The sequence below is a fragment of the Camarhynchus parvulus genome, chromosome 9 (genome assembly GCF_901933205.1).
Source record: "Camarhynchus parvulus chromosome 9, STF_HiC, whole genome shotgun sequence".
Lineage (NCBI taxonomy): Eukaryota > Metazoa > Chordata > Aves > Passeriformes > Thraupidae > Camarhynchus > Camarhynchus parvulus.
The window spans coordinates 20405447-20471972 of NC_044579.1; the positions used below are offsets into that span (position 1 = coordinate 20405447).

General features: G+C 53.6%; 6 protein-coding genes across 8 annotated transcripts in view; 2 read left to right on the forward strand and 4 right to left on the reverse strand.

The window, feature by feature from the left end:
- Nucleotides 1-10819: 10819 nt before the first annotated feature.
- On the reverse strand, nucleotides 10820-19757 carry CRYGS (crystallin gamma S). 3 transcript variants are annotated; one of them, XM_030954572.1, is made up of 3 exons: nucleotides 19749-19757; nucleotides 13234-13480; nucleotides 10820-11082 (listed from the first exon to the last, which is right to left on the reverse strand). In XM_030954572.1, exons 1-3 carry the CDS (start codon nucleotides 19755-19757, stop codon nucleotides 10820-10822), a joined length of 519 nt encoding a protein of 172 aa, XP_030810432.1. The 3 variants fall into 3 exon arrangements, with proteins under 3 accessions (XP_030810432.1, XP_030810431.1, XP_030810430.1); XM_030954571.1 differs by having other exon boundaries at nucleotides 13186-13480; XM_030954570.1 differs by lacking the exon at nucleotides 19749-19757 and adding an exon at nucleotides 18096-18144 and having other exon boundaries at nucleotides 10820-11092; nucleotides 13238-13480.
- Nucleotides 19758-19917: 160 nt separating this feature from the next.
- TBCCD1 (TBCC domain containing 1) lies at nucleotides 19918-30235 on the reverse strand. The gene is made up of 7 exons (XM_030954391.1): nucleotides 29888-30235; nucleotides 29528-29677; nucleotides 27566-27932; nucleotides 26104-26290; nucleotides 24208-24705; nucleotides 20953-21128; nucleotides 19918-20365 (listed from the first exon to the last, which is right to left on the reverse strand). The coding sequence occupies exons 1-6, from the start codon at nucleotides 30224-30226 to the stop codon at nucleotides 20999-21001; spliced, it is 1671 nt and encodes a 556-aa protein (XP_030810251.1). The 5' UTR covers nucleotides 30227-30235; the 3' UTR covers nucleotides 19918-20365; nucleotides 20953-20998.
- Nucleotides 30236-30543: 308 nt separating this feature from the next.
- DNAJB11 (DnaJ heat shock protein family (Hsp40) member B11) lies at nucleotides 30544-42593 on the forward strand. The gene is made up of 10 exons (XM_030954822.1): nucleotides 30544-30679; nucleotides 30888-31044; nucleotides 34063-34160; nucleotides 35058-35190; nucleotides 36077-36219; nucleotides 36795-36877; nucleotides 37344-37401; nucleotides 37896-38007; nucleotides 38520-38679; nucleotides 41729-42593. Exons 1-10 carry the CDS (start codon nucleotides 30612-30614, stop codon nucleotides 41791-41793), a joined length of 1077 nt encoding a protein of 358 aa, XP_030810682.1. The 5' UTR covers nucleotides 30544-30611; the 3' UTR covers nucleotides 41794-42593.
- A 6021-nt stretch (nucleotides 42594-48614) lies between these two features.
- Nucleotides 48615-50777, reverse strand: PROCR (protein C receptor). Its single transcript, XM_030954588.1, has 5 exons — nucleotides 50683-50777; nucleotides 50494-50645; nucleotides 50163-50399; nucleotides 49052-49318; nucleotides 48615-48970 (listed from the first exon to the last, which is right to left on the reverse strand). Exons 2-5 carry the CDS (start codon nucleotides 50546-50548, stop codon nucleotides 48858-48860), a joined length of 672 nt encoding a protein of 223 aa, XP_030810448.1. The 5' UTR covers nucleotides 50549-50645; nucleotides 50683-50777; the 3' UTR covers nucleotides 48615-48857.
- A 2332-nt stretch (nucleotides 50778-53109) lies between these two features.
- On the forward strand, nucleotides 53110-59339 carry PFKL (phosphofructokinase, liver type). The gene is made up of 22 exons (XM_030954185.1): nucleotides 53110-53236; nucleotides 53757-53830; nucleotides 53929-54006; nucleotides 54092-54281; nucleotides 54413-54578; nucleotides 54669-54713; nucleotides 54798-54906; nucleotides 55207-55302; nucleotides 55382-55474; nucleotides 55764-55889; nucleotides 55977-56041; nucleotides 56221-56284; nucleotides 56371-56517; nucleotides 56615-56685; nucleotides 56772-56859; nucleotides 56976-57128; nucleotides 57258-57422; nucleotides 57584-57645; nucleotides 57959-58070; nucleotides 58160-58259; nucleotides 58375-58480; nucleotides 58565-59339. Exons 1-22 carry the CDS (start codon nucleotides 53149-53151, stop codon nucleotides 58710-58712), a joined length of 2346 nt encoding a protein of 781 aa, XP_030810045.1. The 5' UTR covers nucleotides 53110-53148; the 3' UTR covers nucleotides 58713-59339.
- A 3815-nt stretch (nucleotides 59340-63154) lies between these two features.
- CFAP410 (cilia and flagella associated protein 410) overlaps nucleotides 63155-66526 on the reverse strand; it is a 6062-nt gene continuing 2690 nt past the window's right edge. Inside the window, exons 5-7 of the mRNA XM_030954483.1 lie at nucleotides 65642-65801; nucleotides 65206-65299; nucleotides 63155-64058 (exon numbers count right to left, since the gene is read on the reverse strand). Coding sequence (XP_030810343.1) covers nucleotides 63933-64058; nucleotides 65206-65299; nucleotides 65642-65801 — 380 coding nt within the window. The 3' untranslated portion in view covers nucleotides 63155-63932. The remainder of the gene's footprint in view (nucleotides 64059-65205; nucleotides 65300-65641; nucleotides 65802-66526) is intronic.

Sequence of the window (66526 nt, forward strand, 5' to 3'; positions counted from 1 at the left end):
CATCCTACTCCCCCTTCCCCATCACCATCTCCAAGCAATAAAGAATTTCATTTTAAAAACTGAAAGATTTAATTTAAAATTACAAAATGGCAAAGGGAGGGTTTTTAAAATAAAAAAATAAAGGTAAAGAGATGATGGTTGGAACAAAATGTTCTAGAAGAAAGCTGTTCCCTTGGGGTTTCTTTTCTTTAAGCTTTGCATATTACAATTTGAAATTTTTGTAAAGAGATCCCCATTTTATATTCACACTGGTAGCCTGAATTTAAATATCTCTCTCACCTGAGATTAATACAGGCTTCACCCTGAATTACTTCCCAGCTCTGAAGCACAGCTCTGGAGAGCTCAACTCTCCACAAATTCACTTCTCTTTTAGAAGCATAAAAGCTTATGAAATATATGAAATATTAAAATAGCATGTGTGCCAGGGCAGAGAGGGGGAAGGGAAGGCTGGGTCAGTGCAGGGGGGCTCCTTTGATATGAAAACACACTTTTGCCTCAAATGAAACCACGGATCTGTTAGCGCAGGACAAGAGCTCCATTAAACACTGGAGGCAAAGATTTGAGCCCACAGGATGATGCTTTTCTTTATTTTATTTAATTAAGCCCTGCAATCCACGTTGTGTGGGATAGAAATCATCATTCCACTCTGCAATAGAAAATATCAAGTTTCTCTGGAGCAAAACAAAGTATTCCCTGCAAACCAGGTTATAAACAAAGTTGTAAATGCTGGCTCCTTGTCGGGCCAACTCAACAATAACCAAATCCACCTGAAGGAGGGAAAATGCCTTGTTTAGATGCTGAGCACCCATTAGCTGATTGCCACAGAAATCCAGCAGTTTATAAAAGGATTTAACCCCTGAGGAGCTGTCAGGCTGGTGGGAGAGGCTGGCTGGCACAGCCACAGGGTGGGCAGGGCAGGAGGACATCCTGGAGTGCCCACATGGATCTCCTCTCCTCCTGGGCTGTGGCATTCCCTGTCTGCTACCCTGGTTTTACAGACTGGAGGATTGTGGTGCTGTAAAACCAGCCCCTGCTCACCCTGAGTTTCCTTTCATCCTCTGTATCTACAAAGAAATCAACTCCATCAAATTTGGAGGGAGGTGATCTTTTAAATCTCTTCTAACCCAAACCATTTCATGAAAATTAAGCTGTTTTCTTCTCAAACACCTGCTGGTCCCTCTCACTGTCCCCATGTCTCGTTTTCCCCTCTTTGTTGTTTTTCCATGTCCTTTCCTCCCTGGCTGCCCCCACCAGCCTGCACAGCCCAAAGCAGAAGCCCTGTCCCCAGATGGCAGGGAGGACAGGAGCCAAGACAGGTAGGGTGACACAAGGTGGGACCTCCTGGAGACCCAATGCTGCTCAAATAAATTCTTAGGAGCTGGAAGTCCTGCTTCCTCATGAGCCATAAGTGGAAGAAGGTAGAATCACAGTCACAGAATGGTTTGGGTTGGGAGGAATTTAAACTTCATCCAGTCCCACCCCTGCCATGGGCAGGGACACCTTCCACTATCTCAGGTTGCTGCAAGCCCCTACCAACCTGGCCTTGGACACTGCCAGGGATCCAGGGGCAGCCACAGCTTCCCTGGCAGCTTCTTTGTGCATCTGCAGTGAGCACCAAGCCCATCTCCAGCTTGGGACATCCAGGATGTCCCCAAGGCAAACATGGTCAAAGTCAACTGGACAGACACATCTTGGGAGATGTCGTGATGTCAACACAAGGCTTGCTCTTGATAGGATGGGAAGAAATAATTTCGAGCTGAATCAGGGGCAGTTCAGGTTGGATATTGGGAAAGGTTCTTTGTGGAAAGGGCTGTCCAGCCCTGGCACAGCTGCCCAGGACAGTCCCCACCCCTGGAGAGGTTTAAAAGCCGTGTGGATGTGGCACTTGGGGACATGGCTTAAAGGTGGCTTTGGCAGCACTGGGGGAGCAGCTGGACTCGCTGATCTCAATGGCCTTTTCCAAGCTAAACCCTTGCATGATTCCATGATTCTACAACGGTTTCTCTTCTCTGCAGCATTTCCCAGGTGCCCAATGATCCATGTGAGCTGTTCCTGGGGAAGGTCCCCAGTGCTGCGGCACAACGACTTCAGTGCAGCTGCTCCATTCTGCCAGCTGCAATAAATTCCTTTGCTGGCGCTGCTCGTCTGAATCGAATATAGTTTATTTCATTTTAAGAAGTCCTTTTTCTTTTTTTTTTTTTCATTTCAGGAAAATGAATGTTAGAGCCAGATAAGAAACTATAGTCTGCTTTCAAGAAGGTTACAAGAAAACTGCATCTTGCATTACTAATCCTTTATCTTTCATGTTAACAAAAAGATTACTGACATATTTTTGAATGAAAGAAAATAAAATAGCAAACGCATCTAAAGAAGTGTGTAACTTTCATGCAACACACAAATCGGTTGTTAAACGGGGCAAAAAAAAAGGAGGAGAATGAAGGGAAAATTCATAATACATTTCCCTTTGTAAAGTGAGCAAATCAACTTTCTATAATAAGAGAAAACTAGTGGAGGACTAGAAGATGCTCCTTTCATGAGCAGAAAACCATGCTATTTTTGCCAGAGGCTGGATTCAGGCAGCAGAGGAGGAAATCTCACTTGCCCAGGTTTTCCAGGGAGGGGATCAGGAGATGCCAGCCCTGGCACAGCCATCCTGCTGCATCCCACAGCTCCTTCCAGCAGCTCTGGCTCCAAAGACCTGTGGATCTGCCCAAACTCAGAGGTGAGGGGAACATGTCTCACCACAGGGACATATCCAGGACAGATAGCCATCAAAGAGAGCCTGGATGGTGGCAGATGGAGCTCACAGCAACCCAGCCTAGTGGAAGGTGCCCCTGCCCATGGCACGTTGGAATGAGATGAGATTTAAGGTCCCTTCCAACCCAAACCATTCTGGGATTCCATGATTCGATGATCTCTGTCCCCCTTGCACCAAATCCACCCGGGAGGAGCTCTCTGGTGCTTCTCTCCCAATCCCAGCCCTGATCCTCAGCCCTGCTCCTCCAGAAGAAAACATCCCCCCTGCCTTGGCACAGAGTGCTTCATTAGGAAACCCATAATTGAATTCCCTGACCATTCAGTTCTAAAACCCCTTTGATCGAGAATTAGTTAATTACATTGGGCCCGGTCTATTCCTTGTCACAAATTTTGCCCATGTCCCCCAGATATGCGGCGGCAGGATCCGCTCCGCATTGTGTCCTTTGAAACGCATTTAGGAGCCTTTGAAGCTCTCCCCCCTTAATGACGCATTGTTCGTTAATAAGTTGCCTGTAACGTTTCCCCATTAGGAAATAGCTGTCTGCGGCTCGCTTGGGCTTCAATGAGGAATAATAATCCAAATGTAATTGATAATGTTGGAGAATAAACGGGGAGAGGCGCTACCTGGGGAATGGGCTGGAGCGGGGCGCAGGGGGAGAGCGGGGTCCCCGCAGCCTCCCCGCCACCGCCCGACCTTGGGCGCGCTCGCCCCGCCAGAAAATCCGTTTGACTTTGAGACAGGGGCTCGATCAGGACTCAGGGAGCCTGATAAGAGCCGGGGAGATCACAGGTGGGGAGTCTGGGCAGCCGGCCCTGCCCCCAGCACGCCGGCTCTCCGGGAAGGTGAGAGGAGATAAGGAGCATCTGGAAGCGCGGCAGCACGGGAGGCAGATCGGGAGATAACGCTGAGATGGGCAGATCGCGCCGCGCTCGCCTCGCCAAGGACGGCCTTAATGAGGCGGGTGGGGGGCTCCGCAGGGGAAGGTGGGGACGACCCTTCCCTCTTCTCCTCTAAGACCAGAGCCCAGTTGGGCTCTCTCCAAGCAGCAGCAGCTCAACAAAATCGCCCCATTCCCCAAAAAAATCCTTTTTTTCTAAGGTCGCGCTCCGCAGCAGCAGCACCGTGGTGGGGCTCTACCCAAAAAACCCCCAGAGCTGCTTCCTGGGGTGTCAGGCCCTCCTGGGCATCCTGCATCCAAGCCATCTGCAGCTCCCAGCCACAGGGATTTGACCCTTCCTTTTGAAATAATTGTTGTTTTCCCCCCATAAAGACGAGGTCCCAAGAGGGAATCTGCCAGGACTGACTTCCCCCTGTGCCTCCGCAGATCCCCCATCCGGCTGTGAGGGCAGGTGTAGGATCACGCTCCTGCCATGGAATATTTTCCTTGTTAAACGTCCCTGACTCCAAAGAGTTTGGACCAAAAAAAGCTTCAAAACCCCAGGGAGGTGGCCTGGATATGTAGGAAATGCAGCTGGGAATACCTGCCTAGCCAGGCAGGAGCGTGCAGGGAGCAGGAACAGAGAGCAGGAGAGGAGCTCCCGCCCAAGCTCTGTCCCAGTTGGTCCAGCTGCTGCAGGAAGGTGGAAGGGGATGATGTTCCCAACTCTTCCCTGCCTCTTCACCCCCACAGCCTGCCGTGGTTTTCCCTCTGCAGGGAGGAAGGGGGCCCGTGGGCACTGCCAGCCCTAGGCCAGCACATCCCTCCTGCCAGGGCTCAGGCAGAACCCACAGAAGGCTCCAGGCACGCGTGGAATTTGGTTTCCAAGAGAAACTGAGCTGGGCTCAGTCACACAATTAACCAGGCGGAACATAATCGGGGCAGGGAATTCTTAGAGCCTTCCCTCCCAGCATCACCCACTGGAGGTGCTCAGCCATGCAGCGCTTTTCATAAAAACTGACATCAAATCCAGAAAGTTTAAACAAAAGGGTTAAATATTTCCCTTTCCTTCTCCATCCAACCCCAAAGCGCTGAGTTTAGGAGTTAGGAAAGCATCGGTTTGCTTTAACTCCTTACCAAAATAACCTTCAATTGCTGGTTTGCTCCTTCAGCAGCCGCCCCAGCCCTGCTCCCCGCACAGCGCTCCGGGCGCGCGGTCCCCTCTTTTGCACATCCCGCTCTGCCTGTACAGCCTCCTGCACATCCCTCCTGCACATCCCTCCTGCACATCCCGCTCTGCCTGTACATCGTCCTGCACATCCCTCCTGCACATCCTCCTGCACATCCCTCCTGCACATCCTCCTGCACATCCTCCTGCACATCCCTCCTGCACATCCCTCTCTGCCTGTACATCGTCCTGCACGTCCCTCCTGCACATCCCTCCTGCACATCCTCCTGCACATCCCTCCGCTTCCAGGTCGCTCTGCCTTGGAATCTGCTCCTGCCGCACATCCCTCGCAAGGTCTCGTCTCTTCCATTTGCTTCTATTGCCCTCTGCTGGGCTCTGGCTAAGGGAAGGATGGCGCCCTGGGAAGTGCCCTCTCCCTCTTTCCCTCCTCTCCTGCCCTCTCCTTTTCCTCTTCAATTCTAGAGGATCTCAGAGCTCCATTTGGGGTGCCAGCATCCCTCAAGGCCGTGCACACACCCTGGAGAGGCAGCTCCCTCCCACAGCACCATTCACACGCTCACAGGCACGGCCAGCCCAGCACCTCAGGGTGACAGGACATGTGTGACAGTGGCCAGACACTGATGGAGTCTCCAGAACATCTGTGTGTGAGATACAAACCAGCTACATCTCTCCCCGTCCAGATTTGGGCCAGACTTTCTCCATGATATCTCAGGTTTTAGCTTTTATATTTTCCAGATTCTGTGCTGCTTTTGTGTGTGGGTCTGGGCTTCAAATGAGGGGATGGTGAGCTCTGTGCACAGAGCAGGGAGACAAAACAATTCCTGCTCTAGCTTGGGATTAAGGACAAATGATCCAAATCTCAGCCCAAGAGCACAAACACCGTGGAATGAAGAGAGAAAAACAAGCAGGATGGGATTTCATGGGCTAAAGCTGGAATGGGACAATGAACTGCAAGATGCAAATGGAGCAGAACTGACAGACCCCATGACCAGTCATGCATTTTGGGGCCATTTTGGTTCATCTTGGGTTCACCTGGGCTGGGCTCTTGTGCTGCCCAAGGTGCATCCATTGAGGAGATGCTTTTAATAAATCCCTGCTCTATTCTTTAGCTCTGTCCAGCCTCTGTTCAAGGTCAGCCTTCACAAGGCATCACCCACAGGCTCAGAGCAGGATGGAAGGAGCACCCTGAAACCACAGCTCAGCCAGGGCTAACTGGGAATGCACAGGGTGGGTCACAAATAAAGCAGAGGAAAAACAACACCTGGAAAGTGTTTTTGCCAAAACCAAAGTGGGGGCTGCAGTCATCTTCAGACTGCCCAGGCAGGGGCTGAGGTGGAGGCTGAATCCCTGATTCAGGGACTTGGGGTTCAGTGAGCAGGTGGTGGGAAATGCAGGATCTGAAGTGGCAGGGCTCCAAGGGAACCAGGTGGCAATGCAGTGCTGCCCTGAGTCATAGAATCATGGAAGCATAGAATCATAGACCATAGAATCATGGAATCATAGAATCATGGAATCGTGAAATCACAGAATTGTAGAATTGCTTAAGTTGGAAAAGTCCCCTAAAAGCACCAATTGTTTCCCCAGCACTGCCAAGCCCAACCCTAACCCAAAAATCAAGAAAGTTTAAACAAAAGGATTAAACATCTCTTCTTTCTCCACCCAACCCCAAAACCATTAATTTTTCAGGTTTGAAAACATCGTTTTTCTTTAACTCCTACCAAAGTGGCCTTGAATTGCTCTAGTTTGCCACATCTCCATCTTAAGTGCCACATGCACACACTTTTTGAGCCCTCCCAGGGATGGGAGGGAAAGGACAGTGGCTCTCATCCAGGAGTGATCTTTGCTGCCAGAACAAAAATGCACCAAGGTGCTGACACCTTGAGACCAAGGAGCATCAGCAACACCAAGGGAAGACCCACAAAGCCCTGAAGGCTTTGGTAAGAGGAGAGAAAGTGGGAGCCTGGGCTGGTTGTGGTGGCTCTGTCCCACTGTCAGGGCCTGGGAGCAGTTTATGGGGGGCAGCAGAGCTGAGTTTGAGTGTCCCACTGGGGCTGTGCAGTAAATTCCAGGCCAGATCCCAGAGACGTGCTGCTCCATCACAGTGACATCCCTGCCCCACGCTGGGCCACCACCAGCCAGCTCAGGAAAGGAACAAATTGGCAGCATTCAGAGGAATATTCTGTAGGCACAGAGTTTGTGGTGGTTGGGATGGGGCTGAGCCTCAGTGGGCACAGCTGTGAGTAGCACTGACAGCAATGAGCCATGGAGTGCCCAGGGACACTGACCAACCACCAAAGGGAACAGAAGGCACACAGGTGCAATGCATCAACAGGAGGGGATAAAAGGCTGGGCTAAAGAACAAGAAGGGCAGAGTTTTGCAGCCTTCTGATGAGGTAAGGTGTTACTCTGTATGGGTTGAAGCATTCTGAAATTGTGTGGTGATGCTCTGTGCATTGTGGCTCTCTACTTTGACAACATTCTTTGTTTCCAAGCATATCATTTCTGTCCTCTGGCAAAATAACACCCCCCTCAGCTTTTGCATTTTGTCAGGCTGAACCCAAGATGGAAAAGAGAAGAAACTGGAGACCAGTGGCCTTGGAGAACTGGGGAGATTTTAGCAGCAGAGGTGCTGTGGGGGCAGATTGAGGCTCCCCTGTCTGCCTCCAGAGCTGGAGGGAAAGGATGGGCCAGCAAGGACATGTCAAGGAGCAGGAGAAAGGACCAGGATGTCCTGGAATCCACTGGGAATGACGAGCTCTGATGGGGATGTTCCTTCCTCCTTTAACACAGTGCCACCTCCCACCATTGCCCTATCCCATCCAGACCTGCTTTCCCCAGCAGCTGGAGAAAAAATTTGGAGGAGAGTGGCACAGGAAGGAAAAGGGAAAAATTGCAGCAGGTCCTTGGGCACCAAGGGGATGGAAATGAAGGTGACTTCAAAATTTCCAAACCAGCTGGTGCCAGGCAGGCTGAGGAGGGGGGACAGACAGACAGACACCTGCCTGGAGGTCTCTGCTTCCAGAAGTCCTCACACACCCACCGGATTAGGGATGATGGAGGAGAGGAATGCCTTATACCAATTAATTCCCAAAGTGTAATTAACATCTGGGCCTGCTCCATGTGATCCCCAGCTGCTAATGAAGCATGGAACTGCTTTAATTCCTGCTACACTGCACCATCTTCTCATTAAATCCAGGAGCAGGTTCCATCGCATTTCCCTTAGAGGGAAAAAGGGAGAGACAGAGAAATGGAGCAGGATTTGTCTCCATGAAATATGATAGATTAGAGTTTGCTGGATAAAGAAAGTAGGGATGGGGGGAGGGCATGGAATGGGAAATTTTGTAGGTGTGTGCACGCAGGCATCTGGAAATTCTCTCTCCCCATGACCTCCTTACACCCCATCCATCAGCCTGGGGTTGGCTTATTCCAAGCAGCAGAGCCTTTGCTGGTGTCTAACAGGCCCACCGGACACAATCTGCATGCCAATTACTGGAGCAGACCCCCTGATACTGGGGAATGGAAATTAGCTGTCAAGGAAAACCCGGCATCAGCACGGCTGCGCTCCCCGCTCATCTCCACAGGCACCCTGCTCTGCTGTGGCAGGGGAAAAATGGGAAAAGTCATCTGGAATAACAATAAAATAAAAACCAATGGTAAAAAAACCACCCAAGTAGCAGTTTATTGTTATTTGTGTCAGTTGCAAATGTTGAGGACACAGCGTTCACCCAAGGGCAAGAGCCTGTGTCACTGTGATATTTTATGAAAAATTCCTTTGCCAGGATTTCTTCTCCTGGCAAGGTGAGAAGCCTCAGCTTCTCCATGTTTTGCTCCTCTGGAATGTGATTTGGAGAATTGTTTACCCAGCATGTGAATTGTTTTAACTTAATGACCAATCCCAGACCAGCTGTGTCGGGACTCTGGTCCGTGACAAGTTTTTATTATTCATTCTTGTCTAACCTTCTGATGTCTCCTTTCTCTTTCTTTAGCATAATTTTAATATACTATTTCTTTTCATATAATATCATAAAATAATAAATCAGCCTTCTGAGAACTTGGAGTCAAATTCTCATCTCTCACCTCATCCTGGGGACCCACAACAAGCCTGGAGGAGAAGGAGGGAAGACTTGGGATAATTGGGTTTTTAAAGTGGGGAGATCAGCAGTGAAAGGGAAGGACATGGGAAAATGTTACCTTAAGGGCAAACCAGATCCAGGTCTGGCTCCTCCAGTCCTCTGGGGTGGATGCAAACAGCAACCATAGAGCTGAACTATTCCAAACCCATCCAGTGCAGTGCATGTGGGATGGGGACTGTGGGACATTCTCCAAAATCAGGGTGGGAGGTGGCTAGAAATGCACTGGGTAGAGCTCACTTACCTGCAGATTTTCCATCCACAACAGGGACAGCAACAGGCTCACTGTCAAAGAAACCCAGGAGCCAGGCTGTACTCAAACTGCTGCCCTCGGAGAGCTTTGCCAGGAGCCAGGGGGAAAAGGAGAGCTGGAGCTGAGGGCTGGTCCTGGAGGAATATTATGGGGAAAAATACAGTGAAACACAACAGTGTTGCTGGATCATCTGCATCCCGCTGAGCCGTGATGGAGAGTAGTGAGGAGGGATGGAAGTGGGTGAAGATGCATCACCGTTTGCAGGGAAAGGCTGGAATGGGGCAGGGTGCTAAGGGAGGGGGTGGCAGCAGGGAGAGGAAGAAGGGGAAGGCGACTCTTCAGCTCATCTTTGTCCTGGGGGAAGTCCAGGGGGCTGGACCTGGCAGCTCCTTCCCATTCCCCACCGGCAGCAACTTTCCCAGGAGGTGGCAGCCCCGTGGCTTGACGAGCATCCCTTCCCCGGGCTCCCTGCTCCATAATAACCTCATACATCAGGGGGAAGAGACTGCAGAGCATGGCTGGGAGGGCTCTGCTTCCACCTCCAGCCTCATTGTCCCAAAGCCCCTCAGCTCCATGTGCAAACAGGCTGCAGCTCCCAGGGGTTCCCGGGGGAAGAGTTCCCAGCCATCAGCTATTTCTGCCTGGGAGGCTGTGCCTAGAATCTGCCTCTCCTCTGGTAGCACCAGGCAAAATGGGATGTTCCTGGTGGCAAACCGGGCTAACTGGGAGCTCCCTCTACTCCCTGCACATCTCAGGTGTCCAGGGAGCTCTTCCTGCCCTTCAGCAGCCACCTCCCAGAGGCACTCACTGCCTCTATCCCACACCCAGCCTGCTCTCCTGCTTCCAGCTCCTGGCTCCATGTGGTGCCCAGCCCCAGTTTAAGCAGCTGAATGCCTTGGCTCACACCTCCAGGGGACATGCTGTACCTGACACACTGGGCTGCCAGTGTCCCCAGCACTCCCCAAGGAGATTATGGCTGTCCCCCTCCTGCTCCATCTGGGATCGCAGTTTTTTCCCAGTCCTGGGAGGGCAAACCCATCCAGTAGCAGGCAGCAGCTGCCTGCTCAGGGTGTCCAGGAGGACACATGGCACTGAGAAAAACCTCATCCCTTCTCCCAAACCACCGTGGAGCAGCAACAGAGCAGACAGGGACTCCACAGGGACATGACAGACCGAGCCACCCACAGCCACCACCGACAACTGGAACCCAGGGACGTGTGGTGCCACTGCTCCACCGGGATGGCCAAACGCTGGGACACAAACTCCAGCTTGGGGATGGCTTTTTCCTAAAGGATCAGTAGGGCAGGGGTTGGGGAAGGTGACAATGTGGCAGAGAAGGCTGTGCTCCACCCCAGCCACCCCGGGATCAGTGGGGCAGGGGATGGGGAAGGTGACAATGAGGCAGGGAAGGCTGTGCTCAACCAAAGCTCCCCAGGATCAGAGGGGCAGGGGATGGGGAAGGTGACAATGAGGCAGGGAAGGCTCCGCTCCACCCCAGCTCCCCGGAGACAGGACATGCGGCACCCAAATCCCGAGAATAAGCAGGACAAGGCAGAGCTGAGCGACTCAGTTGCTTTATTGGGGGGGTGTGGCAGCCCTGCACGGGGCTGGCTCACTCGGAGATGCTGCGGAAGGACTGGACGGCGGGGCTGGCCGCGCCCCACTCCACGGGCTTGCGGTACTCCCCCTTGGGCAGCACGTACTGCCGGCCCCGGTAGTTGGGGTGCTCGTAGAACACCCAGACGCCCTCCAGCACCCTGCAGGCGTGCACCTCACGCATGTGCCACTCCTCCATGATGGAGGGGCAGTCTTCGGTGGCTTCGAACATCTGCCCGCCAAAATCTCCCTTCTCAAACACCTGGATGTGGCCTCGGCCTCCACTTGGCTAGAAAAAAAATAAATAAATAAAAGGGTGGGGGGAGAGAAAATTAGAGAGTCATGGAAAGGTTTGGGTTGGAAGGGATTTAAAGATGATCCAGTTCTACCTCCCTGCCCTGGGTGGGCACACCTCCCACTGTCCCAGGTTGCTCTAAGCCCCATCCAAGCTGGCCTTGGACACTTCCAGGGGTGGGGCAGCCGCAGCTGCTCTGGGTGACTTCATTGGCAACCAGAGCATCGGATGGAGGCACTGACACTTCCCAGCTCTGACATGGGGCAGAGTTTGGGCACAGCCAGACTCAAACCAGGTACCAGCCACCCCCAGCACACCAGGACAGGGCTGAAGTCTCCAAAAACACAGGGAGAAGCAGCTGGGGTAAAATTTAACAGAGAATCACATGCAGAACAGCGATAAGCTTGAGTCAGCAGTGCCTGTCTCGCTATCCCGGGCAGCCTTGAACCCCTCAGCGCTCCTCGTGAGCATCAGACCGGCTCCAGCTCCGTCTCCTCCGGGCGGAGAGGAGTGTAATGAGCTGCTGGGCCCGGCGGGGCCGTGTTGCTGCGGAGGCAGCGCCGGCTCCCAGCGGCGCTGGAAGCCCTCCTTGCCCGAAGGCACCGCGGGATCAGCGCCTGGTCCGCAGCTGCCCGGACACCTCTTCCCCCGCCTCGCCAGCCCTGCCCAGCCGAGCTCTGCCGGGTCCCCCAGGGCAGGGGAAAGCCAGGACCAGGTGGATATGCAGGAAAAGGCTCCCACGTTTCATCCTGGTGGAGGAAGCTGTGCTGCTCTTGTGTCTCACACGTGTTTTGGCTGCATGTCTTTAGCCAGATCAGTGCTCTGAACGGACTGGAAACTCTCCTTGCCCCATGCAAAGGGATTTAGACACAGTTTAAAGCCAGAACAGGCTCAGAGGGGCATTAGACTCCCAGGCAGAAAAGCAAAAACCTGTTTCAGTTGCGAGACCTGCTCCATGCAGTGGGAATTCACAGCCATGCTCCAGGTCAGCAACCCATGGATCACCAGACTCTGCCCCACTACTGAAAAACCTCAGCAGCAGCAGCACCAATCCACACTTCATCCACAATCCCAGTTTTAAAGGATGCTCTTCCCCTTAGGCTTCCCAAAAGGATCATGCCCTCTGTTCCTTTCTCCCACCATCACTTAGGAGGGGTTGAGCACACACCTCCTGTGCTCTCCTGACACCAGGAGGCACCAGGCTGCTCCAAGCATGGCCAAGGGAGGGCTCCAGGGATCCCTCCTGTTCCTGGGCACTCCAGGGCTGATACTGGGCTTGGCTCTCCACACCCAGAGGGGTTTGGTGACACGGATTCAGCTCCCTGTATCAAATGGGAGTCCTGGCTTGCTAAAGAGGAAACTTCTCATTCTAAACATTCCTGCAAAATCTACATTCCACTGTTACAGGCCTTGAGCTGTTGGGTCAGTTGGTTACATGCCAGGGAAAAGGCAAGAGGCAAACTTTGGAGCAGCCTGCCTGGACACTGAAATCCCTAAAGGAACATGCTGATGAAACTACCTATGGAAACTCACCCACACTCAAAGGGATCTGTGTCACAGACATATTTTATGAAAAATCTTTTTGCAAGGATTTTTTCTCCTGAGAAGCTGAGAGGCCTCAGAAATGAAATGTAAACAATGGTTATCTGCTGCTGTGGAATGCAATAGGTGCATCTGTGATTGGTCTCATGTGGTTGCTTTTAATAAATAGCCAATCACAGTCCAGCTGTCTTGGACTCTCTAGTCAGTCACAAGATTTTATTACCATTCCATTCCTTTCTTTTCAAGCCTTCTGATGAAATCCTTTCTTCTATTCTTTTGGTGTAGTTTTAATATAATATATATATCATAAAATAATAAATCAGCCTTCTGAAACATGGAGTCAAGCTTCTCATCTCTTCCCTCGCGCTGGGCCCCCTGTGAACACCACCACAGATCTGCCTTTCCCCACTGCAATCCAGACTGGGACACACTCACCTTCTCCCCACACCAAACACCTTGCTACTCCCAGAGCAGGACTGTGGGAGCAAACCCCTGCAGCCCCCCCCGTGTGGCTCCCCAGGACAGCACATTCCCCCCCATGAAACCCTCCCAGGATGGGATAAATGGCAGCATGCCCTGGCAAGGGGGGACACCTACGATCTGGATGTACTTGCAGGAGCCCAGGCGGTCGTTGAGGCCCATCCAGTGGTGGTAGTCAGGGTACTCCCCGTGGGTCAGCACGTACATGTTCCCAGCATAGTTGGGCCTCTCGTAGGCCACCCAGGTGCCTCCATCCACACGGATGGAGTTGCAGCGGCTCAGGTAGGTGTGGAAATCGGGGCAGTCGCTGTCGCACTCATAGTAACGGCCCAGGAAGTTCTTGTCTTCATAGAAGGTGACCTGAAACGAGCAGAGGGGGCAGAGAGGGGAGGTTCCTCACCTAGAACATCTCCATATTCCAGCCACATCAAGGCAGGAAATATCTGAAAGCAGAGCCCTCAAGTGTGGCATTCACATTCTCTGAAAAATCCCTTTGCCCGGGATTTTTCTCCTGGGAAACTGAGAAGCCTCAGAGAAAAAGGAAAACAATTCTTATCTCATTTGCTTCTCATGTGTTGTGCTGATGTGGAATGTGGAGATTGTTTACCCACAAATGATTGTTTCGTTGGATGCTGGTGTGAGTTGTTTTCACTCTTTGGCCAATCAGGGCCAAGCTGTGTCGGGACTCTGGAAAGAGTCACGAGTTTTCATTATTATCTTTTTAGCATTGTTTAAGTATCCTTTCTGTATTCCTTAGTATAGTTTAGTATAGTATTCTTCAATATAATATAGTATAATAAAATAATAAATTAATCTTCTGAGAACATGGAGTCAGATTTATCATTCCTCCTTTCATCAGGGCACCCCACAAATACAATAGTTGAGATATAGAAATCCTCAAGCCCAGCCTTGGAATGGGACCAACTGCAGTCAGTCAGACTAATTCACCTGTCTGGCCCCAATGCCACCAGTGTTCTGGCCTTCCCAGACCTTTGTTCTATCCCAGTCCAACACAACACTCCCACAGATAAGTCCCTGTCCTTTTTCCAGCAAAACACCATCAAAGCAATTCCCTCCCACCTTCTCTAGATCAGGAGTTACTGAATTATGGCTGGAGAGCTGCGAGAAGTCAATGGAATGTACAAAGCAGGTTTCCAGGGACATGGGTGGATCTGGCAACACTGGGTTAGCAGTTGGACTTGATGCCTTTAGAAGACTTTTCCAGCCTTAACAATTCCATTATTTCCTTTATGTTGACTTGCCAAGTCTTTGCAGTGAAATCTTTACTAATAAGGGGTGGAGAAGTCTCTTTCCTCCCAGGTCATGTCTTCCAGCCCATCCTTGTTCCCACTTGAACAACCCAAAACTTCCTTTCTCAAAACTCACTGCCCAAAGCTGGATGCCACACAAGCTTTGCCCTTGCCAGGAGAAACTAAGGGAGCATTCCATGTTTATGGTGGGGAGCAGTTTTATGGATATCCAAGGATTGTATTTGCAGTCGGCTCATTCTGCTTTGGTTGCTGCAAGTCCATGAAACCTCTGACAAATTCAAGATCCATCCCCACATTTCTTTCCCAAGAGCTGCTCTATGGCCAGGCTGCTGATCCCAAAGCACTTTATCCTTGATCACAACCTGGCTTGAGATGATCTTGGGAGCTGATGAGTGAATCCCATTCCTCTCACCTGAGGCATCACCCAGCCAGATAGCCCTGGAGAGGAGAACCACTTTTCTTCAAAAATCCCTTCATTAAAATATTGCCAAGCCCTAGACCAGACCAGTCATTTTTCTAGCCCCATTTTTAGATCCTCCCAGGTGACAATTACTCATCAAACATTGCCCTTCTCCAAGAGGATTCCCAAATCATCACATCTGTCTTGACTACATCCTTTGCTTGCTCACAACACCAGATGGTCTAGAGAGAATCTTTCTGGCCACACCCAACATGCAGTGCTCCACAATCCATTTTTCCCATGTTTTTTTCCATAGTTTGAGTATTAAGACACACCCCCACCTGCAGTACTTCACCTACAGTGCTTTGGCTACTGGTGTCGATGTAACCTCCCTGCTCTTCAAAAATCATTCATTGTCAGTGTTTCAACCCAAATCCAAGACAACTCTCTCACTTTTAATTTTTAATCATTTGTTTTGTGCTAAAAATTAAATTAGCCAGAGTTTCCCTGGAGCTGGTTGGTCAGTGTGTCCCACCAGCCTGACCAAGAGATCTGGGGAGTCAGACTGGTCATGCCAGAGGATTCATGCTCTTAATTTTGTGGCAGGTTACTGAATATTTATTAGGACAATGCTATTTTCCTTTTAATTTCAAGGGCTGTTTTGCCATCACAAAGCAATTAGTGCGCACAAAACAACCCATCCCCTGACATCCTGAGCAAGCTCTTCCCACCTTCAGTGGAGAGCTGGGAATCACTCTGACCTTTCCAGCAGTGAATAAGGGCTGTGAAAGGAGAGGACTGAAATGCTCAGCTCCTGTTTTCAGGCTCTTGGGCAGTTAACCACGTTGGCCAGGTCTTCCTGGCCACAACCCACTGCCTTTTGCAGATTCTGCTTTTGGATCATTGTCCCTAAAGGTATCACCCAAAAAATCAGCCAGCCTGACCCAAAGGCAACACTGAAAGCTCAGCTCGCTGGGTTTGGCAGTCATGCATCACCAGTCACCCTCTTCTCGAAGCCAGTGGTCAAGGAAGCCAGAGCAGCCCTGGAAAAGCCTCTGCAGGATTCATTTATTCCCAGTTCAGCATTATCCTCTGCTGGGATGGCTGATCCCTCTCTCCAACATCTGTCCCCAAGCTCTGATCCTGTCCCACTCCTGTCCAACACGGTTGGTGATGAACTCTGCCCAATGTGGGTCTGCTTTCTGGGCAGAGGGAACCTGGATGAGTTCAAGGCCAGCTTGGATGGGACTTGCAGCAACCTGAGATAGTTGAAGGTGTCCCTGCCCATGGCAGGGGTGGAACTGGATGTGCTTTAAAGTCCTTTCCAACTGAAACCATTCTGGGATTCAGTGATGTTCCTTCCCCACCCAGCCTAACACAACCAAACTGGAGCCTGATGTTTCCAGGGGGGCATTTCCCCTGCACTCATAAAACCACAAAGCCAAAGAAATCCAAAGGCACATTAAGGATATGGCTATTCCTACAAAACTGTGTCCAACCAACGTACTGCTCCTTGGTTTAATTTCAGAATTTAAGGGATCCTCCCCATGCATTCTCCAGCACAGCCCTTCAGACACACCCTCAGCTCCTTTCAGACCTTTGCTTCCCAGCTTTCCTTCATGGATTCCGGCACCAACAGAGCAGGCTGATGTTTTCACTCATAGAATAATTACAGATTCCAATTCCAGATTTGCAGCTTTGTTTCAGTCCCCTCTCACTCACAGGGAAATCACTTTCCTTCAGCCAAACCCTGCAGGAGCTCTGCTCCCAGCACTCCCCTGTTAACCTCTCCGTGCCCAAACCTTGCCTTTTGGGGGTTACCAGGCACATCCCACATTTGTCAGAGCAGATCTTCCTTGCAGGAATGTAAAACACTCACTTTGGTCACCTCACCTGAGTTATCACATATTTCTTTTCAACAGTAGCTTAGCTAGAAGGAAACTCACAAAAAATATCCAGTAGTGTCTCCTCTGTCAGCAGTAATCCCTTTCCAGGGCAGATCACTCACTGGGGCTGTGAGAAATGGTGTTTAATTCCTTATTTTGCCTTTTTCTTCTCCCTGGAATGTGCTAAACAAGAGCACAGCATAGAGAACTAGGAGATAACTCCTCCTGGCCCTCTTGCTGCCCCCCAGCAGCACATATTCCATTAATTCCCCGTGGTACACGCTGAGGGGACACGGCTTCCGGTAGGGAAAGGCAGAATGTGCTCAAGGCTTTCCAAGCTGACAGGAGACTCAAGGGTGGAGCAGTTGCAGTTCCCCAGCACCTTTTTTAGGTTCAGGTACAGAAAGTTTGCACCCCAGGATCCAGGAGCCACCAGCACACCCTCCTCGGCTTCCCAGCCCAACAGCCTGAGAGCCACAGAGCTGAAGGACATGGAAAAGCCAGCACCAGATCTCCCACGGCATTGCCCAGTGCCTCCAAACCCACTGTGCTTCCAAAGCCCCTTGGGTCCCACAGCCTGCACGGGCTGAAAGGAATCCAGCCCAAAAGCTAAACTCAGATGAAGCTCTTCCTGCAGCCTCCTAACAGTGTTTGGCATTCCAACAGGGGACACTGGCCCAAGTCCCCACCCTCCTTTCCCTTCCCAGCTGTTTCTCCCTGCCCAGTCCCAGACCCAGTACAAGTTCTGTGGGATCAGCCAGCTCAGCTCTGCTAAGCCCAAGCCTGAGGTGCTGGATCCCCACCTGAGATGTCACTCCAGCTGAAGCTGAGCTTCCCAACCTACTTCCTTCTCTGATTTCAGCTCATCCCTGCTGACTGCACCAAATCCCAAGGCCAGTGTGCATCATCCCTCAGGGAACACTATTCCCTTCGGTGCCATGGCCATCCATGGAGCCCTTCTGTCCCAGCACACCCTCTGCTCCACCATGGAAAAGGGATGTGGCAGCTCTGCTGGTGCTGGCAGTCAGGCTCTCTCCAAGGGACCTTTCCATGACACCCCACTCTGGAGGCGCAGTGATTCCCAGCTGGCACAGCCCCTCCATCCCCAATTCACAAGGCATCACACCCTGCTCTCAGAACCATCTCAAAATGCCTGCTCACCAGTCACTGCACTGACTCCATCCTCTGGCAGAGCCACACCTAGAGGAACCAGCCAAAATCTGGGAAAATACTTGGGAGGGCTCAGCTCCAGCTTCCCTCCACGTGAGGAGGGATTTCAAGCATCTCCCCCTGCCCACATGCTGACAGAGGGGGAAGCTGTCAGCAGAACAAAAAAAACAAAGTTTCTCCACAATTCATCCCTGCAAAATTCTGCACTTTTAGCCAAAATCATGAATATACACTGCAAACAAACTTACCTTGGCTCCAGCTCTGGACATTTTCCGTTCCAGCCAAGCTCCCCTGTGCCGGAGGAACGTCAGCAGCTGTTACAAACAGCCAGGATCTGAGGTGCCCTTTTTATAACGGGCTTGTTTTAAACCAGACAGCCGCTTTGTCATGAGAATAGGATCCAAAAATTGAGTCAGTGATTCTGAGGCTATAGCCGATTTCCAGAAAAGCAAACAGGATTATGGAATAAAGGAAGGCTTCGCCATCCTCCCTTTGTTACCATTTGCTGAGTCAGAACACCAAAACTCTGCCAAATGCACTCAAAACACGCAGCCCCCTGCCAAGGACGGGTGGTAATTTGGCTGCTCCCTCCCTTCCAAGCTTGTTAAACAAGAAGGAATCCTCGTTGGCTCTTAGAGACCCACCCCATTTGTAAGGAGGGCACGTGGTATTCATCAGGGAACGTTCTGGTGCAGTGAAGGATGCAGTTAAGGAATGACAAACAAGTGCTCAGAGCAGACACCAGAGGATTGCAAAGACCAGCTGTGCAGTGAGAGCTCTCATGGAGACATCTGTGCAGCAAAGAGGCTGCAGATTTTCCTGGGACACCCTCAGCTGGAGCCACACCGCTCCAAACACCTCCTGACATGGAGGGAAAGAAGGATGTGTGGCCACCTCCCCATTCCCCACAGAGTGATTTCACCCATCAAACGATGCCCAGATTTCTGTTGCCTTTTCAAGTGTCACAAATTCAACCCCAACTCTCAGCCCAGCACCTGAGGTTGGAGCAGAGGAGTTTTCCCTTCGGCCACACTCCGGCCTGGGAGCGGGGAGGCCGAGGATCACTGGCTTCCACAGCCACCCCCCCGCCAGTGCATTATGAAAAACCACCTCTGCAGCTATTCAGTGCCCCAGCCCAAAGGCTTAGTGAGACAAAGGGACACGAATTTGGCACAGCAGCGCCCGAAACACGCAGCCCCTCTTTCAAATCTGTCAGGACAAGCACTCTCGCAACAGCAGCTCTGTAAATGCAGGCAGATGGGAGAGCCTGGGGCACACACAATCAGCAGCTGCTCCTCTTCCCATTTTAGGAGCCTTGAATCACCCAGAGCTGTTGCTCTCACTGAGGCCACTTGGATTGATTTAGTTTTTAACTCCTGAAGATCACAGCTCAAGCACAAGCTGGGTTCTATTAGCAGGTTCACAGCTCAAAGCTGCGGTCGCTTTGCACATCCCCTCCTTTAGAGGTTGGTTAAATACAATAAACTCATCTTACATAAATAGAAAAAATATAATAAACTCACCTCACCTGCCTGCCCAGGAGACCTTCAGAGGAATTCTGAGGCTGTGCACTCCAGAGCACTGTGCCTTCCCCTCACTCTCAGCTTGGAGAGCTCTTTCCAAGGCACCACCAGCTGCTGCCTCCACTCATCCATGCAATGCCTTTGCCTATTTTCCAAGCTTATTTAAGTGCTCAGCTATGAGCACATCTCCACAAAACACATCCCACCAGCACATAAGAATGGTGCTTATTCAAGCTGATAATCTTTATGAAAATTATGAGAGATAGGAATAGGGCTTGTATCAAAACTTTGTGCCAGGGCAGCCTTCAGTTGCATGGCTGAAGTTTACAGGAGTTTTGCTTTCAGCCTGGCAGGACTTGCATTCTTTTTTTGACCCACTTTCCCCATAAATTTGCAGTTTCTCTCTCTGACAGGTTCACATTTCATTAAGATAAAAGATGCTGTGTCCCCCTAAGACCAACTGTACAGGTAAAACCCCTTCCCCAGAACATATGCCAGGTTTATCCAACAAATCTGGTTTATTGACATTTGTCAAAACAATGCAACCATATACAAAAAATTTATCTTCTAAAAGTGCCATCTTCATATTAAAAAAAAAAACTGTTTGATTTCCTTCATAAAAAAATTAAACATTTCTTTTTCACATTTATCAAAACAGCACCACTGGTTTGTACCACGAGGATGCAGGTGATGCCCAGGGCCTGCATCCAGCTTTGTCCCAGGAAGCCTGGTGTGCTGGACACCATGGACACTGACTGCTGTGACAGCTCTGCAACAAGGCACACTTCATCTTCCCCCAGTGCCAGGCACCTCTCAGTCATCAACAGGATGGCTACAGCACATTCCTTGGAAAGCAGCAATGCTCAGGAATCCTACAGCAGCCAGGCAGTCCCATCCACACCAGGGCTGGCTGGCAGATCCAGTGGGTGCAGCTGGGATGGCACAAAGTCTTAATGAGAACTGGGCTGAGTGGATCACTGGCTGTTCCCAGAGCTCTGGAACAAAATAAAAGGAGACAATTTTACTTCTAACACCAGCAAAGAAGAAGGAATTAAAAGGCTAAATCAAAAATAAAACAATTTTCTAATGGCTTGAATTATGCCATGGCAGAAGAGCACAAGAAGGGCAGGTCTCCAGCTCCTAAACCACTTCTGCTTGGGAAGAGTAAGTGAGAATTATCCAAAGTCTTACTGTAAGAATTATCTAAAGTCTCATTGAAAGCACAACCCAAAGTCTCACTCAACTCCCTTTAGCAAAAAGTGAGATGGGTGGACACCAATGCACAGAGTTTCTTTGAAAGAGCAGCTATTCCAATCTTTATATCACATTATGTACAATTTGCCCATCTGCCTCACAGATGCCTCCAACAAATCCAACTTGGCAACAAGGCCATGCTGAGGACACAGATTTCAGCTGAGAAGGGGTTTTGGCAGGAAAGTAAGAACTAAACCCAAATGCCAGGCTCTTGTGAGAACATTCCCTCAGACTCCTGCTTCTCCTACCTCTGCCTTGGCTGTGCACACCAACATGGGACAGTTCTTGGGGGGAGAGAAGAAGCAAGAGAAGGAGGCCTTTTACTCACCTCCCTTTCCTCCTGCTGCCCAGGAGTGTTATCCTGGCCAGGAATGTTATCCTGCTGCCTGCTTGGAGCCCAGGGCAGGAGGAACCAGGCTGTCCAGCTGCTGCCTGTTCCCTGTCTGAACCAGCCACTCATAGAATTTGTTTTCTACCACAGCCTGGAACTGTTTCCTCTGATCCCTGAAACAGCAGCAGGGAAATACAGAAAAATCACATTTATTCACAGTATTATACTTCTACCTTGTCTTCACTATCCAAACAAGCCTCCAGATGGATCAGGAAGAGCCAGGCTTAGCTCCTGAACCTTGCAGAGACATCCAGAAAAGGTTTTTACCGAGTGAATGTGATGCTAATGAACCCCAAAGGCAGAATTTGGAGCACCTGGAGAAGTCATACAAAATTCCCCATCCCACCACCACAACCACCCTGCTCCAGGGCTGCCTCCACTTTCCCCTAAGGGCACAGCTGAAAAATTGTCTAAAAAGGGAGAAAACTAAGATTAGCAACCAGTGCTTAAGCACTAAGGACACAAAATTCTATTCTGACAGCACCAGAGAGCATGGAGATCAGGGGAAAAAACGCACCTACAAACAAATCTCACATCATTTTCTGTTTGGGGTGTTCTTGGCAAGCCTAACAGGGTGGGCCACTCAGCTCAGGCTAACTGGCACTGGTCAGATGCCCAAAATCATCTCCAGAACAGCATCCCAGCCTCTGGGATCAGCTCACATCTGGAATTTCTTAAGCCAAAGGTGGCACAGGTGTTGAGTAGCTCCTGATGGACTTTTCCAAGGAGTTTACACAATTCATTTCTGAACAGCAATGAAACATGAATTTTTCAATATTCTGGAGATTTTATGTGGGTTTGCTTTGAACTCATTCCCAATTTGATGTGCTGACCCCATTCTGTACTGGGAAAAGCAGGAAACCAGCTCCAGAGGAGACCACAAAGGTGATCAGAGGGATGGAGCACCCCTCCTGTAAGAAAAAGCTGGGAGATTTGGAATTGTTCAGCCTGGAGAAGAGAAGCCTTGGGGTGAAATCACTGTGGCCTTCCAGTGCCTGAAGGAGCTACAAGAAACATGGAGAGAGACTCTTTGCAAGAGCCTGAAGTGACAGCACAAGGGGGAATGGCTTCCCACTGCCAGACAGCAGGGTCAGATGGGATACTGAGAAGGAATTCTTCCCTGTGAGGGTGGGGAGGCCCTGGCACAGGGTGCCCAGAGAAGCTGTGGCTGCCTCTGGATCCCTGGCAGTGTCCAAGGCCAGGCTGGACAGGGCTTGGAGCAGCCTGGGATAGTGGAAGGTGTCCTTGCCCATGGCAGGGGGTGGAAACTGGCTGAGTTTTTAAGGTCCCTTCCAATTCAGGCCATTCTATTCAGTTTTGTCCCACTCACCCTCAGACAGGCTCCATGTATCCACACCCTTTTTTCAAGTTAAGGCTGCTGTCTGTATATTCTCTTCCATTTGAGCCATTCCCCACAAAGCAGGGGTTTGGAACACAAACTAACCCAAATTCCTCCCCAGCGAACACAAAGGCAGCCACTTCTTTCTTCCCTTGTGGATTTATCTTCTCCAAGAGCTTTTTCTCTACCTTGATCTGCTGCTGACCCTGAAAGACTTTCTGTCTGATACGCTCAGAAAAATGAATAAACAGGATTTTATGCTTTTGCAAGTTGTTCCTCAAGCTGTCTTCTTGGTCCTGTCTTACGGGGGTTTTACTTTCAGCCTGGCAGGATTTACATTCTTTTTTTGCCCCACTTTCCTCAATCAGACAACTTCAACTTCTTGAAAGATGTCTTCTTATTTCTAACACTCTCTTTCACCTCCCCGCTCGAGCACAGCAGCTTTTTTCTTTCTACAAGCCTGATATCCTGTTTGCTCTAAGCTTCCTACTTGTCTCCCTTCTTGTTTCCCTGCCTGCAGGAGACAACAGACATTTTCCACTGTCAGCTGCCCACTTTCTTTTCAGCAAGCTTCTGAACTTGCCAGAATTTCCCCCCTTTTATGGAATAAGCAGGGAGCTCTTGCCTCCTGTGACTGCAGCAGACGATGGCAAATCTAAGCACATCAATCCCTATTTCCCTCACATTTCTTTCACAGGAAGCTTCTGACAGGCCAAAATCCTTCCCAAAACTGTGCAGGGAAGCAGCAGCCTGGGAAGAACAACAGATATTTGAAATGGGGTTTTATCCCCATTCTGAGCTTGCCAAGGAAGCTGGGCAGAGGATTCCATGTGATCTGCTCCAGAGGAATTTCAAAGTTACTGCCAAAGGTGATCTGCTGCAATGATGCACGTGCACATTCCCTCAACAAGGGCTGGGACAGCCCTTTACAGCCTCAATCCCAAGGGGAAGGCTGGGCTAAGAGGGACCCCAGGCAGCTCAGGGTGCACACCCAGCCCTGGCCCAAGCCACTGCCAGGGTGGATCCCTCACCTCAGCAGCATCTGGGAGTGCTTTTCCTGGAGTCTCACAAGCTGGGAAAATGCAGCCATGAGAAAGCACCTCCTCAGGAGCAGCATGGGGGATGGAGGGGATGGTCCCCCTTCACTCCACTTGGTGAGGTCCCACCTGCAGAGCTGCCTTCAGCTCTGGGATACCCAGCATAACAAGGATGTGCTGCTGCTGGAACCCAGAGGAGGCCACAGAGGTGCTCCAGGGGCTGGAGCCAGGCTGGGAGAGCTGGGGGTGTTCACCTGGAGAAGAGAAGGCTCCAGGGAGACATCACAGCACCTTCCAGTGCCTAAAGGGGCTTCAGGAGAGCTGGAGAGGGACTTTGGACAAGGGACTGGAGTGACAGGACATAGGGGAATGGCTTCCCACTGCCAGAGGGCAGATTTAGATCAGATATTGGGAAGAAATTCTTGGCTGAGAGGGTTGTGAGGCCCTGGCACAGGTTGCCCAGAAAAGCTGTGGCTGCCCCATCCCTGAACTGTTCAAGGCCAGGTTGGACAGGGCTTGAAGCAACCTGGGATAGTGGGAGGTGTTCCACTGCAGGGGGTGGAACAGGATGAGCTTTAAGGTCCCTTCCTTAGGATCAAAGCATTCTGGGATTCTACAACTGAGCCATGCCTGTGAGCCTTAGTCTTCCCCCATCACCAAGCAGAATCCCATGATTGCTAATTACTAATGCTCTAGGACTAGCCTGCAAGACATGGCTCACACAACCCAAGCCATCCTTCAAGGATTTCTGTAGAATCCCATCAAACAACCCTCTGTCCACGTGGCTGAGCTCTGCCCTTCCTGGGGGACACTCACCTGTTCAGCCCTGCCTCCTTCACCATGCGCTGCCACACCTGCACCTTCTGCTCCCGCTGCCTCAGCACCTCCTGGTACTCCTGGGGAAGCCCCCCTGGGGTCTCTGTGGTGTCTCCTTCCATCTCAAAGGGAATCACAAAGGTGTAGAAGTCCGAGGGGGGCAGGAGCCGGAAGACGCTGGTGTCACCGCTGTCCCTGCACACCAGCATGGGGCTGTCCCAGTAGTTTGGCAGAGTGGCCAAGCCCACCTGAGCCATGTGGTCTTCCAGCATGGGATAATGGGTGTGGAAAGGGGCAAAGCTGACTGCCTCGTTCCCCGAGAGGATGAGGGGCTGCGTGGGTGTGAGGGTGTGGAAAGTACAGTCCTTGGTGGACAAAAGGGACAAGCGATGGCAAACCGCGATGACCTTGACGTTGTCACAGCTCTGGACGTGAACTGACACCCCCACAGGGCCCAGGACAAAGGTGCTGTTCCGGCACTTCTCAATGGTCACTGATCTGCCAAGGAAATACAGAACCATCAGGGCTGGAAGGAACCTCCATCCAGCCCAAGGCAGAGTCACTGACACAGACATTATTTTATGAAAAATCCTTTTGCCAGGATTGTGACTGTGTTCGCAGGGGTCCCAGGGCAAGGGAAGAGATGAGGATCTGACTCCGTGTTTCAGAAAGCCGATTTATTATTTTATTATATATATACTATTAAAAGTATACTAAAAGAATAGAAAAAAGGATTTCATCAGAAGGCTAGCAAGGAAAGCAAAAGAATGGAATGATAACAAAATCTTGTGACTGACCAGACAGTCTGATACAGCTGGACTGTGACTGGCCATTAATTAAAACAACCACATGAGACCAATCACAGATGCACCTGTTGCATTCTACAGCAGCAGTTAATCATTGTTTCCATTTTGTTCCTGAAGCCTCTCAGCTTCTCAGGAGAAAAAATTCTAAGGAAAGGATTTTTCATAAAACATGTCTGTGACACAGGATTTTTTTCTCCTGAGAAGCTGAGAAGCCTCAGAAGAAAAGAAAAACAATAATTACCTGCTGCTGTGGAATGCAACAGGTGCATCTGTGATTGGTCTCATGTGGTTGTTTTTAATTAATGGCCAAAGTCCAGCTGTCTTGGACTCTCTGGTCAGTCACAAGATTTTGTTATCATTCCATCCTTTTGCTTTCCTTGCTAGCCTTCTGATGAAATCCTTTCCTCTCTATTCTTTTAGTGTAGTTTTAATATATTATTTTCTTTTAATATAATATATATAATAAAATAATAAATCAGCCCTCTGAAACATGGAGTCAAGATTCTCATCAGTCCTGGGAGCCCTGTGAACACCACCACAGGGTCACCTGCAGCAGGTGACACAAGAACACCTCCAGGTGGGTTTGGAATGTCTCCAGAGAGGGAGATTCCACCTCCTCCCTGGGCACCCTCAGTGGAAGGAAGTTCCTCCTCATGTTGAGGTGAAACTTGTTGTGTTTTAGTTTATGGCCATTGCTCCCTATCCTGTCACTGGCACCGCTGAGCAAAGCCTGGCACCACCTGGAGATCTCTGTATGGATTGATGGGATCCCACCTCAGTCTGGTCTTCTCCAGACTACCCAGGCCCAGCTCCCTCAGCCTTTCCTTATCAGGGAGATGCTCCATTCCCTTTTTCACCTCTGTAACACCCACTGGACCCTCTCAGGAGCTCCTTGCCCCTCTGAGGAACCCTGACCTGAACACAGCACCCCAGCTGCGCCTCACAGGGCTGAGCAGAGGGGCAGCATCACTCCCTGACCTACTGGGAATGCTCTTCCTAACACCCTCCAGGATGCCAGTGGCCTCCTGGCCCCCAGGACACACTCGTGGTCACCAGGAGTCCAGCTTGTCCCAGGAGAAGCCAAACTCACCGCAGAGGGGACAGGAGGTAAATGAAGGACTCGTGGCAGCGACAGATTCTGACGTGAGCCCCCACCAGGGTGTCCGAGCTCTTGGCCAGGGTCTGCCTGTACACCTGGCTCATGACCACCAGGGGGGACACCTCTGGCACCACGCGGGCACTGCAGGCAATCCTGGCTCTCATGGCTGTTCCTTCCACTGCAAAACAAAGCCCACAGAAGTTCTGGGTCCAGCAATCCCTCAGGAAAATAATCAGCCCCAAAGTTCAAGGATGGTACATCCCACAGCAGTCACACCACCCCTGATGCCTTCTGAGCAGGTCAGCAGCAAGAGGCACCAGAAATTTCAGAAACTGAGAGACATTGAAGGATCAAAACCACTTCAAGATTACTTGGGAGCAGTCAAAGCCTCCCACAAGCTCCAGAATCTCCCGTTCCACAAGCCTGTTGCTGAACACAAGACTCAGCTCAGCAGGAAGATCCTGAGGGTGGGTTTTAAGCAGGAACTGTGTGTTTTAAAAAGGGAAATGCTCCCTCTAGGACACAATCCTTAAGCCCTTCCCCATCCTCCCTAACCCACTGCCCCTCCTGGGATCCTGCAGTCAGGGAAACAAAACATTGAGTTAAATTCCTTATCCTAAAGGGGAAAGTGTCTTGGCCCCACAGCCATGTCCCTGAAGGAGAGGGGCTGGATTGGAGACAAGGAAACCTAGACCAGGTCCCACCCCACTGCCAGATCTCTGCTCAGCAGGGAGCTGAGTTCTCATTTCTGGGGTTTTTTTCTTAAAATTTTATTTATACTATTTATCTAGATTTATTTTGCTGTATTTCTAAATTTATTTCTGTATTTCCAATTTCCTCTATTTGTATTTTTCGATTTAGCTACACTTTTATTTCTATATATTTTTATTCTATTTATATCTTTATCATATTTATTATATTATATTTATCTATTTATTATATAAATATATATAATATATACTTATATTTATTTTTCATATATTTATTTCTATTTATTTCTACATTTTTGTGCACTTCTGCTTTTGTTTTTCCATACTCCTACTTGCCGAATTTCTGTATATTTCTATATATTTGTATTTTGCTCCCATATTTCCATTCCCCCCCACATCCCAATGTCTCCCCACACTTTTGTAATTCTATTTATTTCTATATATTTTTATGGTATTTATATCTTTATCATATTTGTTATATTTATATATTTATTATATTTATATATTTATTTATTATATTTATTTTTATCTATTTATTTCTACATTTCTGTGCACTTCTGCTTTTATTTTTCCATACTCATACCTGCCAAATTTCTGTATATTTCTATATATTTCTATTTTGCTCCCATATTTCCATTCCCCCCACATCCCAATGTCTCCCTACATCCCAATGTCCCCCCACACCCCCATTTCCCCCCATATTTCTGCCTATCTAAGAACACCTTCCCAGCAGTTTTGCCCACCTTGCTGTGCCCACGCGAGCTTTTTGCCAGCCTTGATGCAGACAGTTATTCCCAAGGGATTGGCAGTGAGGGAGGAGCGCAGCCAGCTCTCCAGCTTGGGCAGGGAGAAGGTTCTGGAGCCTTTGGAATACCCATTGTGGCTGTGGCAGGGCTGCCTGAGGGCCAGCTTGTGGAGGGGACGGACGGTGCCCGAATTGCTGATGGTGCCCTCCAGCAGGAAGCTGAGGGCACACACGGCTTCCAAGGACACCAGGCTGCTGCAGCTGGAATGGGAAGAGGCTGAGAGCTGCTCTGGCTCCAGCAGCAGCTCCAAGATATCCAAGAGGTGGCTCTGAACAAAGGCAAGGTGCTCCTGGTCATCCCAGTTCTGGAGGGGCAAGAAAACACACAAGGGATTGAGTTCTCCAAGCTAGAAGCTCCATGGACATCATATATCCAAATCTTTCCTTACAATCCTTCTAGAAGAAGAAACCCAGTCAGGCACGGTGCTCATTCCTCCTGCTCTACTCTCACAAAGCTAGAAAGACACCTCCCCCCAAAAACTCAAAACACCAACTCAAGTACCAAGTATTCATCCCAGTTCTGGAGGGGCAGGAAAACACACAAGGGGTGAGTTCTCCAAGCTAAGAAGCTGCATAGACATCATGCATACAAATCCTTGCTTAGAATCCTTCCAGAAGAAGTAAAGCCAGTCAGGCACAGTGCTCATTCCTCCTGCTCTACTCTCACAAAGCTGGAAAGACGCCTCCCCCAAAAAACTCAAAATAAAGCATTTCATTCTGACTCGAGTTCCAGCTCTGGAGGGGCAGAAAACACAGAAGGGGTGAGTTCTCCAAGCTAAGAAGCTCCATGGACACCATGCATACAAATCCTTGCTTAGAATCCTTCCAGAAGAAGGAAAGCCAGTCAGGCACAGTGCTCATTCCTCCTGCTCTGCTCTCACAAAGCTGGAAAGACATGTCCCTAAAAAACTCAAAATTACCAAGTATTTCAGTCTAGAGAGCAGCACCAGGCTTTTCTACCGTCCTACACAAACCCAGGCCACTGCTGCTGGCATTCAAAGGGAGGACACAAATCAATAACTCAAGGTCCTGGAGCTGCTCCAGTGGAAAATCCCTGCAGCCAGGATTCAGTGCCAGGATAAAAAGCAGAGGGTCATTTCTCCAAGAAACCAAACCCTCTGAAAGAATCCTTATTTCAAATTCTAAAGGGCTGCAGCCCAAAAAAAGGAGAATGCAATTCAGGCAGAGATTCATAAAGGTGAGTTTTGCTGAAGGAATACAGGGCTGTGATTACTCCTTGTCCTCGCCCCTTTTGTTCAACATTTCAGGATAAAGTTATTCAGCTCCTATTTTTAACCACTCCAGCCTCCCCTAAGCTACTTTTCATCAGCTCATCCCACTCACAGCAGCACATCTGTGCCAGAATTCCAGAGGCTGGCATGGCCAGGGTTGCAAATTGTAATGCATTGTCCCACACAGAGCTGCCAATGGGACACATCCAACTCACTCCTCCCTAAATACCTGGCAATATTTTAAACGGAAACAGCATTTCCACGTGGTTGATCTACAGCTGAACAACCAACTCCCCTCTCAGAATGTGATGCTCTGGAATCCAAAATTCTACACTGGATCGTGGGAAAGGCACTATGAGCATGAGGAGAGCTCCCTGCTTGACTAATACAGCAAAAAGGCTGTTGCTTCTCAAAAGGAGACTTGTCAAGATGCTCAGGGAATATTCAGTTTGGTTTGGACTATAGGAAAGCCTCATGGAAAACTTTAAAAACCCATTTTATAAACTGTAGAGATCACAACAACTTCACTTCGTTTACTGTGGAACAGGAGTTCTGCAGCTGGAGCTTTGCTCACAGGTGAAACCCTCCCGGGAACAAACCAGCCCCTTCCCAAGCCCCCTCAGAGCGAATAGGCTCCTGCACACGGACAGTCCCAGAGGTACAAGTACCTTATTCTCGGTGCCCAATTTCCCTGACAGGCTGGGAGACTTGGTCCTGGGGCTGGGCCACTCGTCCCCGAGCAGAGAGCGCCGCAGGGACACGTTGTGGAACTGCTGCACGTACAGGAAGAGCAGGAACTGCAGCGTGTCCACGGACAGCTGGAGAGCACGGGAAAGACAGAGAAGAGTCAGCCTGGGCCGGGCTCGGGGCTCCCGCTGCCTTAGGCCGGGCTCCCCTTTCGGTGGGCTCGGGGCTCCCCCTGCCTTAGGCCGGGCTCCCCTTTCGGCGGGCCCCGGCTCCCCCTGCCTTAGGCCGGGCTCCCCTTTAGGCCGGGCCCGGGCTCCCCCTGCCTTAGGCCGGGCTCTTGCCTTGCGCCGCTCCCACTCCAGCTCCTCGGCGCTGGTGCAGGCCGCCTCAGCCTCGGCCCAGCGCAGGCGGAGCGGCGGGGCGGGCCCGCGGAGGCCGCGGAAGAGCTCGAAGTAGAGCCAGGCGATCTCGGGGCTCAGCAGCAGCTTCCCGCAGGCGATGTGCCGCCAGGAGGGCCAGCTCAGCCGCGGGAAGCAGCCCTGGTCCGCCCGCGCGCGGGCGTAGGCGGCCGCCTTGCGCAGGTAGTGTGGGCTGAGGCGGGCGGGCGGCGGGGCCGGGAGCGCTCCCACCAGGAACGGATCCGTGCGCACCCACAGCCGCACCGGCCCCGCCGCCGCCATCGACGCCGCCGCCGCCACTTCCAGGTTCCGCCGCGGGCACCATAGAGACGGCCCTTCCCGCCTGCCGGGAGCCGCCGCCCATTGGCTGAGACTGCCAGGGCGAGGGCGGGAAAAAGCGGTGCGCTCGCTGATTGGCTGTTCGGAAGGAAGTACCCTGGAGGGGCGGCGGGGCGCGGCCGGCGCGCTCCGCGGCGACGCTCCGGCAGGCGATTGGCCGGCTGCGTTGAAGTGTGAGCAGCCCATTGGCCGGCGTTGCGCGGCGGCGCGCTCGGATTGGCTAGCGTGGAACACCCCGCGCTCCCATTGGCTGGGGCCGGGGCGCTGCGGAGCCGCCGGGACGCGCCGCTCCCGCCGCTCCCCCTCAGCCGGCAGGGCCGGGCCCGCCATGGCCCCCGCCTGGATCGGCCGCCTCTGCCTGCTCCTGCTCTGCCTTTGCGGGGAGGCCGCCGCGGGGTGAGTGCGCCGGGCCGCGCCCACGGGCCGGGGGTTCCGCCTCAGCACCGGCCTTCCCCCTACTGAGGGTCGGCGGGCGCGGCGCTGACGGGACCCCGCTCCCTTCCCCTCATCGCTCCCCTTCTCCCTTCCCGTCTCTCTCCCATCCTCGTTCTCCTTCACCCTCTCCCCGTTCCCTTCCCTCACCTTCTCTCTTTCCCCACGGCAGGAGAGACTTCTACAAGATCCTGGGGGTGTCCCGCGGCGCCTCCATCAAGGACATCAAGAAGGCCTATCGCAAACTGGCGCTGCAGCTCCATCCCGACAGGAACCCCGACGACCCCCGGGCCCAGGAGAAGTTCCAGGACCTGGGCGCTGCCTATGAGGTAAGGCTGGGAGCCGGGAGTGTCCTACGGGAGCCGGGAATGTCCTCCCCGGGCTGGGAAGGGTGGGATGGAGCTCGCAGGATTCCTCCTGGAGCGTTCAGGGCATGGGAAAGGAGGTTTGTAGGGAATTAAAGGCTTTTCCCTAAGGTGCAGCTGGAATCCATCCTTCCCCTGTAACCATGTGAAATTCTATCTTCCCCTTGTTAATATATTGAATTCCATCTCACATCTCTTATTGTCATAGAATCCTAAGATGGGTTATGTTGGAAGAGACTTAAAGATGATCTCATTTCATCCCTTCACCATGGGCAGGGACACCTTCCACATCAAATTCCCTTCTTTCTTTCTCATCAATTTCCATCCTCCCCCTATTACTACACCAAATTCCATCCTGCCCCTGTTAATACATCCAGTTCCAGATACTCTCCCAAATGAAAAACAGAGATCCAGAGCATATGAAGTTGCTTTTACAAGGGTCACCCAATTCTGGTTCCATTTCACCCCAAATAACCAAATCAACTCACTGTGTCCCACAGCCAATTCAGCAGAAAGATTTCCAAGCTGTCCTGGCTGAATACAGATAAAGACCTTGCAAGGAAGGGCAGGTTGCTTTCCATCCTCCCCCTATTACTACCCCAAATTCCATCCTGCCCCTGTTAATACATCCAGTTCCAGATACTCTCCCAAATGAAAAACAAAGATCCAGAGGCTACCAGGTTGCTTGGAGAGCTGCTCCTGCCAGAGGACAATCCAACACCTCTCAGCCAGGAGGAAGCCAAGGCACCAGCTTAAAGTTCTTTGGAATTTATTCCAGGTTCCTCAAGGGAGGAGTGGAGGTGCAGCAGCTCCAAGTGTGTGTAGGGCCTGGCTGGGATCAGCCTGAGCTGATGGGAGGTGAAAGGTGCTGGCCTTGGGTTTAGAGAATATTAAGTGAGAAAAGTAATTGTGGGTCACAGCAGGATTCCTGTTATTCCATGATGGTGTTGTGGCATGCAAATGATGCCCCACACAAATAGTGCATTAAATAAATCAAATACAGATTATTGTGTTGCCCAAAGGTGTGGAGTCAGAGCCTGCTTTCCTTGGCTGTACATACACAGTGATGGAATGTTTCCTCCTTGTTTTCTGCCCTTTTTGTCCTCCTTCTGTCACTGTTGGACTCCATCTGCTCCTGCTCCCCCCTGTGCAGCAGAGAGGAAGATGGTGCTGAAAAATTCCATCAGCAGAAATTCCTAGCAGTGAATTGCTCTTTGGGTGGGAGCTTGGGGTCCTTTGGGAAAAACCCAGCTGCAGGGAAAAGGGTTTGTAGCCTGGCTCCTGCTTCCATCCCTGGTGCTCCTCAGATATGCAAATATTCCTCAAAAGAGGAAGTGAGAGAACCAGCTGGCATTTATTTCTTTGTGTTGAGAAAGAAAAATCTTCACTTTTGTTTTTTTTAAAAGCTGGGACCCCCTTTTTCGTTCTGACTTAAATAAACTGGCTTTATTAGCACTGGGGAAATGAATATAAAGACATTTTCTGTGGGAAAAAGTAATCCTCTATCATTTGCAGCACTTCAGGATTGAGGCACATGGAGCTGTGAGCTTGGTGCTGCCTCTGTGAGCTGGGATCTTGTTGGCACTTCCTGCTGGCAAAGGATTTCTCTGCCTCTTCCCCGAGTTCCAGCTGGTTTAAGTGTTTGCTAGCAGCTGAGATTATTTTTTCTATTTAAAAGCTGAGTGAAAAAATGGTTGTAAAATCAAATCAGAAGTCCAGTATTCATGTGTGTGAGGTTTGGAGGAAGCTTTTGATGCCCTCCCTGCCAGGTCTTTATCTGTGTTTAGCCAGGACAGCTTGGAAATCCTTCTGCTGAATTGGCTGTGGGACACAGTGAGTTGATTTTTGGGCAGAATGGAACCAGAATCGGGTGTCCCTTATAAAGCAGGATTTTCCTCACCATAAAGCCTTTGTTAATAGCACTGCTGCTCAGGGGCTGGGTAGCTGATTATGGCAAAGCTTTCCCAAAAAATTGAGGGGAAAATAGGTTAATGAACCTGCTCAGTGTCTTCATTTTCACAGGCTCGGTGATTCCAGCCCAGAGTTGTGTGCTCTGAATTCAGCTATTTGAGCCAGGAAAGAGACTGATCCCAGGAGAGGGAGCTGAGACTCTTCTACAAAGAGTCCTGAGTCTCAGGATGGGTTTGGGAGGAGTTTCCATGGGAATCTCAAGTAGCAGAGGGAGAACTGAACCCTTACCTGCTGGGTGATGGTGGTGAAGCCACTGCTAATTTTCCCTTGTTGCTAACATTTATCAGTGGTTATAATTCCACAGAATCTCAGCATGGTTTCAGTTGGGAGGGACCTTAAAGCCCATCCATTTCCACTCCCTGCCATGGGCAGAGTCACCTTCCACTATCCCAGGTTGCTCCAAGCCCCATCCAGCCTGGCCTTGGACACTTCCCAGGGATGGGGCAGCCACAGCTTCTCCAAACACCCCAAATTCAGCTGGTTTTCCTCTTTTAGCTGTTTCTCCACCTGTTGAGTTGCTTCTCCATCTGCTCCCACTCCTCTACAGCCTTCTGAAAGCCAACCTGCCAACTCTGGCTTTTCCAAATATGATCAATGAGGGAGGAAGGGCAAGGAACACTAAATGTGACCAGAGACTTCTGGATCTCTGAGGCAGGAAATAGCAAAGACCAGAACTTAGGAAATAAAACCAATGTTTAAAAGTTGTGGCTGAGACACAGGGATGGTGGTATGTGATTGTTCATCTCAGCATGTCCTACTTTGTAGAATTTGAGTTATTCCCTGTGATTCTTTTTTTAATATTTAAGATAAACTCAGTGTTTATGTTTTCCAGGCTGCTCCTGCTTTTTAAATAAACAAAATGTGCTTGTTATGAGCTTAACTTTTGCAGAGAGCACAGCAAGCAGGGCTCCTGTAGAGTCCCCAGTGAAAAGTGCTGGGGGCCCTCAGAGCCTTGTCCAACACCTCCCCTGAGCTCCAGGTGAGCCTTTCCTCCATTCCTGCCTTTTCCAGGTGCTGTCAGATGAGGAGAAGAGGAAGCAGTACGATGCCTATGGAGAGGAGGGCCTGAAGGATGGGCACCAGAGCTCCCATGGAGACATCTTCTCCCAGTAAGGAGTTCTAACCCCTTTGGGCTGTTTTAACCCCTTTGCAGCTGCTGCTCTGATTCTGTGATGCTCAAGCACCCTTTTGATGGGGTTTTTACCTGGCCCAGCATTGCTGATGTGCAAGTTGAGAATTTGAAGAAATACATTTATATGCAATTTCCAGTTTTGGTGTGCCCCACTCCTTGCTGCAAGCAGGATCCAGTAGAGACTTCCCACGTGGGCACCTCTGGGCACTGTGGGTGATTTTTCAGGTGCAGCACCTGCTTCAAACATGTGGAAACTTTCTCAGGTTATCTGTGTGTGATAGGGGTTTGACCTGTTGTCACACATCACTTTGGGAACACTTTTCCTTCTGCAAAGCAATGCTGTGGTTACTTGCACAGCCCCTGTAGAATTTGGAGCATTAAAAACCAAAGGCACTTGCACATTGCTTGGACAGAGCCTGATTTTCTGCCCCTTTAGATAAATTTCCTAAAATAATTCCAGAAGTTGCTCAGCTCTTCTAATCCTGGGGGAGGACTTGCACTGCTGCTCTGCTCTGTTCTGAGCGACAATATGCAGGATTCCTAGGGAGTTTTCCTCATCCCTCTTGTCTCTTAAACTACTGAAAACCAACCTGCTAGCAGTAGCCTTGCAGTGCTACTCAGAGTTTATACCTGTTGGTGGTGGCAGCTGAGCAGCAGTGCAGTGTGGAGAGGTCAGATTTTGAGTGTTCTGCTCCAAATTTTGTTTTCTTTAGTGCAGAAAACTTCCGAAATGGCTGCTGTGTTTGAAGACTTTAGGTGTGTAACAAAAGAGGTTCCTGGGTTTACTCTGGAGCTTTAGGATTGCTGCTTTTTAGTGGAGTAGAAGCATTTGCCTAGAATTCCTTCCTGAGCTAACCAGTGTGCTTAACTCCAGTTTCTTTGGGGACTTTGGATTCATGTTTGGAGGAAGCCCTCGCCAGCAAGACAGGAATATTCCCCGGGGAAGTGACATCATCGTGGACCTGGAGGTCACACTGGAGGAGGTGTATTCAGGAAACTTTGTAGAAGTAAGTTTACTTGTCTCAGTGTTTCTTGTGTTCCCAGGTTTGAGGTGCCTGACCAGAGCTCAGAATATCTTCTCCCAAAAATCAGAGCTGAAATAGATGCTCTATTTCTGGGTCTGGCAGTGGAGGATGTTGTGGTGCTATTTCCTGTAGTTTACTGAAGAAACCACATATTTATTGACCCTTTGCATCTGGCAGTGTCTCCATAAAGTGTGATAATACTGATTTGTTGGCTGTCAGTCAGCAGCTCAGCTTGATTAGTGCAGCAGCCACTTGGAAAAGGTGTAAATTGTCCCTGTGTAGAATTTAGGAATATTTCAGGGGCTGTTGATAAGCTTCAAATTCACTTTGCAGTTCTTGTAAAACCATATTGAGAATTTTTCCTTCTATGGCCGAACATGTCACTGCAAGTTTCCAGATCATATAACTGAGAAGAGTATGTGGAAAATTATTATCTTCTTTCAAGCAAGCTCTGTCTCTGGTGCTGACAGTCCCTCCTGTCTGCATGCTGGCTTTCCATTGGTTGATTTTGTGTTGTGTCCAGATAATTTCCCTGTTGTGTGGGACAAGGAAATGTCATAACCAAAGTGTGGAGTGTTCCATCCTAGTGTTACCTTTCCTGTGTGGAAATAGAATGGCAAAAGTGATGTCAGAAAGAGCTTTTTTGGTGTTTAACATGTGATTACAAGGTGAAAACTTGTCATTGTTTTGCCAAGGCCACATTTGGAGCTATTGTGGCAGCACCACACAGTATGTCCCTGCCCATGGCATGGGACTGGAATTAGGTGGTCTTTAAGGTCCCTTCCACCCCAAATTCTCTGTTCAGAGAAATCCAGACCCTTGTGGAGACCCGGGAACACTGACATCAACCTCTCCCTCTTCCCTGCAGGTTGTCAGGAACAAGCCAGTGGCAAGACAGGCACCTGGCAAACGGAAATGCAACTGCAGGCAGGAGATGAGAACCACCCAGCTGGGCCCTGGGCGCTTCCAGATGACTCAGGAAGTTGTTTGTGACGAGTGTCCCAACGTCAAGTGAGTTTGGTGCTCGTTCCTGCCCCACAGAATCCTAAACTCCGTGATTTTATGTCGTGGCATCAATATGGGGAGGTTTTTTCCAAAACCCACCGCTAGATGGGGGAACGCACCTGTGTTCCCAGGGAGAGCTGGGGACTTCGGGAAGGTTTAACACCGGGTTCCCATTTCCAGGGAGCCACTCTTGATTCTTGCATCTGTTGGATGCAGAGCTCCCCATTTTCCTCTTCCAGCCTTTTATTCCTTGCACAAAGTTCCACAGCTGGATCTGAACAGGAAGCACACAGCTGGTAACAGCTGGATATGGAGTGCCATGCTGAAATGGAATGCCATCACACCCCCTGGTGCTGACTGTGTATTTGGGAGCTTTCAACTTCACCTTCTCTGCTTCCTGAGTCTCAGCTCACCAGAAAGGCAACTCTGACTCTCTAGGTTTAGATGTGAGCAAGGAGACCACGTGTGAGCTTATGGGGGTGCTCTCCTTACCCCAGGGACACAAATTAGAAGTTGAGATGTAGTTGAAATAAATAAATAAAGTTGCAAACTGAGTGCTGGGTTGCTCTTCCCGTTTTCAGGCTGGTGAATGAAGAGAGGACACTGGAAGTGGAGATAGAGCCAGGGGTGAGGGATGGCATGGAGTATCCCTTCATTGGGGAAGGTGAGTGTGTGCTCAGCTCTGAGCTGCTCCTCCTCCATGCTTCTCTGGCACATGGTTCCCATGTGGTTGGAAGTGTTCTCTGCATGTGCTGAAATCCAGGAGCATGTTCCTAAGTCTGGATAACACAGTTTCACTTCCTTAGCTGGGAGTGGGGACAACACCTGAGCAGGAGCATCTGTTCCAGGCTTGAGCCTGTGAAGGGATCCCCTCTGCCCTTCAGTGGCTAAAGAACATCATTAACCTGGAGACCATGCAGACCGGTCTTCCAGAAAAGCAGAGGTGTGACCTTGCTGAGGCAGCACCCATAAAGCCCTAAACTCTTTAGGAGATGTTTAAGCAGAATTTTGGTCATCTAAAGATCAATTAGTTGGGTTCTTTTTTTTTCCTTTAACTGTAATATCCTGCTTGTCTCTCCACTCATTCCTAACTATTTCCTTTAAACAAAATTTTTCTTTCTCCCCCACAGGTGAGCCCCACGTGGATGGGGAGCCAGGAGATTTGCGCTTCCGAATAAAAGTTCTGAAGTAAGTGTCTGGCCTAGTTGGGCTCTTGCTTGGCCAGATGGAGCTTGTCCTTCAGCAGGACAGGTGCAGGTCTGGCACTCAGGGCTGTGCAAGATGCTCAGCCCTCGTGGTGCTGGAGGAGCTGGACTTGATGCTGTTAAAAGTAGAATTATCGAAGTATCTTTTTTTTTTTGGCTTGAATTCACCATGTGTGATTCAGAACAAATATTTCCTTTTTTCTAGCACACAGTCTTGCTGTTGTAAGGAAATGCACTACTAAGAAAATTGCTGTGTGAGTCAGGACTCTTGCCACACCTCACCACTCAGTGCCCTAGAAATAGAAAAGGCATTTATCAGTGCATATCTTATACAGGAAAATGAAGCTAAATTTGATTCATTCTTCACTTCCCCTCCTATTTATGTTTTCTCCAACCTCCCAAATTGAAGGAAAGAAGCTCAAGGACCTGTTTCCCCTCTGGAGAAGGAGTAAAGTTCAATGGCTCTTATTTCCACAGGCACCCAGTGTTTGAAAGGAGAGGAGATGACTTGTACACAAACGTGACGATCTCGCTGGTCGAGGCACTGACAGGCTTTGAGATGGATATTGCCCACTTGGATGGGCACAAGGTGAGGCCCAGAGTGTTGTGTGCATCCCAAATTTCACCTGCAGCTCCGTGCTGAGGGTTGGCTTGCTCAGGGTCTGTTTTTTTACAGTATTCCCTCTGTTGGGGCATTCCAGGCCAATGGAGTCTCTGTGAGGGGTGCCTCACTTCCAGGCTGTCCCAGCAGCAGAGGGTGGAGTTAATTCTGGCATGTGTCCAGTGAAACAGCCTGGACCCGTGGGATATCACTGGTTTTGGCAAGGAATCAATGCCAGTTGGAGCTTTTCAGTAGGTTGGAAAGAGTGTTGGAGTATTGGGGTGCACACACAGAACATGGACTGCCCGGGGAGGTGGTGGAGTCCCCATCCCTGCAGGTGTCCAAGGAACATCTGGATGTGGCCCTCAGTGCTCTGTTCTGATTGACAAGGTCAGAATCAGTCTTGGCTTGGACTCTTTGGTCTTGGAAGTCTTTCCCAACCTCAGTGATCCTGGGATCCTGTAACACCACTAATGCTTTAACTTTCCTTTTCTCTCCAGGTTCACATTGTGCGGGATAAAACCACAAAACCCGGCGCCAAGCTGTGGAAGAAGGGAGAAGGGCTTCCAAACTTTGATAACAACAACATCAAAGGCTCCCTAATAATCACCTTCGACGTGGAGTTCCCCAAGGAGCAGCTGACACCGGAGCAGCGGGAAGGTGCGTGCCCAGAGCCCTCGGCCTGAACCTGGCACAGCTCCTCCAGGGGCTGGAGCAGTCAGGAGGGGCTCTCCTGTCCCTGTGCCCCTTGTCCAACATAGCACAGTTGGCTGGTGGCCTGTGATGAACTCCCACTTCCTTTGGAAGCAAGGGAGCTTGGCTGCTGAGGTTGGGATGTGCTGCTGCTGGAATGCAGCTCTTGGCAAGTGTGCAGGTGCTTTGTTTTGGTGCTGCCCGTCTGTCTGACCCCACAGCCTTGCTGGGCTCAGCCTCTGTCTGCTTTGCTTGGCTGGAATGGGATCACAAAGGGTTTTCCAGCCCCTGCTGCTACTTTCTTGGAGGGAAGACTTGTGGAAATCCCTCTGCTGCTGAGGGTAAGGAATGTCACACTGTGTCAGGAGAAAGGTTGTTCCTTCTCACAGCTCCTTCCACCCTACTCCCTCTAGGACAGATCTGCTGCTCAGCTTCAAATGAAAACCTGATGAACCATGTAGGAATCCTAAAATTGCCAGGAGGGTAAATCCTTAAATCCTGTACCCCCAGCAGGGAATTCTTTGCTCCAGCAGCCTCTGTGGTTCTGCTGCTCCACATCAGAGTAGGGATCAAGGGCCTCATCCTCTGCCACGGGACAAAGATATTCCTGGCATGTACTAATGCAGCTCTTCAGGAAATCCCCAGAACTTCTTCCAGGGCTTCTTCTGAAGTGGATTGACTTCTTTTAGTGGATTTCCTGGACTCCTCAAGTTTGTAGTGGGAAGCCAAGCGCTGGGTGCGTTTTATTCCACTGCCTTGGCCACACTGTGCCAGCTGCCCTGTGCAGTCCAGCTGGTGGCTGCAGCTCCAGATGTCCTGAGGCTCTTCCTGCAGCTCTTTGGGCTGGGAGCTCTGTACCTCTGGGCTGGGCTTAGAGTGACCCTGCTTCGTGGTTTTATCCCTGTGCTTTCCCTCTTGTTCCAAGAGTGTTGTGTAGGGCACAATGGCCTTGTCACTGTGGAGTCTCAGTCCAGGCTCTGCTGCCCTTCCAGAAGCTTCATCAGGCAACAGCAGCTCTGAAACACATGTGAGGTTATTGCAGCTGTTGCTCTTGGCAGTTTAGAGGACCCTGGGCAAGGAGCAGTGACAGAAGCCTCCATGTTTTTGACAGAGTTGCTCACACACCTCTGCGGATATCCGGGAACAGAGAGATGATGGCACTGGCAAGGGTGTGTTCAGGCACAGGGCCTTGGGTGTTTCTCTCCCTCCCAAAGCAATTACACATTTCCCAGGGGAAGGTGACTGGGTAGGCAGTCAGATGCCTTTCTGTGTGCTGGGTATCTCCAAACATCCACGATATCAGGAGTTTTATGAGGGAATAGGTCTATCCCTGTGTGTGGCAGCAGCTCAGTGTACACATTCAATGGAAAACTGTGGGCTTCAGAATTCAAAACATCCCTTTTTTCCTTATTGTTGGCAGTGCTCCTCATTTCTTATCTCCTGACGGCATATCCAGCTTCTGGGGCTGTCAGAAGATACTCTGGCTCCAAGAGCACCACCCCCAGCTTTGGAGTCACAGAAATAATATCCCTTCTTTCCTGCAGTGGGACTTGATCACTGCTGATCAGAGCTTCCTCTCCCTCTGTGCTGTAACCTGTCACTTTTTGTTAGTATCAACAATATTTCAAAGGAAAAATTGACTTCAGGCTGCACTTCAGGGAAGTGCAGTAGCACCAATTGTTAGGATTCCTGGTTGGAATTCCTAATTAAACCTCTGGTACATGATGAAATATCCTGTGCACTGCTGGGGGTGTTCTGCCAGAGGTGTGGGAGCTGCTGGGAAATGAGGTGTGGAGTGGTGCTGATTCCAGTTCTTTCAGGATTACACCTTTCTCCAGCTACAGCTTTCCTTTCTAAGAACCAGACATCCAGGAGCCACATCCTCTCACCCACCAGCTGGAATGTGACTTGAAGGCTCCTCAGGAAGTGAATTTGCCTTGGAGAATGACCTGTTCTAATAATGGACATGTGTTCACTTTGTCCTGGTGTTCCTGAAAAAACTTCAGGAATCTCTGGCCGTCAGGCAAGGCACATGAGAAGTTCTTGCCTGGCAGAGAGACATTCTGCTTCCAGTTACTACTTCCAGGGCAGTTTTCCAGTGTTTTAACACAGCTACTGTAGCCCTTATGCATCCCATCACTGGTTTTCAAGGACAGTAGAATGTGTAGCCAAAAAGGTTTAAGGATAGACAAGCAGGACAAGGGTTTCAGGGAGACGAACTGTTTTTTAGCAGGATTTCCTGAAGAATTTGCATGCCTGAAGGTTGGAATTTTCTTCTGTACAAGTAAATTGGTTGATTTCATTACTGATAGTCAATCTAAACCTCCCCTGGAGCAACTTGAGGCCATTTCCTCTCATCCTGTCCCTTGTTCCCCTGAGCTGAACTGACCCCACCTGGCTGCCTCCTCCTGTCAGGAGCTGTGCAGTGCCACAAGGTCCCCCCGAGCCTCCTTTTTTCCAGGCTGAGCCCCTTTCCCAGCTCCCTCAGCCTCTCCTGGTGCTCCATTCCCTTCCCTGGACATGCTCTAGCCCTCAATGTCCTTCTTTTAGTTATTTGAAGGTTGCCCACAGTGTTGGGAGTTTCCCTCTGTTTTGGGCTCAGTGGCTTTTGAGGCTGCTCTGAGCTGTGTCCTGAGGGGTTGCAGGGCAGTGAGTGACCAGGCTGAGTTCATCAGAGGGGACTCCCTCTCTAATCTCTGGAAAAACAGTGACACATCCACCCTTGCCACTCTGCTTCCTCTGCTCCCTCTGGGCCTGCCCTTTAAGCAGCAGTGGAGACCTGCCAGCCCTTCCCTGCCGTGCCGTGCCGACCCCAGGAGAATGAGCTATTATGGATTTAAGGGCTGACTCACTCTTTAGCCTGTTTGGTAAGAATTTGATACTGCCAGATCCTTGAACTGCCAGTTCCTTGGAGTGTTTAGTGTATGGGATTTCAGGAATGGGGAAGAAGTGCTGGAAAAGTCATCCTGACATCTTTGCTGTGCTCTGCGTGTTGACGCTCTCCCTTCCCTTGCAGGTCTCAAGCAGCTGTTGAAGCAAGGATCAGTGCAGAAGGTCTACAATGGATTGCAGGGATATTGATGTGTGGAAAAATTGGACTTCCCTGGAAATGCAAAGTCAGATTTGTTTGCAGTCTTTTCTCCTGCCCACTGTAGAAGGGGGAAGAGGGAGGGGGGCGATGGTTGAGGTTTAGCTCATCTTTGGTTTGTAAATTCTGGAAGTGCTCAGAGTTTGGGGAAATACTTTTTCAGGACATAACTGGTGCTGCCTATCATGTTCCACGTCCTGGAACAACAGAGATTCCTTGAGCAGGAAAACATAGGTGGGGGAAAGGAGTTTTAAATTCCACACAGATTGGAATTTCTGGTTTTTAAATATATTTTGATGTGACTTTTCTTGGCCATCTCAACATATTTTCATAGCTGCTCCTGCTTTTTACGTCCTTCGTGTAAATTTCTTCCAAATTCCTGTTGTTTTGGGGTGATATTTGTAATCCTAGCCCTTCCTCCCCTTCCCCTCTGAGTCCAGAGTGTGGTATTGGTTCAGAGTCTGCTTTTGGGGCAGGAATACTGGTGCTGTTAGAAGTGCACTGGGCTGTGTCAGGCCCCAAAACTGGTTGGGAAAAGAGTCTTTCAAGGCCTCTGTGGGCTCTCCTAACTACCAAGTCCCAAAAATTGGTCTGAAATTTGAAGTTGCACCAGCTTAGCAAGGACTCCTTGGTCGTGGTGGAATTTGGGAATGGCTCCCCATGGCCTTGGTTGTCCCTGGTTGCCCCCGCATGGAACCAGTCTGGAAAAGCTCCCTCCCCTCCTGCGCTCTGTCCTCCGTGAGGACGGGTGAGGCTGATGGGAATAAAGTTTGTTGGAGTTGGAATGGCAAAACCTCCCTGGTGATGTGTTTCTGGGACAGACCTGGGCTTCCCTGTGCCAGGCAGCAGCAGAAATCATGGAATCAGTAAGGCTGGAAAAGCTCTCTGAGGTCAAGTCCAACCATTCCCCCAGCACTGCCAAGGTCACCACTGCCCCATGTCCCCAAGTGCTACATCCACACATCTGTTCAATCCCTCCAGGGATGGGGACTCCACCACTGCCCTGGGCAGCTGTGCCAGTGCTTGACCACCCTTTTAGGGAAGGAATTTTCTGTCATATCCAATCTAAACCTCCTCTGGAACAACTTGAGGCTGTTTCCTCTTATCCTGTCACTGTTCCCTGGGAGAAGAGCCCAATGCCACCGGGCTCCACACTCCTTCCAATTCCTTCAGGAATCTTGGGGCTGTAAATCTTCCAGCTTCTCCCTACCCCATTCCTTGTTTGGGAAGTGGATGGGCTCTGGTTTGCCTCCAGGGAAGTGTTTGCTGAGGAGCAGCAGGTGCAGCCTCAGGGTGGTTTTGTTTTCAGTTTATTCCCGGGAGCAGGAAGCAGCTCGAGGTGGGCACAGCCCCTGTGTCCATGCTGCCCTTGTCCAGCAAGTCCCACCCTCCCCTGCAGCTCCAGGGGCAGTGACGCAGGGGAAGCAGCAGCCCTGGGAAGATTTCCTGTTGGATCCTGTGTACATTTGCCTTGGCAGAGCACAGCAGGGGCTTGGGGAGCAGCTGAGACAAACCCACAATGCCAAGGTCCTGCTTCTCCTCAGAATCCATAGGGATAAAGTGGTAACCCCAGCTGAGGCTGCTTCCTCTGCCCATGATGCTCAGTTTTTTCCAGGTGCTGCCTCTGCTTCCCCTTAGCTCAAGTTTCTAGGAAACCTCAGATTTCAAAGAAGTTCCTTCCCATATCCCTGTGCATGGGGCTGTTTCCTGTTATTCCAGCCCCTTGCAACCCTGTTCACCTGTAGCAGTAAATCCAAAAAGCCAGGATTTCACCCCTGAGCTCCATTGTGTAACCTCTCCTACCTGCACCCCCAGCAGCAGCCTGCAGGTTTATTTTGGGCCTGAGTCCTTGTTCCCACTGCTGCTTTTCCTTTCCCTGCTAATTCCTTTCCTTCCTGTGGTTTGTTTTTATTGCATTGTGGGGCCAGACTCTTTGGAGAGCACAACAATGGCTGCAGAGCCCCAGCTTGCACTCCAGCAGGGAGAAAGACAGGGAAAAAAAGCCCCAAATTCCAACCAAGACCCCCTGCTTCCTTCCACCCGTTTCCCCTGCTGTGGGGTGTGTTCAGAGCCAGCTTCCAATGCCTTTCCACCTCCAAAGTTTCCAGGGCTTCCATGCTTTTGCCCAGCAGCAGCAGTGCTTGCTCAAACATTCCCAGAGGTTTTGGTCCTGGCCCACTCACAGTGTGCAGGATTTTAGGATCATGGAATATTTGTCCTCCAAGGACTGGGAGTGCAGAGGGTGCTGGGTGTCCATGGCATTCCCTGTCCCCTTCTCCTGTGACATGGAGCTGGGAGCAAGTTATGGCACACATTAACTCCTTTATCCATAGAAATGCTTCCCACGAGGTTTAGATGTTCACATCTTGGTCTGGCACCAAACAAGGATCCTGACTGAACCTCCGGGCTGGGAATTCTGTAATGCACAGCTTGAATTTCCAGTCCTTTCTAAGCAGCGCCATTCCCAAACTGGAACAAATAAACACAAATTTCCTGGGCTTCTTTTAACCTAAATCCTTGGAACATTGTGAGGGTTCAGATGAAGGCATCTTGTTCAAATCTTCTAGGAAAACGCTTGTCCTTGGAATGCACTCCCAGAAGTCCCTGCTGCTTTGGGAAGGCCTGGCTGAAATGGGGTTCTGGTTTATTCCTGAAGGGAATGGTTTTCAGCACTTCCAGGGGCTGTGTGTGTTCTTTCAGGGCCTCACCACAGGCTGGCTTTCAGATGTCATCACCTCCATCAGCTGTGTTCCCACCCTTTGGCTGGATCCCTCCCACCCCAGGGGAGGGGAAGGAGCAGATGGGATGAGGATTCCATAGCAGGTTGATGATGGGAGGGAATACAAGGCTCAGATCCACCATGCCCTGCAGCCTTGTGTGTGTCTTCTGTCCCTCCACAGCCTGGGCTGGCTGCACTTAGAGCCACATTCACCATCCCAAACCGGATGGTGAAGTTTTGGGGCTGCTCCAAGGAGTTGGTGTGGGGGTCTTGGGAGGAGAGCTTTGCTCCCAACGGCTTCAGTCACACCAAAGGCTGCTCCCAACTCTGGCAAGTGGTGAAAGTGTTCCCAAACAGCCATTTCTCCAGGGAAACGTCTCTGAAGGCGCAGTGCAAGCAAGCTTGGGTTTTTCCAAAGAAAAATCTTGTTTTTTCATATCTTTATCTCCCTCTGAACCTTTCTGCTCCAGGGCTGGGCAGTGGAGGAAGAAGGGAGAAGGGACTGGTGCCAGAAGTTTACTTGGTTTGGAGTGGGAACCTCCAGCTGGGAAGGGAAGGTGAAGCAATGATTTTTCCCTGGAATCCTGACTGCGATTCCCAGCCAGGAGTCCCCATCTCATCCCTGCTCGCCTGCATTGCAGGAGGAGCTGGTGGAGCAGCCTGGCTTGCTCCGGAGCTGCCCCCAGAGGTGTGGGATGGGCGGTACCGCTGCCACCCATCCCTGCTCCTGGCCAGCAGCCAGCTCTCTCCTCCCATTTCCTCCTGCTGACCTGGGAGGTGAGCGGCGAGGGAAGAGGGCAGCGCTGGGCGCCGATGGCCCTGCGAGGAGGGAGAGGCCAGCACGGCCCTTCCCTGCGCTGAGAGGCTTCTCCAGGGAGCTGCTCCTTTCCTTGTGGGAGCAGGAGGCCGCTGGGAAGCAGATCCCCTCACCCCCAGTGCAGTTCCTGGTGTTAACAAGCATGTCCCAAAGTCAGGGATTAAAACATCTGTGGCTGTGACACCGTGACCTCTGAGAATTTGGAAGGATGGGGTTTGTTTAGTCCTGAAAAGCCACAATGACACCAGTGCAGGCGCCGAGTGCGTAAGAGGTGTTTACAGGGATAATCCCGTTTCCTTCCAGATGGATCCCATCAGCCCCACCTTTTTCTCCCCTCCCACCCCAGCAGGCACCAGAGCTCATCCATCGCTGGTTTTGGGCATCTCCTGGAGCCATCCAGCCCTTTGTCCTGAGGCACAGCAGCTCCCAAAGGACACGGGTGGAGATACCAACCTTGCAGAGGGAGCTGATGTCCTAAAGGAAACGGGGACCTGCCCATCCCATCCAAGTTCCCCATGGGATGGGTGAAGGAAAGAGCTGGTGCACAAGGACATTGCCTCACTGGAACAAGTGAGGATCACTTGTTGGATTGAGGCTTGGGTGTCTTATCTGAGCCCTTATCCAAGACAGCGGCAGCGGAGTGGGCTGATGGAAACCATGCATGGAAAACAAAGCCTTGCCCGGCAATCCCTGCAGATAACAGGGATGGGTCACTCTGGGAGCTGGTTAAAGCTGCCAGAGGCTTCCATGCAGGTTCATTCACCCTCCTGCAGAACACAGAAGTCCTCCAAGGAGAAAACTGAAACCACCCCTCGCTGATGGGATACGCACTGGCGCCTGTCCCAAGCTGTGATCGGGGCGGAAGAGCAACCAAATTTGGGAAAGGGTGAGCTGTGCATGTGGCTGCTGGCTGCCAGGAAACTGTATTGGAGTGGTGCTGGAACAGGAGCCCAGCCCCCAGCTCTGAGGCAGCTGGGCTACTGTCCCCAGCTGCCACACCCAGCCAGGCCTCAGTGGCCCCACCATGAGGCACTTGAGGGTTTTGGGGAGAGGAAGAGAAATTTTGGGGCTACAATATGTTGGAGGTGGATGCTGCCACCATAACCCTTTGCTGCTGGCCACCCCATCCAGGACAGACACTGATGTCACTGCCAGGGAGGTGCCTTGGGATGGAGGTGCCAGGTTTGGGTGCATTGCCCATGGACACCAATGGAAATGAGGCTGTTCCTTGGGGTTCTGCACTTTTGGGGGATCCCCACTGCCCAGTCCCTTGTGGAAACTCAGGAGCTGCAGCAGAGTCAGCTCCATTCTGGAGCATTTCTCCAGACACACACGGGGAGCTTGGGGCAGGGAAAAGGCTTTTCCAGAGCTGTGTGAAGTGGGCAAGCTCAGACTTGCTCATCTGTCCAAAAGATGACACATTTCTGGAGCAAAGCAAGCTCTGCTGTTCCAGGCCTCCCCCAGTGTTTCCCACCTGAGTCTGTCCATTGTGGCTGCCATCCCCGCTCCATCCCAGCCATGGGCATCCCACAGCATCCATACTCAGCCATCCCAGCCAGAGCAAGGAGCTGCAGCCCAGGGAGAGGGGACTGAGATCAGGAATCACTCCAAGTCTTGGGGACCACGGTGCAACATCTGCAGGTAGCAGAGATGCCCCTGAAACTCAAAGCAGAGCTGGGAATGCAGCGGTTCCTCCCAGCTGGAAGGGACTGAATCCCTTTGCAGACAAGAGATGCAGCACGTGTGACCTTGGGCACTGCCCTGGTGTCCCTGGATGTCCCTGGAGCACTCGGCCCACAGCACAGCTCCTGCCAAGGGCGCTGCTCCAAGGGCTGAGCCATGACGTTCCCGGGCCTCGGCCGTGTTGTTTTGGATTCTCCGGCCTCTCGGAGCCCGCCAAGGGTGGGGAGCGCCCCAGCCCCTGCCCCGGGAGCCTGGGGGAGGCGGGGGCTGCTCCAGGGGTGGCCGAGGGCCAGGGTGATGAGATGTGGGCTTTGGAGACCTCCTCCTCCTCCATCCCTCCGTGAGGACAACCCCTAAGGTCATCTTCGCATCCCTTCTGTCCCTCGTCTCTTTTCCCATCTTCCCTCATCCCACTCTCTCTTGCAGGGTGTTTAGAAAAGAAAGAGCTGGAAACTAATCCAGGAAAGCCTCTCTCCTGTCCCCAGCCAGCTCCTGGCTCCCTTCCTGCTGCCAGAGCAGTGGAGATGCACAGGAAAGCTCAAAATCCACTTTTGGGTGAAAGGGAAATGTGGCCAAGAGTTTCTTATCAACACAATCAAAGTTTAAACAGTCAGAGTGGAGGTTTTAGCTCAAATTTGGATTGTGGAAAACTGTCCCCTCACAGCTGTGTGTACTTGACCTCAGCATCTCACATCAAGCAAGGAAATTAAAAACGTTGAGAAAATTACTCAATTGAGTCAAACCAAAGCTGGGAGAGGGTTGAAATGAGCTCAGGAGGTGCAAACACCACCAGTGTCTTTCCAGAGACCCGGAAAACTTAGTACACAACCCAGGGGCTGGCACAGGGGCTGGCAATACCAGCGAGCCCACCCAGCACCAGCAGCCATGGCCCAGGATGGATCCACAGCCCCACATCAGTGCTGCCAGGGGGAACAAGAGCAGCCAAAGGCGTGGTGGGAGCTGATGGGTGGTTTTATTACACAAGGTGTGACATCCTCCCTCCATCCCCACTGGAGCAGGGATGAATGAGGGTTTAACACCATCCTTTTATCCATTCCATGGCTGTTTCTCCTGCTGCTTTCCCCCACTTCTCTCTCCCCCATTTTCCCATCCATGCCCAGTGTTTCTGTGTGGAGTCTCAGCGCATTGCCTGAAGTGAGGACCATCCACAGGGCTGGGGGCTGCTGGAGGGGGCAGCCCAGCTGGGACAGGACTGGGAAGCCACTGGTGTCCTTGGGGAGCAAAGCCTGTGGCACTGGGTACATGCATCCCTTGTGAGGGATGGCCTTGGTCCCCTGATGGGCTTTCATCCCCCTCTGTCTCTGTGCAGGGATGATGGATCCATCCCTGCCTCCCCAGGGTGATGATGGATCCATGGAGAGTTGCTGGATCCTTGGGAAGATGACGGATCCATCCCTGACTCCACAGGGTGATGATGGATCCATGGAGGGTTCCTAGATGACGATCCATCCCTGACTCCACAGGGTGATGATGGATCCATGGAGAGTTGCTGGATCCTTGGGAAGATGTGGATCCACCCTCTCTGCAGGGAGATGGATCCATGGAGGCGGCCGGGGGGGCCCTGCTCTGCAGGGAGATGATGGATCCATGGAGAGTTGCTGGATCCTTGGGAAGATGATGGATCCATCCCTGACTCTGCAGGGAGATGATGGATCCATGGAGAGTTGCTGGATCCTTGGGAAGATGATGGATCCATCCCTGACTCCCCAGGGTGATGATGGGTCTGTCCCCTGCCCCCACAAGGTGGTGGTGGCTGCACGGGGAGATGACAGGTCCATCCCCTGTGTCCATGGGGTGACATGGGACAGCTGCCCACGCTAGCAGCTCCCTCCCGTGCACAGGAAGATGGCCAGGGCCATGCCCAGCAGGCCGAGGCTGCCCAGGACCAGCCCCAGCACCAGCGGAGTGCGCGATCGGCCGCTGACTCTTCCTGCAAGAGGCGAGAGGGACAGAGGTGACAAATGGGCCACGCCACCGCGTCCCCGTCCCCAGCCCCGGCCCCAGCACCGACCTGTCCTGGCGCTCTGAGCCTGCAGGAGGCTGACACAGGTGGTGTTGAGGAAATACTGCAGGTCCTGGGTGGTTATGGGGTATTTCATCAGCTGCTGCTGGGCGAAGGCGGCCACCGGGAGCTCTCCGGGCCAGAGCCGCTCCCAGGTGGCGCTGGGGACATGGAAGCTCAGGAACGCCGTCCTGTTGAGGGTCACCTCGTAAAAGCTCTGGGCTGTGCCGTTGGGGTAGAGGCGGCAGCCGAGGTGGCAGCACAGGTGATGGGTGACTGCGGGGACAGAGGGAGGGGACAAGGTCACCACGCTGCCGCCCTGAGCACCAGCAGCAAACTGGGCGCGGAGTTTGCACAGCCTCAGCACCACCCCGAGCTTTGCTTGCCCTCGGTTTGAGCATGGCAGTGACCGGGATTATTTTCCCTCCTTTATCCCCACACAGCACAGCTCCGGTTCTGCAGAGGGGGAGGCTCTGGGCACAGAGCTGCTCGTGGCTCTCGCGGATGGAGCGAGACACTGGGACAGGGACACCAGGACAGGGACACCGGGAGGGGGGGACGGGTCATGCCTGAGACTCCACGGTGACACCGGGCTCCCCAAGGGTACGGGAGTGTGGGGCTGGGGCAAAACCGGTTTGGGAGTAACCAAGGAGAGGAAAGGAAAGCACACCCCGGGCAGGAGCAGCAAAGGCGACAGGGCTTGTGGGGCAGAGAGAGCAGGAGCACAAAACTCGCCCGCAGCGTCCCACAGCTCCTACAGGCTGCGGGATGCAGGCGGGATGCAGGCAGGGTGCCAGTGGGATACAGGCGGGATGCGGGCAGAGCACAGGCAGGGAGCAGACAGGGCTCCTACACCTCACCACCCCACAAGCTGCAGCCCCCAGCCCTTTTCCTGAGGAGCAGCAACAGGCTGAGCACCATCCCGTTCCCAGGGTGTGCTCCGGGTAAGAAATTCCCGGCTCCACAGAAGGGCTCTCTTTGCCCACAGAGAGGTTTTGCACATGGTCCTGTCCCCATCCCTTCGCCCATGTGTCCCTGCAGAGCCACCCCCGGGCCTGGCAGCACGGAAGAGGCTCCCATTCCCCAGGGCACCCACCCCCGTCCCCCGGGTACCACTCACAATCGGTGGGTCTCTCCTTGTTGAAGAGCATCACCAGCTGCCTGAAGTTCCCCAGGTAGGTGATCACCTCCTCCTGCCGCCGGGCCCAGGCGTCCGGGGACTCCAGCGGGATCACCTGGGTGACATTATTCCCTTCCAGGACATGGCTGAGCTGCCCATTCAGGCTGGCGTTCCCCCGGAACATGGAATTGCCCTTGTAGACGCGGGTCAGCTGGAGCATGGTGAAGGCGAGCGGAGCTGCGGGAGACGCGGGACATCAGCCACCATCCCGTCACCCGCCGTGAGCCCCGTGTGTCCCCACGCCAGCCCCGGTGTCCCCACCCAGCCTTACCTGCCTGCTCAGCCCCGCAGCCCAGGATCCCTCCGAGCAGCAGCAGCCGCAGCATCGTGGGGACGGGAACCGCGTTGGGGACACGCTGGGGACACGCTGCTGTCCCGGCTCGGAGCTCAGCCCTGGCACCGCGCTGGGGACACGCTGGTGGCCTGGCTCGCAGCTCAGCGCTGGGGACACGCTGGTGGCCCCGCTGCTGTCCCGGCTCGCAGTCCAGCCCCGGCACCGCTGTGGGTTCGCGCTGCTGGCCCCGCCGCTGGAGCTGGCCCGGGGATGTTAAGCGGGCCGGGGAGGTGGGGCTGCGGGGGGAGGAGAGCGGGACTCCGGCCAGGTCTCTCCCATTTCCTTAAGCCGAGCCACCCCTTCCCTGCCGGATGTGCCGGGCCCCGCGGTGCCTGAGGATGCAGGATGGGGCTCCAGCTCCTCCTGGCATAGATGGAATTGGGCGAGCTGCCAGCACCTGACTCAGTTTCCCCATGGGCAGGGCCCGGTCCCACTCCCCTGGGGGATGTGGGGGAGCAGGGGGACACGGCGATGGGGACCATTGCCAGGGAATGGGGACTATTGGAGGGAGCAGCCTCCCAGCACCTCACTGCACCCACCTGGATCCCATTCCCTGAGGGGTGCAGGGTCCCATGGGGCTCCCCCCACTCGAAGGGACATCTCAGGGTCACCTGTAGGATCCCATCCCCTGTGGAGAGGGCATCCAGCAACAGGACCCCCCTCCCTGGAAAGGGGTGGCACTCTGGGTAGCTGAGCTGGGCAGTGGGGATGAGAAATTAATGGCAGGACCAAACCTCCATAGGTGTTTTTTTTAATGACACCTAAAATAATTATAAATCAAAAATTTTAAATTGTGAAATTTCTACTAAATGCTCCAGCTCGTCTCACTGGCAGAGCGTGGCACAGCCTGGGGTGGCACAAAATAGCATCCATGCCATGGCAGGGAATACAGGCATGGAATGCTCTGGTGGGCAGGGATCTGAAAGCCCAACTCATTCCACCCTGTGCCATAGGCACGGACACCCAGGTTGCTCCAAGACCTGTCCAGACTGGCCTTGGACACTTCCAGGGATCCAGGGGCAGCCACAGCTTCTCTGGGCAACCTGTGCCAGGGCCTCAGCATCCTCACAGCCAAGAATTTCTTCCCAGTATCCCATCTAAACCTGCCCTCTGGCAGTTTGAAGCCACTCCCCTCTGTCAGGGCCCTTGGGAATATTCTCTGTCCATCTTCCTTGTTGGCTCCTTCAGGCCCTGCAAGGCCACAGTGAGGTCACCCCAGAGCTTCTCCAGGTGAACAACCCCAGCTGTGCCAGCCTTTCCTCCCAGCAGAGCTGCCCCATCCCTCTGCTCACCCTGGTGCCTCCTCTGGGCTCTCTGCAGCAGCTCCAGGCCCTTCCTGGGCTGGGCCCAGGGCTGGGGCAGCTCTGCAGGTGGGGTCTCACCTGAGCAGGGCAGAGGGGCACAATCCCAATCCCTTTCCTGCTGCCCACCCTGGGATCAGCCCAGCACAGGGGGTCCTAGGATGGGGCATGGCCAGCCCTCACCACCTGCAGCCCCAAGTCCTTCTCCAGGGGCTGCTCCCTCTGCTCATGCCCAGCCTGGGTTGATCCTGGGGATTGCCCTGACCCAGGGGCAGCACCAGCTCTCGGTGCTGTTAAACCTCAGGAGATTCCCATGGTCCCTTCTGGAGCTTGTCCAGGGCCCCCTGGATGGCCCTGTCCTTCAGGAGTGTCGCTGCACCCTCAGCCTGGTGTCCCCTGCAAACCTGCTGAGGGTGCCCCGACCCCTCTGTGCCAGGGATGGAGACCTTAAACATCACTGGTCCCAGCACAGACCCTGGGACACCACTGGTCACCGATGGCCACTCTGAGCCACTGACCCTCTGGATGTGACCATCCAGCCAATCCCTAATCCATCTGACAGTCCATCCATGGAACCCAGCTCTGCAATGCAGAGGGAAGGATGTTGGGTGGGATTGTGTCCAGGCTGCATAGAAACCAGGATAAATGTCATCCACAACCTTTCCCTTGCCCACTGAGGGAATGACAGCGTCAGAGAAGGCCACTGGGTTGGTCTGGCAGGACTTGCCCTTGGTGCAGCCGTGCTGGCTGTCCCGGGTCACCTCCTGTCCTCCCTGCCCCTGCCTCAGCAGAGCTCCCAGCAGGGTCTGTCCCGGGATACTCCCGAGCACAGAGGGGAGGCTGGCGGCCGGCAGCTCCGCGCCCCAGGCTCCTCCTTTCCACCCTTTTTGAACATCGGGACAAGGACTCCTTTTTTTTCCAGGCACCTGGGGCCTGACCGGACATTCAGGACCTTCCAAATATCCTGGAGAGCGGCTGGGCAGCTCCATCAACCAAATCCTTCAGGACTCAGGGACGGACCTCCCGCAGGATGGCGCGGTGCGGGACGGCGGGGCATGTCCCCACTGCCCGGCACGATGTAATAGCGCACCATGTCGCGACACGGCGCGACGTGTCCCGCCGTCGGTCGCCCCGTGGCGGCGGCCGGGGCGTGTCCCCTGTGTCGGGGCGTGTCCCGGGGCGTGTCCCGGGGCGTGTCCCCTGGGTCGGGGCGTGTCGCGGGGCGTGTCGCCGGTCCGTGCGTGTCCCGGGGCGTGTCCTCGGCGGCGGCGCCGGCACCGGGAGCGCAGCGATGGCGGCGGCGGCGGAGCTGGAGCGGCTGCGGATGGCGGGGGCCGGGATGGCCATCGCCGTCCTCACCAGCGGCGGCGACGCGCAAGGTGCGCCCGGCGGGGCGGGGGGCTCAGCCCGGGGCCCGCGGTGTCCCCGCGTGTCCGTGCCCGTGACCGCGACCGCCTGGGGCCGGAGCCCGCGGCCCGCGCCGCTCCCCGGGCGGGCGGATGGATGGGAACCCCCCTGCCGTGTGCCCGCGCCGCTTCCCCGTCCCCGGGACCCTCGGGCCGTGGGAGGGCAGGGGCCCCACGGGGGGAGCCCCACGGAGGGGGTGTGCCCGTCCCTGTCCCCATCCCCGTCCCTCCCGAGATAAGCAACTCGCTCGGTCCCGGGCAGTTTCTCGTGCCCAGCTGTGCGCTGAGTTTCGCCGGTCTCAGCCCACGTGGCTCCCCGCCCACTCAAGGGGACACCTCAGGGTCACCTATCGGATCGCATTCCCTGTGGGGTGCGGGGTCCCATGGGGTTTCCCCCGCTCAAAGGGCCACCTCAGGGTCACCTGTAGGATCCCATCCGCCGTGGGGCGCGGTATCCCTTGGGAATGCTCCAGCTCACATATCACTTTTCCAGGTATGAACGCCGCTGTCCGCGCTGTCACCCGCATGGGGATATACGTGGGAGCCAAGGTCTTCCTCATCTACGAGGTTGGGGTTCCCCCCCTGCTCCCCATCATGGCTGGGGGGATCCACCCACCCCCCCTGTGCCAGGGTACCTTTCACCTCCACCCTCTGCTTCTCCACAGGGCTACGAGGGGCTGGTGGAGGGGGGTGACAACATCAAACAAGCCAACTGGCTCAGCGTCTCCAACATCATCCAGCTGGTGAGGGCCACCATGGGGCCACGGGACTGCAGCTCCCAGCCCCCCAAAGGTGTGTGACAAGCCCCGTGTCCCGTTCTGTCCCCAGGGCGGGACGGTGATCGGCAGTGCCCGCTGCAAGGCCTTCACCACGCGGGCGGGCCGGCTCCGCGCCGCCCGCAACCTGGTGGAGCACGGCATCACCAACCTGTGCGTCATCGGCGGGGACGGCAGCCTCACCGGCGCCGACATCTTCCGCTCCGAGTGGGCTGGGCTGCTCGAGGAGCTGGTCCGAGATGGTGCGTGAGCCCCTCTTTGGGGGTGGTGAGGTCTGGAGGGTCACCCCAGTGCTGTGAGCCCAAGGCGGCCTGGACTCCAGCCCCATGATGGCACCCTGAAATAACCAGTGTGGTGGCCGTGACCCCCCCAGGGCAGATCAGCGAGGAGGTGGCGAGGAAGAACTGCCACCTGAACATCGTGGGGCTGGTGGGCTCCATCGACAATGACTTCTGTGGCACCGACATGACCATCGGCACCGACTCGGCGCTGCACCGCATCATGGAGGTCGTGGACGCCATCACCACCACGGCACAGAGGTGAGGGGGACGGGGGACTGGGGGCTGCAGCGCCCTGGCCATCGCACCCACACACCCACCCACCTTCTCTTCTCACCCGTGTCCTTGCAGCCACCAGCGGACGTTCGTGCTGGAGGTGATGGGTCGCCACTGCGGGTAAGTCCCCGTGGGTGGAGAAGCCATTGGTCGGATGGGATGCCACATTTCAGGGCCAGTGCTGCCACCTCTGTGTCCCCCCAGGTACCTGGCACTGGTGTCCGGCCTGGCCTCGGGCGCTGACTGGCTCTTCATCCCTGAATCCCCTCCGGAGGACGGCTGGGAGGACCTCATGTGCGAGAGGCTCGGGGAGGTGAGGGGAGGTTCCTGCCATCTCATCCCATGCCCTGTTTCCCCTGGGGAGTCCCCGTGGGGGCCCAGGCTGAGCCCTGCAGCCGTGCCCGGCCCCTGCTTCGGGAGCTGCCGCCATTGTCCCTGTGAGCCGGGGCACTCAGCCGAGCGCAAATCCAGCCCTCGTGTGCCAGGGGCAGCGCTGGCTTGGGGGCTCAGCTGCCTGTGACCTGAGCCACCCCCGGGGCAGCACAGAGGGCGGGAAGAGGAGGGCAGCGTGCTCACACAGCCGTGGTGGCCGTTTGTCCTCCCCTCGTGGCAGACGCGCAGCCGGGGCTCGCGGCTCAACATCATCATCATCGCCGAGGGCGCCATCGACCGCAGCGGCAAACCCATCTCCTCCAACTACGTGAAGGACGTAAGGGACTGCCCCGGCACCACCCTGGCACCCACGGACGCCGGTGGGTCCCCAACGTGGTGTCCCCTCTTCCCCACAGCTGGTGGTGCAACGCCTGGGCTTCGACACACGGGTCACCGTCCTCGGCCACGTGCAGCGTGGAGGGACCCCGTCCGCCTTTGACCGCGTGCTGGTAGGTGCAGGGGAGGACACAGAGAGGGGGAACCCCGCTCCTGCCATCCCGCTGCCCAGTGGAAAGGGGTGAGGCTCAGATGGGCTCAGCCCTGCTGTGCTGGGCAAAGCTGTGCGCCCATTTCTCCTCATTTACTCCAAATTTCATGGATTTTTAAATAAAACCATCAGCATTCCAGCAGTGAATCAGCAGCCACATGGTTTCCAAGGCTGTTGGGAGTATCCCTGAGCATCCCACCCAGCTGGCACTGGTAGGCCCCAGTGTCACTGGTGCCCCTGTCCCTTTGCAGAGCAGCAAGATGGGGATGGAGGCAGTGATGGCGCTGCTGGAGGCCACTCCGGATACCCCGGCCTGCGTGGTCAGCCACTCCGGGAACCAGTCGGTGCGGCTGCCACTCATGGAGTGTGTCCAGGTGGTGAGTACCAGGGAAGCTGGGTGGGGGTCTCACCCCCCTCCCTGTGAATGTGGGTGTTATGGTGTTGCATCTTTCTCCCTCCTCAAGACAAAGGATGTGCAGAAGGCCATGGATGAGAAGAGGTTTGATGAAGCCATCCAGCTCCGTGGAAGGTGAGGAGCAGGGACCAGGACTGGGGGAGACATCCCCCTCTTGGATAGGGGCTTCTCCTTCTGGGGAAGCTGTTGGCTCCTGCAGCCAGAAGGGTGTCCCCAGTCACACCACAGGGGCAGCGGGGAGGCTTCCCCTTCTCCCAGATGTGCCTTGGGGACATATCACCGTGTCCTTGCAGGAGCTTTGAGAACAACTGGAACATCTACAAGCTGCTGGCGCACCAGAAGCCAGCTCAGGAGAAGGTGAGGGGTGACGGGGAGCAGCAGGGTGCACCATCCCCACCCTGGGGACATGTGGGGATGTGCTGTTCCCATCCCTGTCCCCGCAGAGCCCCTTTAGCATGGCCATTCTGAACGTGGGAGCGCCGGCCGCCGGCATGAACGCTGCGGTGCGCTCAGCCGTGTGCATCGGCATCTGCCAGGGACACACCATCTACGTGGTCAACGATGGCTTCGAGGGCCTGGCCAAGGGGCAGGTAAGGGGCACCCTGAGCCTGGGATGTCCTGCAGGATGGGGTTGGGCTTGGGGGAGGGGGGTTCTTCCCACCCGTAACCTGTGGCTGGTGCCCGCAGGTCCGCGAGGTGGGCTGGCATGACGTGGCAGGATGGCTGGGCCGTGGCGGCTCCATGCTGGGCACCAAGCGGTGAGTGCAGCCCTGGGGACAGGGACATAGGGAAAGGGTGTCCCCACCATCCTCACCCCACTGTCTGCTCCCCTTCCCCACCACAGGACGCTGCCCAAGACCTGCATGGAGAAGATCGTGGAGAACGTGCGCAAATTCAACATCCAGGGGCTGCTGGTCATCGGGGGCTTTGAGGTGTGGTTGAATCCTCGATTGGGGGCCGGGCTGTGGGCATCCCAGAGGAATCTTTCTGGGATGTGGATCTGGCTGCAGAGAGGGCCAGCATTTCCCAATCCCTCGGCTGCTTGCAGGCGTACGAGGGGGTGCTGCAGCTGGTGGAGGCCCGCGGGCAGTACGAGGAGCTCTGCATCGTCATGTGCGTCATCCCCGCCACCATCAGCAACAACGTGCCCGGCACCGACTTCAGCCTGGGCTCCGACACGGCTGTTAATGCTGCCATGGAGGTGAGGGACCCAACAGGGACAGCTCCCTGTGCTCCACCACCTTCCATCACGGCCTGGAGTGGCCAGTGTCTCGTGCTGGGGAAGCAAAGGTGGCTTTCCCTGGTGTGACCTCCCCTTGTTTGGGCGCAGAGCTGTGACCGCATCAAGCAGTCAGCCTCGGGCACCAAGCGCCGCGTGTTCATTGTGGAGACCATGGGGGGCTACTGCGGGTACCTGTCCACGGTCACCGGCATCGCCGTGGGCGCCGACGCCGCCTACGTCTATGAAGATCCCTTCACTATCCACGACTTAAAGGTGGGCGGGCAGGAGAGGCTCTCTGGCTAAAATGAGAAGGAAAACAGGGCAAGGGAGGGCTCCAGAGCAGGGCAGGAGCTGCAGGACATAGCCGTGCTGGGTTGATGTCAGGACAGGACAGCTGTGGGATGGCTGCTGGCATCTCGGTGTTCATCTTGCAGGCCAACGTGGAGCACTTGACTGACAAAATGAAGACGGATATCCAGAGAGGGCTGGTGCTGCGGTGAGTTGGGGGTACTTGGGGACAATCACTGCAAACCCCAGCCCTGTGGCAGGGAGCAAGGCTGGAGCTGAGCCCTTCCCGTGGCCAGAGGGGGGTCCTGGGCATGGTGAGATCTGGCACTTGGCCCTGGGGACACTGGATGCCTCCGCTGCCATCCCACCCCAGCCCCAGGGTCCCCCTGGGGACACAGACTGGGGCTCTGGGCCTCAGGGAGAACAAAACACCACAGAAAAAGTGTTATGGGAAAAAAGGGGGACCTCCTGGGCATGCCAGGGGAGGGAGGAGCCCCCCAAAACCTTCCTCTGCTCCCTAGCAATGAGAAGTGCCACGAGCACTACACCACCGAGTTCCTCTACAACCTTTACTCCTCTGAGGGCAAAGGCATCTTTGACTGCAGGATCAATGTCCTGGGCCACCTCCAGCAGGTACAGAGGTACAGGGGACAGGGTGGCATGGGCCCTGCTGGCCCTGAGAGCTGGGGCAAGGCCTGACATCCCCATTTCTTTGTCCCCAGGGGGGAGCCCCAACCCCCTTTGACCGGAACTACGGGACCAAGCTGGGAGTGAAGGCGGTGCTGTGGATGTCAGAGAAGCTGCAGCAAGTCTACAGCAAGGGTGAGCCGAGGGCTGGGGATCCCACAGGGGGTAGGGAAGGCTGGTGGCTGCTGCTCCAGGCTTCCAGGCTTGGCCCCCAGTGAGGTGGCCAAGGTCAGCAGTGTCCCCTTCCCAGGACGTGTGTTTGCCAACTCTGGAGACACTGCCTGTGTGATCGGGCTGCGGAAGAAGGTGGTGGCCTTCAGCCCTGTGACAGAACTCAAGAAAGTCACGGATTTTGAGTAAGTCCCCATGCCCCAGCGGTTCACTGGCTCCTGGGGGAACCTTCCCGGGGTGTCTGCTCTAGAGCTGTGTCCCCTGCACAGGCACAGGCTGCCCCAGGAGCAGTGGTGGCTGAACCTACGGCTGATGCTGAAGATGCTCGCCAACTACCAGATCAGCCTCACCGAGTACATCTCGGGCCAGATGGAGCACGTCACCCGTCGCACCCTCAGCATCGAGAAGGGCTTCTAGTCCCACCAGCCTGGCCCATAGCCCCCGCCATGTCCTCTCTGTGCCCATGTGCTGCTGGGGGAGCACTGTGTCCCCTCTGTTCTCAGTAGCCCTGTAGCTTTGCCATCGACCCCATACAGCAGGCAGAGCCTGGTGCTGTGTTCCAGAATGGCACAATCACTGCTGCGGGTTCTGGTCCCTGTGCGGATGCAGAAGAGATGCTTGAGCCCAGCCGCACAGCCCAGACCCTTAATTTTTCCTTAATAGTTTATTATTATTTAATCATGGGGTATTTTGAGTCCTTGATTAGTGGCTTGACCGCCTGAGCCAACTGCTGCTGCTTGTAGTCGCGTGCCCCACGTGCGGGAGGGGAGCAGGGAGGATGCGGAGCCATTCCAGAGTGGGTCGGAGCAGTTCCATGGGGCTTCTGGGTGCCCCTGTGGAGCTCCATCCCCCGTGGGGGTCTCGAGGGCTGAGCACGGGGGTCCTGGCAAGCCCCTGTCCCCTTGCATGACGCTTGGCTGCGACCGTCACCGCGTGGCTGTGGGCACCGTGTCTGTCACCTCACCGCTGCTCCGTGACCCCCGGACCCTGCACTGCCCGCGGCGCTGCTCCTCTCCTCTAGAGATAAAACCTGCTGGAGCCAAACCTGCCTCCTGGAGTGGTCATTGTGGGGGGAGACGGGTGGCAGGGCAGGAGCAGGGTGGGGGGAATAGCAAAGCCGGATAGGTTTCCCAAGGTGGGTTAATGCTGGGCTATTCCAGCCTCCTGCTGGGAGCAGGTTTGCCCCCGAGCAGGCTGCACGGTCCGGATAGCTCAGTCTTTTATGGGGGCAGCCTCCCGAAAACCCAAGCAGCTCTTAGCCACTGGCAACCTTAGCAAGTTTAAGGGATATCAGCTCTTTTAGTGATTATCAGCTCTTTGTGATTCTAGCTCCTAGCTTGCACGGTACTGCAGGCAGGCTGGCAGACTCAGGGCAAGAGAGGAGAAGGCTATTGTGGCATTCAGCAGCAATGCCTTTATTGGATGTTCTGCAAAGGGTTCCAGTGACAGCTCTTCTAACCAGAATGGGCTAAAACTATATAGGGTATAGGGGGATCCCAAATTGTCCAATAGCAGGGGTTAAGGAGAAGTGACCTATGGGGTTACAGAGAGATAAGCAGGGGTCCAAAAGGCAGAAGACAGGGGCTTGCCATGACTTGGCATTTCCTATCTTTAGGCCTCTGCCTTCCACGGGGCCCTAGCAGGCCCTGTGCCTGCTACACTGGGCCAAGACATTCCCTGCTTTTGTGCATCCTCAAAGCCTGGGAGAGTGGGACAACAGGCAGCTTCTCCTCCCTGTCCAAGTCGTGGTGGGTGCAAGGTCAGCATCCTTTTGCAATCGCTTTGCGATTCCAGAGGAAAATCACTGGGTTCCCACCTCCAAGGGAACCACCCAAGTGCTTTAGGGTGGTGCTGTGCTCGTTTGTGAGGCAGTTTCTCACACTTGTGGCCAAGCGTGCCGGCCTGGCCGAGCTCTGCGTGCTCAGGCTGTGCCAGACGGTCACAGGGAGCCCCTTTCCCAGGCCACTTCCCTCCTGGGGCTGCTGGCTGACGGCTCCAGCCTGTGGGACAGCATCAGCTTGCATCACAGTCTCTGGGGTCAAGCATGCCGTTATTTTGTCCTCCCCATGGAGCTGTCCCCAAGTGAAAGTTCCCCCTGACTTGCCCCCTGCCTTTCTCTGATGGGGTGACTCCCTCAGTGGGCAAGGGAAAGGTTGTGGATGACATTTATCCTGGTTTCTATACAGCCTGGACACAGTCCCACCCAACATCCTTCCCTCTGCACTGCAGAGCTGGGTTCCATGGATGGACTGTCAGATGGATTAGGGATTGGCTGGATGGTCACATCCAGAGGGTCAGTGGCTCAGAGTGGCCATCAGTGACCAGTGGTGTCCCAGGGTCTGTGCTGGGACCAGTGATGTTTAAGGTTTCCATCCCTGGCACAGAGGGTTCGGGGCACCCTCAGCAGGTTTGCAGGGGACACCAGGCTGAGGGTGCAGTGACACTCTGAAGGACAGGGCCATCCAGGGGGCCCTGGACAAGCTCCAGAAGGGACCATGGGAATCTCCTGAGGTTTAACAGCACCAAGAGCTGGTGCTGCCCCTGGGTCAGGGCAATCCCCAGGATCAAACCAGGCTGGGCATGAGCAGAGGGAGCAGCCCCTGGAGAAGGACTTGGGGCTGCAGGTGGTGAGGGCTGGCCATGCCCCATGCCAGTCCAGCCCTGTGCTGGGCTGATCCCCAGGGTGGGCAGCAGCAAAGCGATTGGGATTGTGCCCTTCTGCCCTGCTCAGGTGAGACCCCACCTGCAGAGCTGCCCCAGCCCTGGGGCCCAGCACAGGAGGGACCTGGAGCTGCTGGAGAGAGCCCAGAGGAGGCACCAGGGTGAGCAGAGGGATGGGGCAGCTCTGCTGGGAGGAAAGGCTGGCACAGCCGGGGTTGTTCACCTGGAGAAGCTCTGGGGTGACCTCAGTGTCAGTACCTGAAGGAGCCAACAAGGAAGCTGGAGAAGGACTTTGGACAAGGGCCTGGAGTGACACACCAAGGGGGAATGTCTTCCCACTGCCGCAGGGTTAGATGGGATATTGGGAGGGAACTGTTCCCTTTGAGGGTGGGGAGGCCCTGGCACAGTTGCCCAGAGAAGCTGTGGCTGCCTCATCCCTGGAAGTGTCCATGGCCAGGTTGGAGCAACTTGGGCTAGTGGAAGGTGTTCCTGCCCATGGCAGGGAGTGGAATGAGATGGGCTTCCAAGTCCCTTCCCACCCAAAACCATTCCATGATTTCAGTGCTTTTCCCCTAACTGAACACATTTTAGGCTCTGGAGGAAGATGGTAACTTTTGTCTCCTCCGTGGACCCATAAGTAGCAGACCTTGCTGATGAAGAGAGCATTGCTGCTCTTGAATAAGTATCTGCTTTAGAGACCCCAGGCAGAAACCTGGCTTCTCCTGGAGCTCCATTTCCTGGGAGGGAAATGGGTTCTTCCACTCTCCCATGTGCCACTCCACTTTTGGCGAGCCCCAGCCCACTCCTTCCCTCCCTCCCTCAGCCATGGACCTCACACCTGCCTCACCAGCAGCCTCCCAGAGTCTCTGGGGGTGGTTTGAAGGGAACAGCTCAGTACAGCTGCTGGCATTTTCCAGAGCTGGAATCATCTGCATTCACCGCTCAATATTCCCGGCTGAGGCAGGGCAGGGTGACAGCAGGTCATGTGGAAAATCTGTCGGCAGCACTGCCCTGCAGCAAACAGGTTTAGGGTGTGAATGGGGACAGGGCTCAGACCAGCTGCATGTTGAGGGACAGGAGTCACTGCAGCCCCCACACCTCATTTCCACCAAAAAAAATACCTGGAGGGCCAAATTCCTGGGAGAAAAGGGACAGGCACAGGCACTGAATTCCAAGGATGAGCAGGAGGGGCGTGACTGTGCTCCCAGCCCACCCTGAAGAGAGGACAGAGCAAGCCTCCAGAAGCATCCTGCAGGGGAAGGCAGGCTGCCAGGGCCCTGGAGGGGCTCAGCTCCCGCTGGGGTTTGCTGGGATGCTGCAAGGAGCAGTTGGGAGCCCTGAGGGCAGCACCAGCAGCAGCCAAGGATGACGAGCATGTAGGCAAAAAACAGCCCAGCTTCTCCAGGAATTGTGTCAGTGTGGCCTCAAGGGCACAGTGATTGCTCCACCAGCCCCATGACCGAGTCCTGATGGACACTTCCTTTGATCACTCATATCCCAGAGAAGCTGGTGGTCCAGCTCACCCCAACAGCAACTCCCTTGTTCCTTGACATGGACAGGCCAGGGCCCTGGGAGAAGACTTGCACTCAGCAGGGTGAGTCTCCCAGGCCCTGGATGTCAAAGTCTGGGACATCATAAATCACACAAGTGCAGCTGGGTTTAACGCAAAAGGCAAGAACAAAGGTCATTTGAAGAGATAAAGGCATCAGCAAATGTCCCCCTGAGTGATGAGGGTCAAGCTGTGTCTGTTCCCACCAAGGTCAAGCAAACAGGCTTGTGGACACAAGGAGGCTGTCACCATCCCTGAGGAGCATTCCTTCCTGGTAGCACAGCCTGGACACTGCACAAACTGGGGGCCATGGAACACCCACGTCACCAGTGCAGCACTGAGAGACACAGAGGGCTCGTGTCCTGGATCTCAGGGCCATCATCCTGCCCAGGTGGCTCTGCACTGAGCTTTCCTCTGCACCTCCTTTTCTCCCTGCCTTTGCTGTGGCTGCAAGAAGGTTGTAAGCCAGCCCAGTGGCCCTGCAGAGCAGTGCTGGGAGCAGGCTCACCGTTCCCGAGGTGCAATGAAGCGGGAAGGCACAGCCCTCCTCCTGCTCCACAGCGCTCACAATGTACTCCCTGAACCAGAGGTAATGGAGCAGTGCCCCCAGCCAGGCCTTTGCTGAAATCCAGCCACCACTCACACGGCCTTGAGGGATAATTGGGTTTATTTGGTATGTCACAACAGTTTAGTTTGTTCTTAACAGCTCTATAAAACTTGGTAAATGCAGTTTTATCAGTTAAAGAGCAACACCCACCCCAGATGCCTGTGCAAAGCAGGCAGAATGCTCAGGGCCTTTTAACTGGGATGTTTCTTTAAGCTGCTCTAATGCCTGCAGGGAATGCTGGGGTGAGAGTACAGCTGAGCATTCAGGATGTGGGAGTCATTCCTGGTTCACCTAGGCTGCTCTGAGCTTCCCTTTGGGCTGCCTGACCGGCAGGCGCTGCGTGCACCAGGAAGAACCTGAGGAAGTCAGCCAGGAGCTGGAAAATCAATTAGTAACTGGACATTGACCTTCACCACCTGCACCAGACAGGTCTTGGTGACCATCTCAGGCAATGTCTCCCTGTCAGACTCCACCAAACCAGATCTCTGAGGTACAAACTGCCCTCAGAGGTGCTGTGCATCCCCAGGCTGGCTGAGGGATGGAGTCCCTCCCAGCCATCAGCAGGCTCTGCTCCCCCTCAGATCACACAGCACCTCTGGCTGCAGCCCTGTTCCCTTCTGCCCTGCTGATTTGCTTGCAGCTCCCATCCAGGAGCCCCAGCCACACAGGGTACAGTGTCAGAGCCTGCTGCACGGGCAGGAAATCTCCAGAGAAGCAGCATCCCACCCCATGCCCGAGGCTTTGGCTGCAGCCAGGGATGTGGGCAGGACAGCACCGCGGGGCTGGGGCTCCGGGGAGGCTGGAAGGGGGATGGGTGCTGTCACTCCTCCTGCAGCTCCTGCTTCTGCAAGGCCTGGAGCCTCCTGGCCGCCGTCTGCTGGATGATCTCCAGCCCCTCTGCGTCCAGTTCCTTCATGAGAAGCAGGATGGCATTCAGGACGTTGTTCTGTGGGGATAAGGCACACACTGCTTTGTACCAGCCAGCCAGGACAAGGACACTCCATTTCCCCTGCTCTTTCTAGGAACTCCACCACCACCAACACCACCAGCAGCAGCACGGGCAGCAGCTTGGAGCAGCCACCTGCAGGACCAGGACTAACAACCACAACCGAGCCCTCAGGGCAAACGCAGGCAGGGAGAAGCGTGTGGCACGTGACGAGGCTGGAATGCAGGACAAACCCATCCTCTGCTCTGCCCACAGCCGCTGGCTGCCGGCCACACAGCAGCCTGCCACCTCCAGGAGCAGCTGCACTCGCTGTCCAGCGTGTGCAGGATGGGAAAGGACAGCCCTGCTCTGAGGAATGAGGAGAGCTGGTGCTCTCTGCAAAGGAGCCTTGAAGGTCCCCAGCTCTGCCACCACCACAGGACCTGTGCCAATGCCAGGTCGTGGCTCTGTCAAATCATGTCCTGAAGAACTCCAGGGAGAGATTCCACAGCCTAAACAGCTGTCCTTCTAGGGAGAATCTTTTGCACAACATCCAACCTGAACCTCTTCAGCTGCAATGGGGTACTACTCCTCCCATTTTTAAAGATCAGAGCTTGTGGTGCTGCTCAAGGCAGCTATGGCAGAGTGAGGCAGTGTGGGTTAGATCTTGCTCTGCTGACTGATGCAATAGCACTGAGTCCAGCACTCTGCAATTCCCAGCTGAACCACCAAAATCCAGATTCATCCAAGGCTACATGATGGAGGGGGCTGAGGAACCACTTAAGCTTCCTGTTCAGCAGCCACTTCCCAAGGTTTGACCTACTCTTGCTAAAGAAACACGTTCTAATGTCCAGTCTGAACCTGCCCTGGCACAGCTTTGAACCATCACCATGTCTCCTATCACAGGATCCCAAGCAGAACAGCTCAGCACCCCCTCCCCATATCCCCTCCTCAGGAAGCTGCAGAGGGGCATGAGGTCACCCCTTGGCCTCCTTCTCTCCAAATCAAACAAACCCAGAGCCCTCAGCTGCTCCTGGACATTTCTTCCCACCCTGGCATCAGCTCTGTTCCCCTCCTCTGGGGAAATCCAAGCCTTTTCATGTCCTTCAATACTGAGGCTCAGCCCTGCGTACAAGGAAAAGCAATTTGGTCATTAAAAGATACTCACACTCTTCTTGCAGCTGCAGTCTGTCTCTTGAGTGGAAAAGGAGGAGTATTTATCCCTGGGAACAAGCTTCATATCAAGCTCATCCTGAGTTTTGCTAAAAAAAAAGGGAGGAAAAGCAAATGTTATTATGACCAGGTGGGAGAACCTTCCTGTGCCAGGCCAATCCTTCCTTATCACAGGCACCCATGCAAGGAGTATCCAGCTGCAGGACCCCAGGGAATGGAGAGGATCCAGCCCTGCCTGCACATGCAGCTGATGAGCCCAAGCCACCCCCCACAGCAGAACCAGCCCCACGGAACCAGCACAGCTCCACTGCAGCAACCGGCACAGTGGGAGCCTGCACCGGCTGCGGGCCTGGCGCCTGGAATGTCAGGCTCCTTTCCTGCTACACACAAATTCAGAATCCCAGCCATGCTGGCAGCTGCCCAGCCCTCACTTGGTGTCCTCCAGGCTGCAGCTGAGCAGCTGGCTCTGGGGCTCCGTGGTGGCGCTGGAGGCGGTGCTGGACCAGCCGTTCTCCACAGGGCTGCGGGCCGGCGGCGCCGTGATCTCCACGCCATCCACCAGCGCCTGCGACAGCTCCTCCTCTGTCACAGCTGCGAGGGACACAACAAATGCCTGTTGCTACCAACTGCAGCAGCCCCAAGGGGATGGCATCTCCAGCGGGGCAGGTCCTGCTGCTGCAGAGAGTGCAGGAGAATGCTGGAAGCAATCACCAGCCTCCCAAAGCGAGAAGGGTGTCAGCGAGGGATGCAAACATGCTTTACTATTTCTTCTCTCTGGAGAAGGCTCTCAAAGCAACCAAATTTCTGCTACTGGATGGAAAAAAAACACCAGAGAAGCTTTTCTACAGCAGCAGATCCAGTTATAGAACCTTTGTCTGGCCACAGCAAAGAGCGAGCTCTAAAAACCACTAATTAGTGGTGCTGTCTGAGCTACAATGAGGCACCCGGTTTTGTTACCATAGGGAAGGGATAGTGAAGGGAAGGGAAAAGGGGATAGGGAAAAGGGGATAGGGAAGAGGGGATAGGGAAAGGAAAGGAAAAGGGGATACGGATAGGGAAAGGAAAAGGGGACAGGGAAGGGAAAAGGGGACAGGGATAGGAAAAGGGGACGGGGATAGGGAAAGGAAAAGGGGAAGGAGGAAGAAGAGGCAGATGGAAAAGGGGAAGATAAATGGAAAGGGAAGACAAAGAGAGAAAACAGCTTAGAAGCACTGGATCTAACTTAACCCCTACCACCTCCTGACTAACAAAACTCAAAGGACGCCCTTGAGAGGAGCCAACACATCCCCATTTCCCAGGTGGCCCTGGCCCGGGGC

What these genes read in the sequence shown, in the direction of transcription:
- CRYGS (XM_030954571.1), bottom strand. An exon ending in ATTTATCCCATCCTGGGAGG is followed by an intron (nt 11,083 to 13,185) that starts GTTTCATGGGGG and finishes AGCCAAGTGGAG; the next exon opens with GCCGAGGCCACATCCAGGTG.
- TBCCD1 (XM_030954391.1), bottom strand. Translation starts at nt 30,226, where the DNA reads ATGGCGGCGGCGGGGCCGGTGCGGCTGTGGGTGCGCACGGATCCGTTC. An exon ending in GCTCGCGTGGGCACAGCAAG is followed by an intron (nt 26,291 to 27,565) that starts GTGGGCAAAACT and finishes TTTGTTTTGCAG; the next exon opens with TGGAAGGAACAGCCATGAGA. An exon ending in AAGGAGGCAGGGCTGAACAG is followed by an intron (nt 21,129 to 24,207) that starts GTGAGTGTCCCC and finishes CTGCTGTTTCAG; the next exon opens with GGATCAGAGGAAACAGTTCC.
- DNAJB11 (XM_030954822.1), top strand. Translation starts at nt 30,612, where the DNA reads ATGGCCCCCGCCTGGATCGGCCGCCTCTGCCTGCTCCTGCTCTGCCTT. An exon ending in ATTCAGGAAACTTTGTAGAA is followed by an intron (nt 35,191 to 36,076) that starts GTAAGTTTACTT and finishes TCTTCCCTGCAG; the next exon opens with GTTGTCAGGAACAAGCCAGT. An exon ending in GACACCGGAGCAGCGGGAAG is followed by an intron (nt 38,680 to 41,728) that starts GTGCGTGCCCAG and finishes CTTCCCTTGCAG; the next exon opens with GTCTCAAGCAGCTGTTGAAG.
- PROCR (XM_030954588.1), bottom strand. Translation starts at nt 50,548, where the DNA reads ATGCTGCGGCTGCTGCTGCTCGGAGGGATCCTGGGCTGCGGGGCTGAG. An exon ending in CTGCGGGGCTGAGCAGGCAG is followed by an intron (nt 50,400 to 50,493) that starts GTAAGGCTGGGT and finishes CGTCTCCCGCAG; the next exon opens with CTCCGCTCGCCTTCACCATG. An exon ending in CAAGGAGAGACCCACCGATT is followed by an intron (nt 49,319 to 50,162) that starts GTGAGTGGTACC and finishes CTGTCCCCGCAG; the next exon opens with TCACCCATCACCTGTGCTGC.
- PFKL (XM_030954185.1), top strand. Translation starts at nt 53,149, where the DNA reads ATGGCGGCGGCGGCGGAGCTGGAGCGGCTGCGGATGGCGGGGGCCGGG. An exon ending in GCCATCCAGCTCCGTGGAAG is followed by an intron (nt 56,042 to 56,220) that starts GTGAGGAGCAGG and finishes GTGTCCTTGCAG; the next exon opens with GAGCTTTGAGAACAACTGGA. An exon ending in CTGTTAATGCTGCCATGGAG is followed by an intron (nt 57,129 to 57,257) that starts GTGAGGGACCCA and finishes GTTTGGGCGCAG; the next exon opens with AGCTGTGACCGCATCAAGCA.